The following is a 72089-nucleotide window of genomic DNA, read 5'->3' on the forward strand; positions in this document are numbered from 1 at the left end:
AACATTTATAACATATTATTTAAGTATTAGTTGATTATATTAAATATAATTAAATGTCATATTAATATCTTATTATATATCATTTATACATTATAGAAATATATATAGCACAAAAGGGCTTCAGATAAAAAATAATAGTCCCCTGACATATCACGTCCTATCCCCTACCCCATTCTCCAGAAGGAACATCTTTGAACCCCTCTGGGCATTTTTCCTGGTGTGCATATCCCTACCAGTAGTCTTTCTGTTCTCAATTCTAGACTTCACTTATTTATAGATGGGGTCTCGCTATGTTGGCCAGGTTGGTCTTGAACTCCTGGCCTCAAGTGATCCTCCCTCCCCAGCCTCCCAAAGTGCTGGGATTAAAGGCATGACCCACCACTCCCAGCCCTAGACTTTATTTATTGACTTCTTACTATGGTACTTCCTTCACTTCCTGTTTTAAACAAGTGGGAAGATGAATGTGTGTGTTAAAATTCCTGATGAATCCCTGGTTTCAGCAATAACGATAATTTATACAGTACTTGCTATGTGGAAGACACAGTTCTAAGCGCTTTGGATGTATTAATCATTTAATTACAAACTCGATTGCAAGAATTAACAATAAAAAGCAGGAAGGCAAAGACAATGCTCGGTCTTCCCAGTCAAAAACCATTACCGGTAACCAGCAGTAAAAAAGAGAAGCTCAGAGGCACTGAAATTGCAACCGGCTCCTTTAATTCTCCATAGCGGATGGGTGGGGCCAGGCCCACCCACATTAGAGAGGCTGAAGGCTCTCAGCGCCCTACCCTGCCCGAGGCGCGGAGCCTGAGCCAAGGCCACGTGATGATGACAGACGGCACTCTGGCTTTCCTGGAGCAGTCTCTATGGTATTCTTCCCAGCCCACCCGTCCCTTTGGTAGCGGCAGTCACGTGACAGACTCCGGGTTAAGGCAGATGCCCACGTGATCCTGGCCTGCAGTCGGGTGGCTGCGGTGAGATACCTGGGTTCCTGAAGGGCGGGTGGTTAGGTCGTAACTACTGCGCCCGCCGGCTGACTCTCCTAGCGGCCGGGCTCGGAAGCCACGAGCCAGCCCTGCGTTCTCCGCTTAGCGCCTACGGCACGGGTCAGCTCTTTCTGCCACCTCCGCCTTTGCGGTCCTCACCTCTTTGCGGGTGAAGTTACCTTTGGGTTTCCAGACCTTGGGGGCCTGAGGCCCAAACTCGGGACGAACCCCTAACCCACCTCTCTTTTCCTGTCATTCTCCAACTCTTACTTTGTACCACGGAATCACTTGGCCTTAAAGCTAGCCAGCTCGGCCGTGCCTTGAGGCCAGGTTCGGGAGATAAAGGTAACGGTGGGGAAAGCGGCCCCCCAGTGGACAAAGGCGGAGGCAAGAATAGAGCAGGCCTGAGGGCCATAGGCGATGAGTATAGGCGGTTGAGGGGTGAAAAAGAAAACAAACAACAACAACAAACCCTGAAGAGTACTGAAGATTTAGAAGGGACTGGAAAGGACTTGTTGCGCAATGGAAGAATCTGACTCTGAGAAAACGACGGAGAAAGAAAATCTGGGGCCGAGAATGGATCCACCACTAGGGGAACCGGAAGGATCGCTTGGGTGGGTGAAGGGTATTTGTCAAACCTGGAAGTGGGGGTGTTCAAATTGAAGAGAGTATTGTGAATTAGAACACTTCTCCCCACCCCGCCCCATGATAAATTGCTTTGATTTACCAGTAATGTTGATTGGTATTATGTTTTAGACGACAGGATAAACTGGAAAGCGAATTGGTCTAACTGATCAGAAACAACCCTTGGGAAGGGGCTGATATTCCTGGTGGTGGTGCTGGGGGAGTGTTCTAATTAAAGCAGTTCTGAGTTGCTTTGAATTATCAGTAAATGAGATTTGCTGTCACCAGGTTGGGGATGGAAAGACTAGAAAGAAGATTTGCATTTCCAGGTCAGAGCTTGAGGGTGTTTTCTGTGCCAATTTGTACCTGAATTTGAGACTTACATCTACTTTGTGTTTGTGATGAGTGAAATAGGGCTTGGAAGGACAGCTGAAGGACTGAAAAGATACTTCCAGATTTTAAAATTAGGAGGCTGAATGTTTTTTATACATAGAAGATATTCAATACTCAGTCCTCAAGTAGAGGATATCAATATATTCTGTTTTTTTAGAAATAGAAGATATTGTTTGATTAAAGCAGCTGTGTTGCTTTAAGATGATAAAAAATTGAATCTTGAGTTTTAATGGCTCATTTGTATTCCTAAATAAATCTTCCTAGGAGTTCTCTCTTGAACTTCTAATTAGGAGATAGAGAGTATACACACAGTTTTATAATTTAGGAAAATGGGGCCTCTATTCATCTGAGGTCCCACACACACAGCTGTACTCAGCCGTTGTACTAAACATGCTCTTTTGTACCTCCATGTTTATTTATACTTCATTAATTTCAATTTCTAAGGGAATTGGATCATGGAAACTGTTTTTTGGTTTATATCTGCAGGTGGGTGCTACCAAATACAGCTATGAAGAAAAAGGTAAGACGTGTTAGATACGTCAAAACCATGAAGGTAAAGGTAAGAAGTTGATATTCAGGAACTTTGTGACATATATACACCATCTTTTCTGGACTATTGCAGGAGCCTTCTGTGTGGTCTGACTCTCTTCTCCTTGTATGCTATCAGATTTAATTTTTCTAATATGAAAATCCGACTGAGTCATCTACATACTTAAGAACCTTTAGTAACTTCTTTAAGCCCATGGAATAAAATTCAAATGATTTCATGGCCCTTTAAAATCTGTTCCTGACCAAACCCTCTGCCACACTTATGCACCCTATCACAGCCCTACAGAATTTATTGTTCTCCAGATTTCTGCACTTTGTGTAAGCCATATACACACACCATACAGGCCTCTGTCTGCACATTTATTTTTAACCTAACTCAAATGTTACCACTATAAGGTCTTATTGAGTTCTTCAGATAGAATTGGACACACCTTCCTTTGTGCTCTCATAGTACTGTGCCCTACGTTGGGGTTTAGGCAGAATTGCTAAGTGCAGCTCCAGCTAATTTCTTAACCTTCTGGGGCTTCAGTTTCCTCATTTGTAAAATGGTAGTAATAATATTAACTGTATCGTAAGATTGTTGTGACGTTTAAATTAGTAAATGCCTGTAGAACACTTAGATCAGTACCTAACATGATTAGCCTTGGTAAGTCTTTCATAGGCAATTGAAAGAGGTACACTGTATAAATTAATAACCGAAGGAAATGTACCATATTTAGCCCTAGCTTCATCTAATAATTCAGTTCTGTAACTACAGTTTGCTAAGAGAATGTTCTTGATGAGCCTGTCTGAAGTTGCTTTCATTGAGAATGCCTAAAAATGCAGAAATTTCTACATGATTAAGAACAAAAATCAGCTTGATTTAATCATTCTGCATTGTATACATGTATCAAACATTGCATTGTACCTCCTAAATATAAAGAGTTATTGTTTTTCAATTAAAATTTTAAAGTACAAAAGCAAACTTTTTGTAGCAACTTTAGACTGGCTCAGCAGTGGCATTTCCTTAGTGAGATAAAGTTATATAGCTACATTTTTAGATTAAATCAAGTCTGAGTGTAGTATATTTTCATCAGTACTCCTTATATTAGTAATTAGAAATTTGTATAAAATATCTTGGGATTGAAGGTAGAACATAGGTTCCCTTCATTTGAAAAGCAAGTTAAGGCTGGGCACGGTGGCTCATGCCTGTAATCCCAGCACTGTGGGAGGCTGAGGCAGGTGCATCACTTGAGGCCAGGAGTTCAAGATCAGCCTGGCCAACATGGCAAAACCCTGTCTGTACTAAATATACCAAAAAAAAAAAATAGCCAGACATGATGGTGCATGCCTGTAATCCCAGGCATGGGATGGCTGAGGTGGGGTGCTCAGGTGGGGTGGCTGAGGCATGAGAATCACTTGAACCCGGGAGGCGGAGGTTACAGTGAGCTGAGATCATGCCACAGCCCTCCAGCCTGGATGATAGAGCGAGACTTGGTCTCAAAAAAAATAAAATAAAAAAGAAAGAAAGAAAAGGCAAGCAAGGTAATTGGAACTATATTTCATAAATTCTAGATTTGAAAGGACTCTCAAAAGTCACTTTACTAAATTCCCTTTTAGTACGAGAGTATACGACATCGTTGACAAGTGCTCTCTGTGTGACATGCTGACATTGACAGGAAGGCTGCTTACCTTCATGAGGCTACCCTTTTCCTTGGACAGTTCTCACTGTCAGATACTCTCTTGCTTTCTATATTAGTTTTGATAACTTGCTTGTTCTTTTGATGTACATACTTTGAGCATCTGTTATATGTTAGGCACTGGAGGTATGAGGGGACTTTCTCTCCCCTTCCAGAGTACAGAGTCTTCTGAGAGAGAAGGACAGACCCCCCAAAATAAGTAACTGCAATGCATTATAGTCTTTGCAATGAAATAACAGTGCCATGGGAGGACAGAGGTAAGACACTTAAGTCAGCCTAGAGCATTAGACTCAGAATATCTTCTTGCAGAAATGATTACTGAACCAAGTCTTGAAGGATAACTGCAATTTAGCTGAAGGAAGAAAAGAGAATGGATAGTTTACTGGCAGAGAATACTGTGTGAAACAATGGCACAGATGCAGGACCTCCCAGACGGCTGGGAGCAATCAGAGGGACTACCAGCAGTTCAATTAAGTGTGGCTGTAAGCTAAAAGTTTCAGGCCAGGAGGGACAGGAGATGAGGGATAAGAAGTAAATAGACTAGATCAAGGAGGGTCTTATATGTAGTCTAAGGACTTCATCCTGCAGGCCATGGGAAGCTTTTGAAAAGAAAAAGGAGGGACAGTAATAAATGGAATAAGAGCATAGAGGTAAGTGGAAGGGATGAGATCAAAGGCAGAGGTGAAAAGATTGACCTTGAGCAGAAGGAGGAAGAGCTTTCAGTTATGTTGCAATCCTCTGCTAGGTAATTCAGTTAAGAAAACATTGGGTTATGATAGAACAGGGTTTAGTTTCCTCTAAACGTGGTATTTTTCTAACCTGTTTCTGAACATATTAATGGTGCATCTTAATAGCATAAATTCAGTGTAATTCTGTCACCTAAAGGATGTGTGTCCTGTGACAGGTAAGTACCTGGCTCCTGGAATTCTAAGTATCTCTGCATTCACCCTTCGTTGGGAAGAGTTTAGTTAGTTGTGAGTATGCGCACCAGGTTGTTGGTACTGTCAGTTCAGGAAAATATCAAATCCAGGAGAGAAATAGATCCCTTTAGACTTGATTTGCTCTAGATTGCTAACTTTTTTCCTTTCCTTTTCCCTACTTTGTCCTTAGGTGCTGTTGATGGGTAAAAGTGGGTCTGGTAAGACCAGCATGAGGTCTATTATCTTTGCAAATTATATTGCCAGAGACACACGTCGCCTTGGCGCAACAAGTAAGATGTTTTATCTTATTGTAAAGTCAGGTGATCTTAACTATTAATAATCTGCATAACACACTTGGTTGCAGTACCTTGGGGATGCAGAGAGGTTGGGGGATTTGTTATGGAGCATGTTTACCCTTTTTGCATTCGTTTTCAAAGAGGTGTGGCCTAATTCCAGTTACTACTGCTTGCTGTCTTGGGGGAGGTTCTTTTCTTTCTAGGTTGTTTATGAAGTGGATTGCCCTTGTCCAGCTTTTTGTTTATACTGCTGTTTCTTAGACAAGCATTGTTTGTTCGTCTTGTGGGGAGAGTGTTTTTAACTCTTGTACAAAGGGAAATCCATAGGTATTAACAAGCATAACAGTAAAATATCCTAAGATTTTTTAAAGCAGTAGTTACACCTTGTCTTTGTTAAAAGGTAAATTATGGTGGTGGGAAGGAAAGAAGTTAACTTGATCTGTACTCTGCTACTTCTTTTCCTGGATACACATAGATGATCTCATTAGAGTTTTGGTTCTGACTTAGGGAATATGTTGTTGCCTTTTATAGTTTGAGTGTTAGTATATACTAATTGGGCTGCCATGGACAGTGAATGTAGGATCCTGGGAGAGCCCTTCTGTCTCTGGGTTGTACTGCCATTTAATTCTGCAGCATTCAAGCATTTCTGGATTCTGCTTGGTCCTTGATTTTTAGGGAAAGGCCACCCGCTACTCTGTACAGTTCCTGAAGTTTCAAGAACAACATTTTAAAAACACAGTATGTTTCAGACCCTAGGAAATAAAGGAGAAGGAAACCTCATTTCTGTTATTATCGTGCTTGGAGTGTAAGTGTAGACTCTCATAATTGGGGCAGCTTTGTTGACTAGAAAGCTGTTTCTTGAACGTATATATATGTATTTTTTGAGATGGAGTCTTGTGCTCTGTTGCCCATTTTGGAGTGCAGTGGTGCAGTCTTATCTCCTGGGTTCAAGTGATTCTTGTGCCTCAGCCTCACGAGTAGCTGGAACTACAGGCACCCACAACGACGCCCAGCTAATTTGTGTATTTTTACCAGAGATGAGGTTTCACCATGTTGGCCAGGCTGATCTCTAACTCCTGACCTCAAGTGATCTGCCCGCCTCGGCTTCTCAAAGTGCTGGGATTACAGGTGTGAGCCACCGTGCCTGGCCTATTTCTTTTTTTTTTTTTTTTCTGTTAGCTTGTTCTCTTTCTGTTCTCTTGAGCCTCTACAAATATTTGAGGATAGTCAGTGTCTCAGTTTGTCCTAGCGATCTCTTGCCTCACAAATCTTTTTTTTTCTTTTTGGAGGCGGAGTCTTGCTCTGTCTTCCAGGCTGGAGTGCAGTGGCGTGATCTCAGCTCACTGCAGCCTCCACCTCCTGGTTCAAGGGATTCTCCTGGCTCAGCCTCCCAAGTAGCTGGGACTACAGGTGTGTACCACCACATCCAGCTAATTTTTTTTATTTTTAGTAGAGATGGAGTTTCACCATGTTGGCCAAGCTGGTCTCGAACTCCTGACCTCAGGTGATCCGCCTGCCTCGGCCTCCCAAAGTACTGGGACTGCAGGTATGAGCCACCATGCCTGGCCATCTTGCCTCACAAATCATGTCTTCCTTAAGTTAAAAATGTCCAGCTCTTCCATCTATTTCTCATTTGACATATTTTGAAACATTTTTGGGGACTTGTTCAAACTTGTTTACATTTTTCTTATGGTATTGAGAGTTAGATGCAGGTGGAGTCTGATCAGGGCAGAGTGGGCCTATCACATCTCTTATTCTGGACATTACATTGCTGTTAGCACAGTCTAACATGTATCCTCCTTTTTTGGAGTAACTTTCGTTATGAGGAGACTTACTAAAAAACTCTTTCAAATAGTTCAAATTCCCTTTCAGATATGTTGTTATTAAAACACATACCCTTCTGGCTCTTGTGCAGTTAATATTTTGAACCAAAGAATAAATGCTTACTTCTATTAAATCATTTAGTTTTGTTTGTTTTAGCCCATGATATGTTCCTGTACCCTTTGTTTGTTAACTGTGAAATCCAGAACAAGTCCAATCCCTTTTTCCTCATCCATAAAAAAAGGGATTGGATCCTATTTTCATTTTAGCTATTCTCTTATCTGATATGTTAGCTATCTTTCCTAACTCTAATATCTGATACATTAGCTATCTTTCCTAACTCCATGGAGTTTGTACATTTGATGAATATCTCATCTAGTTTTCATCTAAGTCATTGATCAAAAGTTTTGGTCAGGATAGTGTCCTATGGCCTGTCATGCCTCTATAATTGACATCTGTAGCTCTGGCCTCTGGAATGTCTACCTGTCCAAACTTCTCTCTGCTTGATTTGATAAATTAAAACTTTTTTTTCTTTCAAGTTAAATATCTGGGCCTAATTACCCTTATGATTTCAGTAGATTAGAGGAAGCTAATGGTTATTGAACAACTGTTATTTGTCAGACTTTTGTTTACTGTTTTATTTACTTTAGTTTTCATGTTAACTTCATTTTTATAGAGAATAAAGAAGGAGGTACAACTTAGAAGTTAATATTACTCAGCTAGGAAGTATCAGAGCTGGAATGTCAATCTATGCTCTTCCTTTATTCCTTATGCCACATTCTATCTAGCTTACCCTCTGCTAACAATTCCTGGCAGACTTATTTTTATTTCTGTTTTAAATTCTGAACACTTTTGTTGAAGCATCTTTTTCTAGTCCAATTGCTGTTGCTGTTTTTATATAGCTGATCAATGTTGACTTATTACCCTGAATCCAGAGAACAGTCTTGCAACCAACATTTCAGAGTTATTCAAACTGCTTGAAATAGTTTTGACATAACCTAGCAGCCTTATTGTGAACAGAATTTTGCAAATTATATGAACCCCATACATTAAGGCAAACCATTTATTCAGCAAGTACTTTTCTGAAACTTTTTATGTAGCAGGCACAGAGAACGGGACAGAGCTCTTGCCCTTAAGAATATCTCAAGCAGGACCTTTATTACTAATACTTTGTTAGTAATCACTGTATCTCCTTACAGGTAGTGAAAGTATACTTTAAAGTATTATGTTGGTCTTAAGGCTTTAGGATATCATCATTAGCTAGTTTGTCATTGCTAAAGAAATACCTGCGTTCTATTGCTAAACTTATAGACAAGTTCAAAATGCATATATAGTGCATTGCTTTTTATTTGATAGTCCTCTTTATGTAGTTGCTGATTTTCTTTAAAAGTAGTAAGAGTACTTTTAAAATATTGCATTGATTTTAATGTTTTAGTGTTTTTCTAGTTTCTCATTGCTGAAAATAGTCCAGTTTTATTTTGTTAAACTTAGAGCCTACTGTGTTTTGAAATTTGAAGTAAGAATACATGATGGTGATATTATTAACTTATTAGGGGGCTGCTAAAATGTATTTGTTGGAACAGTAAACTTGTCAATAAAAATGATTATGAAGTATTTTAGTCTCAAACACTGTTGACGGCTCCAAGATTTCCTATCTTCTCAAAATTCTCTGTTCCCTTGGCTTTTATTTAATGCTCTATTACCCTGGTTTTCTTCCATTATCTTTAATCATCCCATCCCTCTTTAAAAAAAAATCTTTATCATAGTATTTTCTTCTTTCTGCCCCGTAAGTGTGTGTCATTCCCCAAAGCTCTGTTCTTGGTTCTTTTTAGTTGTTCTTGTGATAATAGGGTAGGAAGACTAGGAGAGCTAAAGATCCATATATGGAAGACATGAGACTAAAGAGGGAAGCGGGAAGTGGGTGGTTAGATCATAAAATGTCTTGTAAGCCAAGTTAGATAGTAGGAACTGAGGGTAAAGAGAGTTTTAAACAGAAGAGCGATATTTTACAGGTCCCAGGGATTAAGGAAAATGTTAAAAAAAAAAAAAGCAACATGAGCTGATTTATATTTTATTATTTTTAATTTTCAGTTTTAATTACAAAAGTAGTGCTTGTGAAAAATTCAAACATTACAGACGTGTAAAAAGCCTCTTTTCTCCCTCACTCTCAGGCCTGCTTCCTAGGGACAACCACAATTAGTAGTTTTGAGGTTATCCTTCTGGCCCTTTCTTTTCTGGGTGTATACAATCGTGCATATGCGGAGAGACATGGTTTTTTTCTGTTTAAAGAAGAATAAAAATCTGCATTTTGGAGAGAGATCACTCTATCTGTAATATGGAGGATAGATTGGAGGGAGGCAAGGCTAGAAACAGGTTGGTAAGTTAGGAAACTATTTTAATAGACCAGGTGAGAGATGATGGGGGCTTGATTTGGGCTAGGATGATGATAGTGGATATGGTGAGAAGCAAATGGATTTGAGATCTATTTAAGAGATAGAGTCAGCCGGACTTTCTGGTAGATTTGGGGAGAATGATGAGGAAAAAAGTGGACTGAAGGATGAAACTGAGGTTTTGGCTTAGGCAACTGGTTGAATTCACTAAGATAAGACTGAAAGAGGAATAGATTTTGTAGGAAGAAAGGGGAGATGATGAGTTACATATACTTGGATACATTGAGTTTTGGATACTTGTGGTTCATTCAAATGGAGATTTGTAATATATGTCAGAAAGGTAGAGAAATCTGTCCTAGAGATACCTGTTTCTGAGTCGTCAGTGTCCAAATGGCAAATAAAATAATAAGAATAGACTAGCTTGCCTTGGGGAAGGTGGCCAAGGATGGAGTCCTGAAGAACTCCAACATTTAAGGGACAGAAAGAAGAATAGGAATCGTAAGGGAGGATCTGCCAGAGAAGTTGTAGGTATGATATCAGAGACCAAGAGAAGAGAATTTTTTGAGAAGAGAGTAGTCAACAGTGTCATGCTGCAGAAAGTAAGACAAGGACTAAAAAGTCCACTGGATTTGGTTATGGGGCCATTGGTCACTTGATGAGAATAATTTCTATGATATGGGAGTAGAAACCTGATTTCTATCCCATGTGCCCCATGTCTAAACAGTCACTGACTCCTGTCACTTCTTTTGTTATTGTCTTTCCCTTTCTCAGTAGCACTTCTTTCCATTTTTTTTTAGTACTAGACCGTATACATAGTCTTCAAATTAATAGCAGTTTGAGCACCTACTCTCTCGTAGACTCTGTTGGAAATACAAAGACATGTAAGATATGATTCCTTTTCCAAGGAGGGGGAAGTAAAGGGGAGAAGGGAAGTAGTTTGAGCACCTACTATGTGCCAGGCACTTTATGTATGATAATTCATTGAATCCTCATAGTAATCCTGTGAGGTCAGTGCTATGCCCCGCCCCCCCGCTTTCTTTTTTAATAGAAGAGGAAACTAATACCCAGAGCTTAAGTGACTTTCCCAAGGTCACACAGAGAGGTAGAGCTGATATTTGAATGAAGATTTGTTCGATTCCAAAGCCTGTGCTTTTTAAAATAATGCTCTGCTGCTTGTGATGTAGTTTATAAGAAGATAAAATTGCACAAAAGTTAGATAGCAGTCAATTTAAGCAACAGCTTTGAGATAGTCATAGGAGAGATATCACTGTGTGATTGATTATCACAAATTGTATAGATGATAATTCCTAGACTTTGATAAATTTTCAGGATAAAATCTTTCATTATTACTCCTTGGGGTTTTTAGTGCCTGGCAGAGAGTAGATGCTTAATAAGTATTTGAATGAATTCAGAGGGAAAGATGATGGTAAGTAGGGGTAGCTAGGCAGGGCTTTTAGAGGAGGTGGGATTTAGGCTGGCTCTTAAAAGATGAATATATTTCGAAAGAAAGATGGGGAGGGATTTCCAGGCAGATGAACAGAATAGGTGAAGAATAGAGGGGAGGGAAGTGTAACTCAGAGGTCGCAAACAGGCAGCCTATATCCTGGATAAGGCCTGTAGATGTGTTTTGTTTGGCCCATGTGATGTTTTCTAAAAATGGGAATTAGTTATCAACATGTAAAAGTTTTCATGAAAATATGGATTTCCCACTACTGCTGAAAAACTTAAAGATCTGGTAACCCAGAGTCCCCATTCCTGCATGGCAAATGAACCAGAGCTGAGTAACTGCTGCTCACTCTACTATCTCATTGGGTAGATGTTTACACTCCATATGTGGCCAACTTTGCTCATGTACGGTTACTGGCCTGGCCCCTGTTAGCAAGTTTGCGACCCCTGGTGTAAAGTATTTTGGGGGTTGGGGAGGCAGTGGGGTTTGGGAGGACTGTGAATAAACCAAATTGGGCTGGAGTGAAAGGCTTTATTAATGTGGATCATTGGGGGAATGTATAGGTAGATTGGAAGCCAAATTGTGAAGGACCTTGAATGCCTCCCCATAGGCATGGAGGAGCCATTGAAAGTGTTTTGAATGGGGAGTGACATGTTCAAAGTAGTGTTAAGAAGATGAGCCTGGCAGTAGCCTGTCGGATGAAGTAAAATTGAGTGAGGCTTTTTGGTGGGGAGGTGAGTTATGGAGCTATTGTAGTAGTGTAGACATGAGATGATAAGGGGCTTCCTTAATGTTTGTGGTAGGTTATAAAATAAGGAATGGATTTGAGAGAGATTACAAAGGATTAGCAATGTATTGAATGTGGATAGAGGAGTCAAAAGTGGGAAAAAGTTAGGGTCATTAACTGGAAAGGAAATCAATAGCAGGAGTTCATTTGGTTATTGTTTTATGTTTGTTTTTTGTTACTTTTTTAATTTTTGTGTGTATGTGAGGTTGGTGGGGGCAAGTGGGACAGGGAAGACTGATTATATGGTATATATCTATTACATGTTGAAATTTTAACAGTATTATAAGTGGAGATTGTTTCTGCTCTAAGTATTAAACTACTAAAAAGTGAAATGACTTAACATGAGAGCCAGTTCTATAGCCCAGGGTAGTTTAGGTGCCTACCTTGCCACTAAACCACAGTACTCAGCTGAAAATCACCTTCTTGTTGTGGCTTTGAGCATTTCACTCCACTTTGGTCCTTCTAAATTTCGTGGGTTAGTGCTTTGCTTATTTTGAATTTCACTTCACCTGCTATAATTACTAGATTTGTCGTATTTGTCTTCCAGTTGATGTAGAACATTCTCATGTTCGATTTCTGGGAAACCTGGTATTGAACCTGTGGGATTGTGGTGGGTAAGTGCCATCTGCTTACTTGTTTGTGAAATCGATGTCAGTAATCGTGGCATCTAGTATATCAGCATGGCGAATACACCTAGAGTAACTATCATATATATATATATATATATATATATATATAACTATCTATACACTATCATTGACACTTGAGTCAATAAACATCTCTGACTTTTATGGAATTGTGAAAATGCCCTCTGTATGTGACATGTTTAAATAGCGCTAATCCAAGCTCCATCTAGGTATCTGTAGTTTGGGATAGATTATCCCTTTTCGTGGAGGAATAAATTAGGTTTCTGTCTCAGGCAGCCTGACACCAGTGCTGAGCTCTTAGCTGTCACACCATACTACTTTGTTCTTAGTTATAATACGTCAATAATTTTCTCCAGGCAGTCTCAATACTGTAGATCAGACACTGAGCACACATTCTCTAGCTAAGTTACCTACTTTTTGGAAGAGTAGGAGTTAGCTCTTCCTCTTATGAGCAAAATATTCACCACATATTCCATCACAAATGTACACACACTGTGGATGTATGCTGGCTATGGTGCATCTCTGTGCTGAAGGAGCAGTGTGCACTGCACAGTGGATAGGAGCATAGGTTTTGGAGTCAGATTGGGGTTTGTACCTCAGCTCTGTTAGCTGTGTTATCTTGGGTAAATCATTTAAACTCTCTGAGCCACAGTTTCTTCATCTGTACAGTAGTGAAGGCAATGGTACCAGCTCATAGGGTTGTTTTGATGATTAAGTAAGATAATTTATACAAAGTTGCATAGCAGAGTGCCTCACAAAATACATAGATATTGTTAGCTCAGTGTATCTCGCTCTTAGCATAGAGCCAGCCATAGAGTGGGTGCTCAGTGAATATTTGTTGAAAGAATAATGCAATAGCTAAATACTCTTTAAGAAAATGACTCCATTCCTGCTAGCAGATGGATCACTTAACATCCTAGCACATATCTCCATACAAATCCTTCCTCATTATCATTGGTTCTAATTTTCTAATCTGTGTTAAGACATTAGTCCCAAGTCCCTTGCTTTTAGTCACTAAGATGTGATGATCTTCATTTTTAGAGATAAGGCAACTGAGGTCCAGGGAGATTATCATTCTGCTGAGTTCACACAGCTAATTAATAGCAAAGTGCAGGACTAGAACCTAGTTCCTGATTTTTTTCTCCTACTACTGGATGCTACTGTTTTCTGCTGGCCAAGTGGTAATTGAGAACTTCCTGGAAAGCAGCACTTAGCGTAATGAGCAAAGAGCAACATTCTGTTAAAAAGTTACCATTGGAGTCATTTTAATGTAGTTTAGAATATTTGACGATTGAGTTATTCATTCAGCAAATTTTCATTGAGTACTTAACACTCCATTAGAAGCTGGGAAACAATGAAGGATAGTAACAGACATGGAACTTGCTGTCTAGGGAAGTGAATGGTGTTAATGAAAAACTCACAAACAAGTGTAATAACTTGTGGTAAATGTTAGAAGTAAGAGGAATGTATTGATATAAGAGCCTATGCTTAGTGGATTGACCTGTCAGGAGGCCATGGGTAGTTTCTGTGAGGAAATATGGATTGAACTGAAATCTAAAGAGACAAGCAGGAGTTAACTAGATGAGGAGGTGGGGGGTAGCATCTGAGACAGAGTGAACAGCATGTGTAAAGGCCACATAGTGGATAAACCATGTGCCACTTGAGGAATTGAGAAAAAGTCAGTGTGTTTAGAACATAAGGAGAGGGGCAGAGAAATGGATCTGGTACAGGAGAATCAATGAGACCGGGTAAGAAACAGAAAAGGGGCTGCACCAAATGGTTGACATGCTCTGCAAACTTCTTTTGTTGGCTCAAGTTGTGGCTCAAGAGGTGAGAAGGTAAGGCCAGACTTATTTGTTATGATTTGCCCTTTAAATTGAAGCCTTAAGATTATCTTTCACATTGATCAAGCCAACAAAAATAGGTTATAAGGAGGAGTGATTGAATTGAGGATTTGCTTACTATATATATATTTTTTCTATCAGGCAAGACACCTTCATGGAAAATTATTTCACTAGCCAACGGGACAACATCTTCCGAAATGTGGAGGTTCTGATTTATGTCTTTGATGTGGAGAGCCGCGAACTGGAAAAGGACATGCACTATTACCAATCATGCCTGGAGGCCATTCTGCAGAATTCTCCAGATGCCAAAATATTTTGCTTGGTACACAAAATGGATCTGGTACAGGAGGATCAACGGGACCTGGTAAGAAACAGAAGAAGTGCTGCAACAAATGCTCGACATGCTTTGCAAACTTATTTTGTAGAGGTATAGGTAAATTTGTACCATTTTTTCAGGAATAAAAAGTCAGCAGAAGTTTTCAAAGTAAAGTTTTGTCATTTACTTTAACTAAATGCTCTTTTAAACACATTTTCAATAAGGGAAAGATTTATTAGTAAATAATTTTCAGAATTAGGCAAGGAATCTGTCCAAGTGATCTCACTAAGCAGCATTTATTTATTTTTAAAATATATTTGCTGCCCCAGTTTTATTGTCCTTCAAAGCAGGGAGATAGTGTCAAGGTTAAGACCCACTAAGAGTGAGATGAAGAGAGGTTGCTGCTTTCATTAGATTGGCTTAGGAAACTGGTATGTACCAGTTCAAGTGCCAACCACAGTGTGTTAGGCACTATGCCAGGTCCCTCATAATTTCACTGATTTACTAGATTTCTCTTTTCTGACATGGGAGTTAGTACACACAAATTTAAACCAGAGAAGGCACAGTAGCGGTGATGTCACCAAGATAGTGGAGTAGGAGATAACCAGTCTTCATTCCCCTACAAAAAAACAAATATAGATAGCTATCCACAAACCAAAATAGCCCTGAGAAGGCTCAAAGGCCCATTATAGAAAGACATAGTAAAATGGGTAAACTCCTGCTTAGCTGTGAGACTCCAGGATTGGCAAGTCATATAGTCTAGCTGCAATATAGTCTGTCTAGTTTGCTCAGTATAAAATAAGAGGATTGGATTTTAAGGTCTATGCTAAAAGAGAAGATCCTCCTCTATTTCTAAGGGTATAAAACTAAGGAAAGCAGTTTTAGGATATGCTGGTCATATAGAGGAATACAGTTTCTCTTTGAGTAGGCGTATAAGAATCTAAGGAAATCCTTTAATGAAAGGATTTTTTGGTAATTGCTGTGGTAAGGAATACTTTTTTATATGACTAGTTACAGGATTGCCTCCACTGTTCTAGTGTTTTGGTATTTATAGGTTAGCTTATAGGCTTTCAAAAACCATTTGAAGGGTTCCATATTTGACTCAGAAAACTGCTTTTGATTATTTAGTAGTCTTTTTAGCTCTTTCTCCCTCAACTTCTGTCATGAAGTATTAATTACTATTTAACACCTAATAATTAATATGGTTTTACTTCAGCAGAAAATCATGTACGCAGCTTGGGTCTTGAGTTTGTGAGGGCCTTGTTATTGCTCTTGCTGTTTTATTCTCGTTTCCTTTAAAAATCACTTTATTTCCTATCCAAAATTGCAGTAGAAAAACTTACAGCATTCCAATAAATGAGCCCTTTAAACATTTAGAAGTGTTTTATTCACTTGTAATTTTGTGGTTTGTTTTTAGTATTTTTATTTATTTTATTATTTCAGTAACTTTATGGTTATATGTGGTTTTTGATTACATGGATGAATTGTACTATGGTCACGTCTGGGCTTTTAGTGCATTCATCACTTGAATAGTGTACGTTATACCCAATAGGTAATTTTTCTTCCCTCACCCCCCACAACCTCCCCGTTTCTGTGTCTCCAGTGTCCATTATACCACTCTGTATGCTTTTATGTACCCATAGCTTAGCTCCTACTTAAAAGCGAGAATGTGCAGTATTGGGTTTTCCATTCCGGAGTTATAAACAAGAGATAGTTTGACTTCCTTTTTTCAGTTTGGATCCCCTTTATTTCTTTGTCATGCCTAATTACTCTGGCTAGGACTTCTAGTACTATGTTGAGTAGACGTGTTGAAAGTGGATATAATTGTCTTTTTCCAGTTCTTAGGGGGAATGCCTTAAACTTATCCCCATTCATTTTGATGTTGGCTGTGGGTTTCTCATAAAGGGCTCTTACTATTTTGAGGTATGTTTCTTCTGTGCCTAGTTTGTTGGAGGTTTTTTATCATAAAGGGATGCTGGGTTTTATTGAATGCTTTTTCTGCATCTATTAAGATGATCATATGGTTTTTGTTTCTAATTCTGTTTATATAGCAAATCACATTTATTGACTTGTGTATATTGAACCATACTTGCATCCCTGGGATGAAGCCCACTTGATCTTGGTGAATGATCTCTTTGATGTGCTGGTAGATTAGGTTTGCTAATATTTAGTTGAAGATTTTTGCATTTATGTTCATTGAGTATATTGATTTGTAGCTTTCTTTTTTTGTTATGTCCTTTCGTGGCTTTGGTATTAGGATGACACTGGCTTTGTAGAATGAGTTAAGGAGGATTCCCTCATTCTCAATCTTTTGGGACAGTTTCAGTTGGATTGGCATCAGGTCTTTGACTGTCTCATAGAACTTGGCTATGAATCTATCTGGTCCTGGGGTTTTTTTTTTTTTGGTTGGGAAATTTTGGGTTTTTGTTTCTTTTTTTTTTGAGACAGAGTCTCGCTCTTTCGCCCAGGCTGGAGTGCAGTGGCGTGGTCTCGTCTCACTGCAAGCTCTGCCTCCCAGGTTCACGCCATTCTCCTGCCTCAGCCTCCCGAGTAGCTGGGACCACAGGTGCCCGCCACCACACCCGGCTAATATTTTGTATTTTTAGTAGAGACGGGGTTTCACCATGTTAGCCAGGATGGTCTCAATCTCCTGACCTCGTGATCCGCCTGCCTCGGCCTCCCAAAGTGCTGGGATTACAGGCTTGAGCCACCGTGCCCGGCTGGGTTTTTTTTTTATTACTGATTACGTCTCACTAATTGTTAGTGCTCTGTTCAGGATTTCTATTTCTTTTCCTGATTGAAGCTTGTGTGGTTGTATATTTCCAAGAATTTATCCATTTCCTTTAGATTTTGTACTTTGAGTGCATAGAAGTGTTCATGGTAGTCTCAGTCATCCTTTGTATTTCTGTGTTTATCAGTATGATGTTTCCATTTTCATTTCTGATAGAGCTTATTGGAATCTTCTTTTCTTGCTTTATCTAGCTAGTGGTTCATTAATTTAGTTTATCTTTTCAAAGAACCAACTTTTTGTTTCATTGACCATTGTATTTTTTTAATTTATTTTCAATTTTCTTGAGTTCTACTCTAATCTTTGTTATTTCTTATTTCTTTTCTTCTGCTAGCTTTGGGTTTGGCTTGTTCTTGTTTCTCCAGTTCCTTGAGGTGTGATGTTAGGTTGTAAATTTGTGATCTTTTTGTCCTTTTGATGTAAGCATTTAGTGCAATAAACTTTGATCTTAGCACTGCTTTTCCTATATCCCAGAGATTTTGATAACTTGTGTCAGTATTTTAATTCATTTCAAAAAATTTTATAATTTCCATCTTGATTTTATTTTTGACCCAAAGATCATTGAAGAATAGACTATTTAATTTCCATATATTTGTATGGTTTTGAGAATTCCTCTTGGAATTGATTTCTGGTTTTATTCTGCTTTGGGCTGATTTGATACTTGATATGATTTTGATTTTTTAAAATTTATTAAGACTTCTTTTGTGGCCTGATATATAGTCTATCTTGAAAAAGTTCCACGTGCTGACAATAAGAATGTATATTCTGCAGTTTTTGGGTAGAATGTTCTGTAAATGTCTGTTAAATCCACTTGTTCTAGAGTCCAGTTTAAGTCCAGTGTTTGTTGACTTTCCGCCACAATGATCTATCCAGTGCTGTCCATGGCGTGTTGTAGTCCTCCACTATAATTGTATTGCTTTCTATCTCTTTTTCTTAGGTCTAGTAGTTTCTGTTTTTATGAATCTGGGAGCTCTGGAGTTAGGTGTGCATAAATTTTGGGTTGTTATATCTTCTTGTTGAATTGATTTCTTTATCATTATATAATGACATTTTTTGTCTTTTTTACTGTTGTTGATTTAAAGTCTGTTTTATCTAAGAATAGTTATTCCCACTCGCTTTTGGTTTCCATTAACATGGAATATTCTTCCTACCCATCTACCTTAAGTCTATAAGAATCTTTACAAGTTAACTCGGTCTCTTGAAGACAGCAGATATTTGGTTTGTGATTTTTTTCCATTCTGTCCATCTATTATCTTTTAAGTGGCACATTTAGACCATTTACATTCAATGTTAATATTGACGTGTGATGTACTGTTGCAGTCATCGTGCTGCTACCTAGTTGCTTGGTTTTCTTCAGTGTGTTACAGTTTTATAAGTCCTGTGAATTTTTTGCCTTCAAGTGTTTTTATACTGGTGCATATGACCTTTCATTTAGATATTTAGAACTCCTTTTGCATTTCTTATAGGTCTGGTCTGGTGGAGACAAATTCCATCAGCATTTGCTTGTCTGGGAGAGACTTCATTTCTCTTTCACGTATGCAACTTAGTTTTGATAGATACAGAATTCTTGGCTGACAGTTATTCCGTTTGAGGAGACTAAAGATAGGACTCAATCCCTTTTGGCTTGTAAGGTTTCTGCTGAGAAGTCTGCTGTTAGTCTGATAGGTTTTCCTTTGTAAGTTATCCAATGCTTTTGTCTCACTCTTCTTAGAATTCTTTCCTTCATGTTGACTTTAGATAGCCTGATGACTTGGTAATGTCTTTTTTTATAATGAATCTCCTAGGAGTTCTTTGAGCTTCTTGTATTTGGATGTCTAAATTTCTAGCAAGACCAGGAAAGTTTTCCTCAAATATTTCCTCAAATGGGTTTTCCAAGCTTTTTGCTTTTTTCTTCTCCCTCAGGAACACCTGTGATTCTTAGATTTGGATGTTTTATACCTAAACCCATATTTACTGGAGACTTTGTTCATTTCTTTTAATTCCTTTTTTAAAATTTTTATCTGATTGTGTTAATTTGAAAGCCTTGTCTTCAAGCTCTGAAATTCTTCTTTTACTTGGTCCAGTTATTTCTTTATGTTGGTTTCTAACTTTCTCTTGGATATCATTTAGCAACCTAATAATTAACATTTTGAATTCTTTATCTGATATTTCAAAGATTTCATTTTGATTTGGATCCATCACTGGAGAGTTAGTGTGATCTTTTTGGGGGTGTTGTAGAACTCTGTTTTTGCATGTTGCCAGAATCATTTTTCTGGTTCCTTCTCATCTGGGTGGACAATTTCGTCTTATTATTTTTGAATTTATTTCGGATTTTACTGGGTTTTTAAATGTTTTTCTCTCCTTGAGTATGTGACTTTAATGTGTGTAGTGTATGGTCACCTAGCTTTGGCTCTGGGTGCTTTCAGTGGCAAAGACTGTGTATGAGCTCTTTGGTTGTAGAGAATCTTTGTGCAATGGCTTTCTTAGCTGCTGGTTGTAGTAGCAGTGTGCTGGGTGTGTGAGAAGGCTCACTGTCTCCCATGGGCCAGAATGGCAGAGGTCTCATGAAGCTTATCTCATTTCCCCGTGGTGTATATTTTGTTATTTTTGTGAAAAATATACTGGGGAAAAAAATAACAAAGTGCATACCACTGGGGAATGAGATAAGCTTCATGAGACCTCTGCCATTGAATAGTTCAGCCTTCATGCTAGTACAGGCACCCACAGGTAAAAACCAGCTGCAGCTGAAGCAGGTGGGTGTATGCAGTACCCCATTTGTGGGCAGAAGGCCCAGCCTTGACTGAGCTGGCTGGGGGAGCTCTCAGTGAAATGTACTGAGGTCTTTACAGGGGGACAGAAGGGAGCCACCTCAGCTCCTCTCCCAGGCCAGCAGGAAAGCCATCTGCTTCCCCATCATGCCCTTGTCCCAGTGTTCTGGATATTCAGATCAGACAATCACCTCTGTCCATCTGCGGGAATGCTGACATTCCATGTAAAGAGGGGTTGTGACTTTACTTCTTGTGCAAGCCTGAACCCAGAGGGCACTCCTCTTGTGGAGATGTAGTCACCCTGAAGTGCTCCAGAAAGACTGTCTATAGGCACACTCATGCTGAGTTCCTGGAAGAGAAGCCCCAGCTGTATCTGCAAGTGGTGGGCAAGGGAGAGAAGTTTCCTTCTCTGGGTCCCTTCATGAGCACTGGAGCTGCCTGACTGCTGGGGTAGAACTGCAGTTTTTCACCACTGAGCATGGCCTTGCACCTGTGTCTCTGCTGAAGGAAACTTCCCACAAGTGGAAACTTCTGGGACTCAAGGCCTGCAGTCTGGTTTCTTTTGTCCCACAGGGTGCTCCCTTGATGTGGTGCACTCCCTGTTCCCATAGGTGTGGCAGTCCCTCAGGGCCAGACTACTGCAAATCCTGCTGCGCATCTGGTCTAGCCACCTTGTGGGGCTTCCACACTCTAAGCTGGTGCTGGGGGAATATGTGCAAGGCATCCAGTGATGTGAAGACACAAGGATTGAAGGTCCCTGAGCAAAACAAAGTCTCACAATGGGTGCACATCCAGCATGGCACCCACTGCTATAGCTCAGGTCCAGGGGGAAAGTGTGAAGGGACCTTGTGCGAGCAAGGTAGTGCCCTTGAGGAGTCCCTAAATCGCAGCCCACTCTGGTACTTGTGCTCGTGAGTGCAAAGAAGTCCTCTTTGAGCTTGGATACCAGCAGTCTGCTGCAAGGGCCAGAGAGGCCAAGAGCACTCCCACCTCCTCTGTCCGCAGATTACTAAGTCTCTGAGGGTTTGATCTCTGCCAGCTTCTTGTTACTTTCTTTTTTCTTTTTTGGTGTGTCACAGATTCTTCCACTGAACTCTCTGATAAGCTCCAGCACTCTCCGCTTAACATTCCATTTGGGCTATGATTATTCACCTGTAATTTTGGTTCTTCCTTCTGAGGAGAATTGGTCACTGATGCTTCTTATCAGCCAAGTGGAGAAGCTCTCTGATGCCAAAGGCTGTGGGACAGGTCTGCAGGATGTGCAGTGGCTTAGGCTCTGCTCTGAGCTTCAGAGGGGGACAATGTTGGGTGGATCTGGACCAAGCTGTCCTGCCCTCTGGTCTCCCAGCAGGTATAAGCACAAGCTATGATAAGGGTAGCAGGGGAGTGACATAGACTCTGAAAGATTTCCCTGGCTAAAAATAGCCTTAGTGTGATGGCTTTCTGAAATCCCAGCTATAGTAGTAATGTACTAAGCACATGAGTAGGCTCAAGACCTCCCGATTAGCTGGGATGGTGTGGGTAAATGATGTTAGCTGAGGTCACGCAGAAGTTTTCTCCTTCTCAAGTGGTGTGTTATTGTGTCAGCAGATGCTGTAATGGGCTGCACCAGTTGGCCTCTAGCCAGGAGGTGGCATTTGTAGGAGAGAGCCAGTTGTGATGGTGGCCATGGGATTTGTGCCTGGCTTATGATACTCAGGGGAAGAACTTGTGTCTCAGGCGATGGGCAAGGCCATGGAACTCCCAAAAGTCCCTGTCTGTTGTGTTATGCTACCAGGGCAGGTGGAGGGGCAAACTGGGTTTGGGCTGGGTCAAACAGATTTGCACTCTGGCTCCCCATGTGTAAGCACAAGCAGTGGTCCCAGTGGGGCTTGGAGGGCAGTTCCCTGGCCACTAGGGTAATGTTCCAGGGAGAAGCACAACTGACTCTGCTGCACAAAAGAATCCACATTGGGAGAAGGAGTAGCAGGTGTCAGTGAGACCCACCCAACTCCCACAGCTTTGACAAGGTAGGTATCACATCCACAGTCTTCTGCTAGCAGCAGCTAGCTGGATCCCAGGCAGTCTCTGTTAAGAATGCAAAACTGCCCCAGGCCATAAGCCTTCCTGCTGCCTGAGACAGAAACTATGCCTTTCAGGCCTCACCTCTCCCTGTTTGTTCAGGAAGCTGGGGCACTTGGCTGCTGGTCTTGTGGCAAGAGCGTACTTCCCACTCGCCCCTCAGTTCTGGCCAAGGGAGTTTGTCCTCACTCGAGAGATTAGACTGCAGATCTCAGTTGGGAGCTTCTCCCATCCTGTGACCACTGCCTGAGTTAGCTGTGAGGTTCCTCTATCAGGAATGGTTTCCTTCTGTCCCCACTGGGGTTTCAGGGTACATGCAAAGTACTTCTCAATACCACTCTTTTTCATATACTTCCCACTGCTCACCAGATCAACTGCAGTGCTGGGTAGGGTTAAGGTGCTCCCCTGTGGCCTGGCTTGCTCAGCTTCTCAGTGGGAATGTGTATCAAGGAGACATTGTCTCCCCCTTTCATGCTCTGGAGACTGACAGTGGTCTGCCTGGCTCATGGTGTAGGTTGCTGCCCACCACTTCTTTCAAAGTGTCTGAAGCTTCTTTCAGTTTTTCTGTTGAGTTCCTGTGTTCCTTCTTGGATAAAAATTTACACTGTGAATCTCTACGCACCACTCTGCTGTTTCCAAGCAGGTGAGGTCCGCTAACAAAGCCTTCAGTCTACCATCTTGGAAAAAAAAATCACTTTTGATTAATCATCTTATTATTTTCTAAATGCGTATATACAGATTTCCAAAGATAGATTAATATTCTTCAAGATACTTTAAGCTTAGTTAAGAAAAGTATATTCTTTATTTTATTAAAAATGTACTTAGAAGTTTTAAGGTAAAATGGTTAGTGTACTTCCCTAAATATCCATTTCAGCTAAGACTGGTGCAAAAATAATTGTGATTTTGCCGGGCACGGTGGCTCACGCCTGTAATCCCAGCAACTTTGGGAGGCCGTGGCGGGCGGATCACAAGGTCAGGAGATCGAGACCATCCTGGCTAATACGGTGAAACCCCGTCTCTACTAAAAAATACAAAAAATTAGCTGGGCGCAGTGGCGGGCGCCTGTAGTCCCAGCTACTCGGGAGGCTGAGGCAGGAGAATGGCGTGAACCCGGGAGGTGGAGCTTGCAGTGAGCCCAGATAGCGCCACTGCAGTCTGGCCTGGGCGAAAGAGCAAGACTCCATCTCAAAAAAAAAAAAAAAAAAATCATTGTGATTTTGAACCATGAATTTTAAATCATTATGACTAGGCTCAAACACATCTTTTGGAATGAAAATAGGAACCATTACAGTCAACACATTTTTGCCAACAAGAAACAAATTTGTTTATTCCTGTAGCACAAAAATCCGTGCTTTGGGATTCGACAAACTCTTGGAAAGAATTTTCTGCATCCTGCTGGCTGTGGAAGTGTTTTCCCTGCAAAAGGTTGTCGAGATGCTTGAAGTGGTAGTTGGTTGGCAAGAGGTAAGGTGAATATGGTGGATGAGGCAAAACTTCATAGCCCAATTTCTTCTACTTTTGAAGTGTTGGTTGTGCAATGTGCGGTCGGGTGTTGTCATGGAGAATTGGGCCCTTTCTGTGACCAGTGCTGGCTGCAGGCGTTGCAGTTTTTGGTGTGTCTGGTTGATTTGCTGAGCATATTTATCATATGTAATGGTTCCCCCGGGATTCAGAAAGCTGTAGTGGATCAGACCGGCAGCAGACCAACAAACAGTGACTATGATTTTTTTTTGCAAGTTTGGCTTTGGGAAGTACTTTAGAGCTTCTTCTTAGTCCATCCTCTGAGCCAATTGTCACCAGTTGTCATATAAAATCCACTTTTCGGTGCACATTCCAATCCAATTGAGAGATCATTTGTTGTTGCATAGGATAAGAGAAGACAACACTTCAAAATGATTTTTTTTTTTTTTTTTTGCTCAGCTCATGAGCAAACCTTTTGAGCTTTTTCACCTTTCCAATTTGCTTCAAATGCTGAACAACTGTAGAATGGTCGACGTTGATTTCTTTGGCAACTTCTCATGTAGTTGTAAGAGGATCAGCTTTGATGATTGCTCTCAACTGATCGTTGTCAGCTTCTGATGGCTAGCCACTGTGCTCTTCATCTTGAAGGCTTGTGTCTCCTTTGCAAAACATCTTGAAACACCACTGCACCATACGTTCGTTAGCAGTTCCTGAGCCAAATGCGTTGTTGATGTTGTGAGTTGTCTCCACTGCTTTACTACCCATTTTGAACTCGAATAAGAAAATCGCTCAGATTTGCTTTTTGTCTAACATCATTTCCATATTCTAAAATAAATATAAAATAAACAGCAAGTAATAAGTCATTAGCAAAAAAACATAAAGCGAGAACTGGACATTAAAATGATGTCTAACATAACCACATTTACTTAAGAATGTATTCCAAAATCAAATGGCAAATTGCAACAATACAAAAACCGCACCTAGTTATTTTCTTCTATGTGTGTATCTTAGGGTTCTCCAGGGAAGCAGAACTAACTAATCATGTGTGTGTGTATGTGCGTGTGCATAGAAAGACAGGAAGAGACACACACACGCAGAGAGAGGGGTATTTATTTTAAGGCCTCCAACTGATTAAATAAGACTCACTTATATTATAGAGGGTAATCTTTACCCAGAGTCTCCTGGTTTAAATGTTAATCTCATCTGAAAAATACCTTCACAGTGATATCTGGACTGCTGTTTGACTAAATGTCAGGATACTGTGGCCTAGTCAAGTTAACACATAAAACCAAATATTACAGTCATACCCCTTGTCAACTTGGCACTCATACACATCTACTGAAACCATACCTAATCTTCAAATAAAAACAATAACAAGGTCATACTTCCATTTAACATGATACAGTAATCCTGCATACAACCAAAAATGCAATAATCATTTTCCCAGAAGAGGATGTAAAGTTATTGACTAATGTTTACTCTTCTTTTACATTATAATGTAAAGTTAACAATACTTAAATATTATGATATATCATATGATATGTTCATGATAAGGGATTAAAAGGGAAAAAACAGACATTTACTTTATATACATATATACATATTCATAACAAAATCAAGATGAAGTACTCATGACAATTGCAATTCTCATTTGTATAACTGGTCACGTGATTTTTAACTGGTCTTTATAACTGCCTTATTCAGTTCCAGATTACCTTTGCCCACAGCACTCACCTCAGCTTGTTGTATTCTCTGGTGGGGTGACCCAAAGACCATTAGTGGACCTTCCTGAATTGGGCATTGTTGTTTTCCATTGAGTTTAATCACAGAGCATGGTATTACTAAGAGACATCCTAAGAGCTCTCCTATATTCCAGAAATACTCTTCTTCCTTATATCTATTTTGGAGGAGCAATCCAGTTTCCCCATAGTAGTCAGGATCAGTCAGTCCAGTCAGCATAGTAACTTCCTTCTTTGCCTGTTGATTCAGAGGCTTGAGGGACCCAAGGTGGCTGGTTGGCAGTCTTAACTTCCAGTTCAGTGGAATCACTATGTCTCCTGGTAGACACATTTCTGCCTTTGGAACTGAGACCTCTAGGCCAGCAGAGCATAAGGTCACAGGGGCAAGAAACAAAAATTTTGCTAGTGGGTCACTGGAGTGAGTGGTGGCACTCCAGTTTCCACCCCATGAATCCTCACTATAAAATTAAAAGCACCATTTACTGGACGCTGATTCAGAGCACATACAGCCTCCTAGAGAACCTTGCCTAGCTCTGCAAAGTATTGCAACTATCTAACATAGTTGGCACTGTAAATGAGTCTTCAAAAGGCCATTCTAACCAGGTATGATGACTCATGCTTGTAGTTCTATCTCCTTGTGGGAGGGTAAGGCAAGAGGGTTGCCTAGCCTCATTGAAATCCAGCCTAGGAACATAGTGAGATGCATCTCTAATTAAAACAAAGCAAAAGGCCATTCTGCCATTCTGTCAAGCCAGCTGCTTTAGGATGGTGGGGAACATGGTAAGACCAGTGAATTTCATGAGGATGAGCCCATTGCCTCACTTTATTTGCTGTGAAGTGAGTTCCTTGATCAGAAGCAATGCTGAGTGCAATACTGTGATGGTGGATGAGGCATTCTGTAAATCCATGTATGTAGTTTTGGCAGAAGAAATGGATGCAGGGAAGGCAAATCCATATCCAGAATGTGTAATTCAGTAATCATGTCCCTTCCATGATGGAAGCAGATGAGTGTAATCAACCTGCCACCAGGTACTTAGCTGATCACCCTGGGGGATAGTGCCATATCAGGGACTCAGTGTTGGTCTCTGTTGCTAACAGATTGAACACTCAGTCATGGCTGTAGTCAGATCAGCCTCGGTGAGTGGAAGTCCATGATGCTGAGCCCATATATAACAACCCTGCCACCATGGCCACTTTATTCATGAGCTCATTGGGCAGTTACCTGCATTGTTGGAGAAAGGGGCTGAACAGGTCATCCTATCTACTTGGTTATTAAAATCCTCTTCTGCTGAAGTCATTCTTTGGTGGCATTCATATGAGACACAAATATCCTCACATTTTTCACCCATTCAGAAAGATCTGTGTATATACCTCTTCCACAGACCTTTTTGTCACCAATTTTCCAGTCATGTTCCTTCCAAGTCCCTGACCATCCAGCAAACCAGTGGCCATAGCTCATGAATTGATAACTAATTGTACATCTAGCCATTTCTTCTTCCTAGCAAAGTGAACAACCAGGTGGTCAAAGTTCTGCCCATTGGGAGGATTTCCCTTTACCACTTTCTTTCAGGGCTGTCCCATAACTTTCTTTCTGTAAAGAAAGTTACCACTTTCTTACAGGGCTGCTGTAGTATTGCAGTTGTCCACTTCCAGATGGCACCTGCGTATCATGCAGAACTATCTGTAAACCAGTCCTGAGTTTTCTTTCTCTGTCAGCTGATTGTGGGAAACTCCCCATAAGGCCATAGTTGCAGGCTAGAAAAGAGAGGGTAGTATAGGCCGGACATGGTGGCTCATGCCTGTAATCCCAGCTCTTTGGGAGGCTGAGGTGGGCAAATCACTTGAGGTCAGAAATTCAAGACCAGCCTGGCCAACATGGCAAAACCCCATCTCTACTAAAAATACAATAATTAGCCAGGCGTGGTGGTGTGTGCCATGCGCCTGTAGTCCGAGCTACTCAGGAGGCTGAGGCACAAGAATCGCTTGAACCCGGGAGGTGGAAGTTGCAGTGAGCCGAGACTGCGCCACTGCACTCCAGCTTGGGTGACAGAGTGAGCCAAAAAAAAAAAACAAAAAAACAAAAAAACAAAAGTAGTATAGCAGGAATGGGGACTGTGGCCATGTTCCTTACTTGTTCATCCAAGGCCTACTTGAGCCTGATCTCATATATACCACTTTAATTTGGTGATGGAGTCCTACTGCATATGCACAACTTTATGGCTTGGTAGGTCAAATAATACCCAGTTCATGATGGGTAGCTCAGGTCTCATGGTTACTTAGTAGCCCATGATTAAGTGTTCAGTCTATACTAAGACCTAATAGCAAACCAAGAACTGTTTCCCAAAAGGGGTATAGTTATCTGTGAACAGCAGCTGGGCTTTGCTTCAATATGCTGAAGGCATGTGCTGCAGTTCACATATGGGGGCTTGCCAGTGACTCCAAATGGCATCCCTGTCTGCCATTGACACTTCAGGCACCATTGGATATGCTGGATCATATGACCCAAGTGGAAAGCAGCTTGAGTTGCAGCCTGAACCTTCTGTTCTGGGACCTACTCAAAACTGTCAGGTTTTTGGGTCACTTGGTAAATGGGCCAGAGTAACACAGCCAAATGAAGACTGTGTTGCCTCCAAAATTCAGAGGCTTGCTAGATGTTGTGCTTCTTTCTGGGTTGTAGGAGGGGCCAGATGCAACAACTTATCCTTCACCTTAGAAGGGGTATCTCTCCATACCACTGCACCCCTCAAAATTTCACTGAGGTAGAAGGCCCCTGAATTTTTGTCAGATTTCCCATCCTCTGACATGCAGCTATCTTACCAGTAAGTCTAATGTAGTTGTTGCTTCTCGCTCATTAGGTCCAATCAGCATAATGTCATCAATGTAATGGATCTGCCTAGTATCTTGTAAAAGGATGGTCAAGATTCTTGTGAAGGTGGTCAGGATTCTTGTGAAGGTGGTCAAGATTCTTGTGAAGCAAATTATGACATAGGACTAGAGAGCTGATATACCCCTGCAGCAGGACAGTGAAGTGTATTGCTGGCCTTGCCTGCTGAAAGCAAACAACTTACAGTGTACTTATGGTGGGCCTTAATAAAGACAGGTATGGAGAAAAGAGCATTTGTTAGAAAACTAGCTGCATACAGGTACCAGGGGATATGTTAATTTGCTCAAGCAATGAAACCACATTTGGCACAGCAGCTACAATTGTAGTCACCATCTAGTTAAGTTTATGACAGTCCACTGTCCAGGAGCCATCTGTCTTCTACACAGGCTGAATAGGAGATTTGAAGGAGGATGTGGTGGTAATCACCAACTCTGCATCTTTCAAGTCTGATGGTGGCACTAACCTCTGCAATCCCTCCAGGAATATGCAATATTGCTTTTGGTTACCATTTTCCTAGGTAGAGGTCATTCTAATGGGTTCCACCTGGCTTTTCCACCACAACAGCCTGCACTCCACAGGTCAAGAGACCAATGAGGGATTCTGCCAGTTGTTGAGCATGTCTGTTTCAATTTTGTACACTGGAACAGGGAAAATAACCCAGAAGAAGGTTGCAAGGACCCACTGGGCCTACATGAGACAGACCTGAGCTAAAACTCCATTGATTACTTAACCTTTATAAGGCCCTACTTTGACTGGTGGACCACAGTTACATTTTAGGTCTCCCTGGAATTAGGGTCAATTCAGAGCTAATGCTCAGTAGTAGATTATTTCCTTTTCTGTAACACACAGTCACCCTGCTAAAAGGCCACATAGATCCATTTGGAGGAGGCTGGGAGGAAGATTAACAGTATAAATACTTGGCAGTGTCCTTCCTCAAGGGGACCCAGGCTCCCCTTCATTCAAGGGGTCTGGGTTTGTAAACTGGTACAAGTCTGGGTATTGATTGAGAAGCCGTGAGTCTCCAATTTAATAATTCAAATTAAATTTTTTATCACTTGACCTAGAATTCTTCCACGTATACAGATCAAGTAAAAAATTAGTAGACTTCCCATCCATTTCACTTCTAGGAACATCATGATAACTAGCCAACACCATAGGTCTCTACGAGTCAGACTATTCTGATTAATGCTTTGACTCTGCTTCAGTTATGGTACTATGACCACCTTGTCTTTGGTGATTAAGTGCCCCCACTTGGTTCCTGCCATTCTAGGATCCAACTACTCCCGTCGCATTTAGGTTTCCCAATTCAGTGGCAGCAGTTCCCACTGAAAGTTCTAGCCTACAGAGAAGAATGATCACATAATTGGGGAAAGAAGCTGGGGCTGCCCTTACAAATTTATTTTTCATAGTCATGATGAAAGAAAGGTGTGTCTTCTGGAACCTTGCAGGTTTGGTGAGTAGGCCTTAAATGAATCTGTTAATACTTGAACATTACAATGTCCCTAAAGCCTCCTTTTCTATGGATCTCTTCTTCTAGAGTATACCAAGGCAGTTCTGGCATTTCAACTTCATGTCGTTTAGGCCACCTTTTGGTCCATGTTTCATCCAACCATCCAAACAAACTGTTAAAAGCTCTTTCTTACCCCATGGGCTGCAACATTAAGTGTGGAACCTCTGCTTAATGAGCTCCTATCGGTAAATTTAGCGTGATCCAACTTTATATTTTTTCCACTATTATCCTATACCTTTAATATCTATTCCCATACATATTTCCTTGGTTTTTGTCTGTAAATTGGAGAAATTATGTAGTTCTTTGGAGTATAGCATAATTCCTCATGGGTCATACTTCACACATCACCTTTAGGAGTCTGCTGAGACTTGAACTAGTTATAGGTGTAGAAGCAAAGAGGGGTAGTGGGAGTGAATCAGGAGTGTCTTGCATGGCAGATACCTCAGAGGAGAGCATTGCAGTTTTCTCAGGCCAAATAGAGTTAATATCAGATATGAATGAAGTGGCTGCTTCTACTGGCAAAGAAGACTGAGAATTTAAGGTTTCAATTTTGCCAGCTTCATCAGGATCTTCCCAAATAACCTCCATTCCAAATTTTAGAATCCTACTTCTTCTTGGTCAATGCCCTCACTTTATTAGCAGATGCCCTGTGAGGTTGTGAATTCAGTTCGCATTGTAATTCATCCACTTAAAGGATGAGATTCTGAATTTGGTTTCATCAGTCTCAGCTCTGCAGCTATAGGGGGTAAGAGTTTTTTTTCAGGGCAGTCATAGAAACTTTCTGGTCATTTATAAAGTATTTATACTGATAATTCAGATCTCTGAGCTCATCCTTTCTCTACTTTGTTCAGCACAATTAGGATCAGCCAGCCAATCTCATATTTGTTATTTTGACACAAATGTTCGAAATTATGTATGTGGTCACCTGGAACCTTGCCTCTTAAAAGTATTTTATTAGGAATATCCAGTGGTGGTATTTTGTGTATCTCTGCTGCCACATCACACTATAGATTATCAGTACTGTCTTTTCTACTGGAAAGTGAGTCATTAGGGCCTTTAAATCTAATCAGATTAGAGAACCAACCCCAGAACCAATTTAGAAAACTCATCCTTAAGATTATTCTCTAGAATCACTCTCAGTACTGAAGTCTGTGTTAGGGTTCTCCAGAATAACAGAATTAATAGAATATGTGAATATACATATACATACATACATACGTGTGTGTGTGTGTGTGTGTGTGTGTGTGTGTGTTTAGAAAGAGAGATATTGAGAAAGATTGAGATTGATTTTAAGGAACTTTCTCAACTAATTGTAGAGACTAGCAAGTCCAAAATTTGCAGGGCAGGCTGACAGACTGGAGACCCATGGAAGAGTTAATGTGGAGTTAATTTTGTGGTTCGGGTCAGAAAGCAATCTGGAGGCAAAATTCTTTTTTCTTGGGGAAATGACAGGCTTTTTCTCTTAAGGCCTTCGACTGATTGGATGAGGCCCACCCACATTATTCAGAATAATACTCAGAGTCTACTGTTTCAAATGTTAATCTTAACTAAAAAAATGCCTTTGCAACAACATACAGATTGGTGTTTAACCAAATGTCTGGGTATCATGGCCTAGCTAACTTGACACATAAAATTAACCATAACAGTGTGTATGTACATATTTAACAACAATCCACTGACTCCTGGGAAAATATCTGTGTATATATATTTATATAGATATTTTTCCATATCTATATATGTGTCTGAGAAAGATATATACAAGGGTTAAAATATTTTCATTTATATATTCTTGGTATGTGTATAACTATCTTAAAATGACCCAGATTTGGTGCTTTGGAGTGTTTGATGTATTTTATTAAGACTCCTCTGTATGATAAGCTTTATTTATAAACATAGTGCTCGTAGTGAGTATTCAGCATAAGCAGGATAGGCCTGAAGAATTCTAACTATTGTGCTTTTAGACCTGACCAGAAACAGTTTCTGCCATCCTAGTTTGTGAAATAGACATACTTAAAATTCCTCTTAGAAAGGAACAAAAGCTCCTGGTTAAAATATGATAAAATAACTACATCTTAGCTTGAAAGATGGGAACTATCATATGCTGATCAGTATGTTGGGCTTTTTAATTTAGATTTTTAAAGAGCGAGAAGAAGATTTGAGGCGTTTGTCTCGCCCATTGGAATGTTCTTGTTTCCGAACATCTATCTGGGATGAAACCCTCTATAAGGTGTGTATGTCTCCCTGAGTTCCCTCATTTTAAGAGCATGAAAAAAAACCTAGAAGGATATTAACAAAACTAAAAGATTTTAAACTATTTCGTAGCCATCTAGATTTGTTGTACTAAAAAGAAAAATAATCTGCAGCAAACTGTTTGAAGAATATCAAACTTAACATTAAGAGACTTGGGTTTTGATCTTAGATTGGGTTGACATAGCTACCAAGTCACACTGAATTAGCCAGTTTGGTCATGATTAATTTGATACTGGTCTTTGTAATAGCAGAGGTTTCACTTACTGGCCATCATCCATTTTGACCTGTTGTGGTCTCAATGCTGATTGGAGTTGTATCTAGTATTCAGGTACTTCTACATGATATAAGCTAGTCTGCCTAAGTTTGGATGGCAATAAAATGAAAATATTTAGGGAAGAGATTGGAGAAGGAGTCTTAGAATCAGACATGTTATGCCTAGCATATGGTATAATAGCTTCAACTTTCATGCCAAATTGGAGACAAGCATTCTTTCAACCAGAAGTACTGTTCCCATTGCTGGAATGGATACCACACTGCTTACACTAATTATGGAGGTTACAACAATAGCTTTGTTATGGATGAAGCTGAAATTACCTTATTGGCACATAGGCTCCTTATTCTGATTCCTCCCTTTCTCCTACTGATCTAGTTATTTGAAGGACTAGGTCCTTTTGGATCCTTCTGTAGTTAGCCCTTCCCTTCAGACTGCTTCTGGTATCCATTGACAAGTCTGACTCTGGGTAGGAAAGCACCCTTCTCTGTCACTGGTAGCTACAGCCTCAGTATCAACAGCATCTGACAAGTATCTACAACCAGAAGCACAGAAACCTGATGTGGCAAGGAGAAAAACCATTGGACTTTTAAATAGCCATTGCTTTTTTTTTTTAACTAATTCATTTTCCCCGATATTATGTTGACCCAGCCTCACTCTAATAACAGATCATTTTGAGATACCTGTCTAGGAAATACTGTTCTAGATTAATATGGGCCGAATTTCTCTCAAAGCCTTATTCCCATAGAACAGGTAACCGTGAATAAGGATGGACATGACGCACTGATAAGAACCAACTGCGGTGTGAAGGATGGCAATACATAACACGACCAAAGACAATTGGCTAATCACAACACTGCTGTGAGTGACAATGTCTCTGCTGTGGTTAGCTTTGGTGCCTTCTCCAAGGTAAATTCAGCAGTGACATTAACACCGACCTGGGAACTTGGAACCTGAACCCTCATGCCTAAGTAATAAAACTAATTGGAACAGAGACATGGCACTTCTGTCTCTTACATCAATGTTGCATAGAGCTAACTTAAATTTTTATATTAAGTTTTATTCAACAAGCACTCTTTACATACCTGCTTGATGCTGTTGGATATACAAATGACTAAGACCAGGTTCCTGCCCTCTTGTAGGGGAGAGAAGAACAAAGTACACCTTACCAGACAAATTGGAGTGAGAGTGAAGGAAGTATTATAATGAAAATACAAATAAAAGAGCCTACAAGAATAGAGGGAGAGTGTGGTTAATTTCAACTGCTTACATTAGTCATACTCCTGGATGAAGTCAGTTTTAGGCAAAAACACAGTAGACCATTTTGAATTCAATTGGATCAATAATTTATGCGGATAACAACAAACCTTTGGGAATGATAATGCCACTAGTTTCTCTTTTAATGGTATATTATTCTATTGAGGGGAGGGGCCATTTGTCTATGTGGCTCTGCTACTTTCATAAAATTGATTCTTAGGTATATGTTAAATATAGCATAATTAGGTTCTGATCTTTAGAGAAATCTACACTGTTGGACTTAAATATTTGTGACTAGATTAGGAGCTTTTTAACAAAGTAGATCATATTTTTCAACTTTTTTCCTAAGGCAACATGATGGCATTAAATATTTGTTTGCTTTCAATTATCAATGGAAAGAAGTTTCTCCAGCATTTTACAAAAGTGTTTGAACTTAAAAAAAATTCAACTCAAGGGTAAAAATCAGATGCTAGCTTCATTTTCTCATTTCATTTGTGTTATATCATATTTAATGTCAGTATTTGTTTGGGACTGGATTATCATCATATTTTGCTGTCCACATGTTATAGTGTACTTACTAATTTCAAAGGTCTGGGACTGACTAGCTGTTAATAATAGTACACTGTGTTTCTGTTCTGTTAGGCTTGGTCCAGCATAGTTTATCAGCTGATTCCCAATGTTCAGCAGCTGGAAATGAACCTAAGGAATTTTGCTGAAATTATCGAAGCTGATGAAGTACTTCTTTTTGAGAGAGCTACTTTTCTGGTAAGAACTTTCTGCTTTGCAGATGTACTTCACACTGTACGTTCTTTGTTTTCAGCAACAGAGAACAGCATGTCACTACTTTCAGGAAGAACCTTTTTCCCTCTTGTCAACTTTAGCATGTACAGACTTATTTATAAAATAGTATTGTCAGCAAGTGACCTGAAAGAAGCCCTTTGGTGTGTAGCTCTTTGGAAGTTAGTGAAACTTAGATTTTTCCAGGTATGTATTATTAGAGAGTTCAGATTGTTGGCTGGGCATGGTGGCTCACGCCTGTAATCCCAGCACTTTGGGAGGCCAAGGCGGGTGGATCACCTGAGGTCGGGAGTTAGAGACCAGCCTGACCAACATGGAGAAACCCCGTCTCTACCAAAAAATACAAAATTAGCCAGGTGTGGTGACGCATGCCTATAATCCCAGCTACTTGGGAGGCTGAGGCAGGAGAATCGCTTGAACTCGGGAGGCGGAGGTTGTGGTGAGCCGAGATCATGCCATTGCACTCCAGCCTGGGCAAGAACAGCGAAACTCCATCTCAAAAAAAAAAGAGAGTTCAGATTATTTATGCTAGTAACTGTTCATTTATGTTAAAGGATTCCTATTTCCTGTGGACTTTTATTATGAAATGTGGGATATTTTCCTTTTGAGAAAACTCACATCCTATCCTTTTCTCTAAAAGACTCATTGAAAACTTTTAATGTAGAAGAGACGTTATGGTCATCTCAGTGACATAGGAGTTCACATGAAGAAGTGGAGAGGGAAAGAGGCATGTTGGTATTTTTATTTTTCTTGTAAATTGAACTTAGCAACTATATTAGAGCCTATTGTTTGTATAACCCTGAAAGGGGGATACAAAAACCAGTATTGTATTTGTAAATACATTTTTAAAATAGCAATAATAGAAACTAAGGTGTCACAACACACTGCATAAGTAATTGCTAATTAGCCTTGGTAAATGTAACTCTTAAGAGCAGTTCCCAGTAAATAATTTGTTTCTGAGCCCTGCCAATGCTTGGTGATTTTAGAAACAATTCTTAATCTCTAGGGGCTTGTTTTCCTTCTACAAATATCTATATCATAGATTTATTGTGCAGATGAAAATGGGACACAGGAACATTGAGCACCCAGCAAGCCTTGGCATTTAGTTGACAAACTATTAAATATTGATTCCTTTTGCTACTATAGCAACAGGGCAGAGAATCCAAAGTACAATTTTTCCCTCTTCCTTTGTGGAAATATTATTTGTAACCCCAGAGGTATTTGGGAGCCATCTTTCTAGCTGGTATAGATGGGGCAAGGAGTCCTAATTAGAGTATCTTTCTGTCTCAGCCCACTGGCAGAGGTCACTTGCTTGGAATTGTGCTACCCTGAGCCTGTTTTTCCTGCCAGTGTGAGTAACAACGAGCAAGAAAGCTATTCTGTCTTGATGTACGTGGCAGGACCGAAACCTGCTTCAGCAGTATTCCCCTACTATGTCTGCCACACATGGTTGTAGAGGTTAACCTAATATAAGCTCCCTGTTCCTTACTAATAGTAACAGGTAGTTTTTGTTTCTCTTGAGACCAAGTTTAGATGTGACTGAACATTTTCACTGAGCGGGGTGAAGTCAAGCAAGGGGGATTTGTTCTTCCACTGGTATAGAAATTATGTTTTGAAATTTTCACATTGTCTCATGGAATTTCCCTGTGAGTTTTCTTCTGGTGAGTGACTCAGTTTTGCTTCCTACTAGACACTCTGCATCTGTATATTCAGCCTATAGGTAATACTTGTGTGGTTTTATTAAAATCTGAAAAAGTTAGAAAAAGTATTTTCAGCTGGTGTGGGTGTCCATCCTGAATAAGTTCATTTGTAAATATTCCTCAGGGATTGGAATCAAACAGTTAAGCTTTTAAAATACAATTCCAAAAGCTATTTGGTTAGCTTGGCCTTTATTAAAATTAAACACATGAAGTATACCTCAAGAACAGCTAGGAATTTTTGTTTTTCTTTTTGATTGATACTTTTTAAAAATCGAAGACCATCATGCGAAATATTGAAATAAAATGAATATTTAGTGATTAAAGTTAGAAAAAATAGCAGTGAACCAAAATAGGCAATACGTAAATGATTTAATTATAACCAAATGGTACTAGATGGGCCATCTGAATGGACGTTGAAACCACACAGAATGTTGATAAGATATAGGACAGAGGAAAAGACAATAAGCCAGGTGCCAAGTCTACCCTAAAAACCAGTGACCAAGGGACTGACAAATATCTTCTTTGAGGAGTAGCAGAGGATGATATAACTATTTTGCATGGATTCAAAGGACAATATTCTTTTTCATAGGTAATTTCTCACTATCAGTGTAAAGAGCAGCGTGATGCCCATAGATTTGAGAAAATAAGCAACATTATTAAGCAGTTCAAGCTGAGCTGCAGGTAAGAGATCTAGTAGGAATGATCTGTTTATCTCTTGAAAAAATTATTGTCATTTTTTAGAAGTTCAAATAACTATAGTTAACTGTACTTCTATATTCAGAATAGTTCCTTCAATCAAAGACAAAGCTAAATTCTAAGGGGCCTCCAGTTGACTGAAATGCAGGTCGTTGTCCTTTAATGCAAACTCAGCTGGTACAGAAGCGTATGAAAAATATCCAAACAGAATATCCTTTTGAGATGATTGATACTATTTGGGAAGAAATAAATAGAATATCCAAGGGAGTTTTGAAAAAGAAGGAGGAAGGAGAATTTGCCTTACTGAATACCAAAATTTACTCTAAAACTACTACTTTAAGTATTTACTATTTGACTTTAAAATAGTGAGGTATTGATTCAGAAATGGTACAGAATGGAGAGTCTAGAAATGTTTAATCACATTGTGTCAGCTATTGTTAAATAAAGTTTGAATCATAGCATTGTGAATCTAGGAAAAAGGAATGGCCGAACATCATAATTTAGCAAAGATTTAATAATCAAAATCCTTACCCTGATAAAAGTTTGATTCCAGAACAGCAGGAATAAGTTTACTCTCTTTATGCCTTAGCACACTTTGAGACTTTCTGGAATGTTTATGCTAACATTTTGAAGAAGAAATAGCCAATGACAAGCAAATATAGTTGCCTTGTTTGTTTTCAAAGAAAAAAGATCATTTCTTGAATTTAAATGTAACTGAAAAGTTATATTAATCTCAATGATAAGGAAATTTCAACTTAAGATGCTTATTAAATATTGAAGAAGTCTTCTGAAACATGATTTTAAACATGGATCTAGGTCTAAGCCAATTTTCATTTCACAGTCAGTTTCAAGTGCTTTAGCCAGATGTGGTGGCATGCACCTCTGTAGTCCCAGCTACTTGGGAGGCTTAGGCAGGAGGATCACTTGAGCCAGGATTTCAAGGCTGCAATGAGCCATGATGGCACCACTGCACTCCAGCCTGGGTGACAGAGCGAAACTCTTGACTCATAAAAAAAAAAATTGAAATTTAAAAAATTTTAAAAGTCAAGTCCTAGCCCACTTTTGTCCCAGTTACTTTTCAAAACATGTTAAATTCAGTATAAGAGTTTCCTTGGAAAAAGTAGAGTTAGTGATTAACAATCTTAATGAAGTGGTGAATTGAGGTATAATGCTATACCTCAATCATCAAAAGATGTTTAACATAAATAAGAGCTTGTTGTAGTGTTATTATTTCATTCTTTAACCTCTCTTCTTCATTTTCCTATAGCAAGCTGGCTGCCTCTTTCCAGAGTATGGAAGTCAGGAACTCTAACTTCGCTGCTTTCATTGACATCTTTACATCCAACACTTATGTGATGGTTGTGATGTCTGATCCGTCCATTCGTAAGTTTAAACTTAGCTGACCTAGGTTCAAAGCCACATACTCTTTAAACAATTGTCCCAGAGGTAGTACTTTATTAGATACTTAAAAGCTGTTTTATAGTGGGGATGGTTACATAACAATGTGAGGGCACTTAATCCCAATGAACTGTATGCTTAAAAATAATTTAAATGATAAACTTTGTTGTATGTATACTTTACCACAATAAGAAAAAGTATTTTAGTACTAGTGGTAAATAGTTTTTATTTAATAGACTTATATTTTAAAGCTTAAAAATAATTTAGCTTCTAGGGTATTACGTTTTTCTTCATGGGAACTTCAAAAAGCAAGTCACAAAATCCAAGAATTTTAAAGAAAAAACCCAAATACATGATTTATGCTGCATCTGGTATAGATTTTTAAGACTAGTCAATCTAAGCTCTAAACTATTAAATGACAAACCATTTTATATGTCATTGCATATTCCTATGTACCACATTCTCATATTTCTGTTATGGGCATGAAGGGGTGTTTGATGCTTCCATACCATAATAACCATGACTATCACAACCATTGAAATAAAGGTTCTTGCAGTATTTTCAGGATGGTCCCAGAAATTTAAATTAATCTCTCATCCATTGGCTTTTGCTACTTTAGGTTAATATTAAAATATACATTTATGGGGTTTATGCTGTTAGCTCCAAACCAAAAGATTTTGGAAATTTATTTTGGAAATTTTGTGTTTAGAATATGAATAAATCTGCTTATTCAGAAAAATTAAACCTTGATAACTTGGGACCTCCTATTCCTGTATGTTCTCTGACATACATTGAGGGATTTGGCTCTCTTTTGTTTATTTGTTTTACTAGTCAGACATTCCTTTGGCTGCCCATACTTAATTCTGTTGGGTGTTTCCGCCCCCGCCCTCAGCTTCTGCAGCTACTCTGATCAACATCCGCAATGCCAGGAAACACTTTGAAAAGCTGGAAAGAGTGGATGGACCAAAGCAGTGTCTTCTCATGCGCTAAACATTGATGAATATTGTTTCACACAAAAATTAAAAGTTTCCTAATTAATGTTGTATTCATATATGTAGGCTCTGAAATGTTGTGATGCTTATTGCTTCTGTATTTCTTCTCTACTCCCTAGTCTTAATGTTTAACCTTGAATGCTATTAACTTAAATAGCCATTGAGGAGTTAGAAGATGAATTGTTCATGAAGTCGGTGTTACATAAAAGTAGGTGATATGTAAGTTTTCTGATAACAAGGTTCTAATAGTGTTTAAATGTACTGGCAACCTGGTTCCAATAGTTGTGTTTGCCAAAGCCTTTCTCGGCATCATCTTGTATTCCTTATCAGATAGTAAGTAACCTGTAAGTTTGGAGTATTACTGTTTTCTCAGCATGCATTAAAAATATTCCTTAACTTCAATTGTAAATAAACTTTTGGTGTTAGGGATTTCAATGTCTATTTTTCTTTTCCTTGTTTCTTCAACTTTGTCCTAAGAAAGAGTAAAGGAATTTCACAGTTATCCTAGGTGAAGGGGACCTTCTGGTTGGGAAGGCACAAAATAAAATTGGATGGGAAGAATGTAGCCAGATTATGGCCTTAAAGCGAGGCAGAAGAATTCAGATATAAGACATCTAAATGCGATAGGATATAGGAAAGCATTGTGGGCCTTTGAGCAAGGGAATTATGTGAAAGCAATTTTGAAAGAAAGTTAAGTTAGACCATATGTACTGACTGATAGCAGCTGGGGAAACTCTGGTAGTAATCCATGCCTGAAGTATATTTAAAGTCTATTCAGGATGCAACTGGAGAAGGAATGCATAAAAAGTGGAGGGAAAATAGGATTTATGAGGTCCAGGAGTGGTTAATTAGGTGTAATTCCATAACACCTAATGAGGTGTACCTTCATTATTCTATCAAGCAGTATTAAAACCTTTTTCAAGCTGGCAGTTGTCTTTAATTTTGTCCGCTAAGGAAAAAATGAAGCACTGTGAACTGTGAGAAACGGAATTTGATAACACAAAGCCCTAACCTTTTCAGTTTCCATTTGCAGGAAAAGAGAAGACAGAACCATTTAGGGAATCTATAGCACAGTAGACAGTAGACTCATCTCATTTCTCCTTCTGCATGTCATTAAGGAACTTCTTCTAAACCACTGGTCTCTCACCTTTTCTCATCTTAGTTTAATAGTCCTAGTTGAGGGATAAGTAGAGTTTTCACTGAGCAGCAAAAAACATGTTTTTTTTGCTACGTGACCTATGTTATGTAGAGTAAAACTCTCAACTTGTAAAACAATTTTATGGGAATATTTCTATCAACAGCTGTGTTAATCTTCTGCAGAAGGAGAGATTTAAGTGTTCCAGAGTCTATCCTATTAGCATCTAGGAAAATGAAAAGAGTTCAGGAAGGTGAAGAGTCATTGAACAGGGGTGTATTCTGTGACTAGTAATGAGTCATTATTTGGCATGTTGTTATTTTCAATATCTGGGGTGGGATTTAGAAGTGGGATTCACTTCTAAATCAGACATTCACACTACTTGAATGTGTTCTTTATAAGGTGGATAGATATTGATACATATAGAGACATTAAGTTAGATGAGCCCAGAAAAATCATAAGGTTATGTCTTTATCCTATTTGCCCTTAGTTCATTCAGTCCTTGCTCAGATTATAGTTATAACTCGGACATAGATGTTTTGAAAGGTTAGACAAATGAGGTTCTGATTAGACTTAATCCTTCTTATGGTGATGGCCAGATAGCTGTCTTTGTCACTGAAGACAAAAGAGTTTTGAGATATATATTTATCCAAAGATGCAGTCACTTAGAAACAGAAGTGGAATCAGGTGGATGGTGAAGTCATGCACACAGAAACAGATGGAGAAAAGAAATCAAAATTAGAGATGAAATGATACAGTGAAATAATGCTTTTTATAGGCCGTGTTACCTCTGTCAGTAGGATAGGGGCCGTTGGGTCTGAAACTTGAGCATGCCTCAGAATCACTTGGAGGGGGGCTTATTAAAACAGATTGCTGCCCCACCCCAAAAGTGTCAGATTCAGCAGGTCTGGGGTGAGGCTCATGAATCTGCATTTCTAACATGTTCCCAGATGATGCTGATCCTGCTGGTCCAGGGACTACACTTTGGAAACCACTGCTTTAGGGAAGGGAAGACGAAATGTAGACAGGAAACAAGTATGGGAAAAGCATGTGTTCACCACTTTGGCAATACTGAAGTGAAGGCATTATACCAAGTACAATATATATGTTTTAAACCACTAATTCTCAAAGTGATCTGTAAGTTTGAGAAGCACTGTTGTAGACAAAAGCAATGCCTGGGAAGCTTGTGTTTCATAAGTAATATGTTCAAATGGAAACCCTTGCTAGTATAAAGAGACTGTGGGTACTGATTTGTATTGGGACGACCTAGCTTGTTCCAGTTTCATCCAGCTTTATTTGGTAACTCAATAGGATATCAAGAAAAGTTAGGTAGATTGCCAAATGAAAATGGTGCTATCCTTTAGTTGAGTACTTACCAAGTATCAGTGCTTTATAAGGATTATCTAAGTTAATCTTCACAAGAACTACATGGCATAAGTACTATCACTGTCTCCATTTTGAAGATGGGGAAACTGGGCTCAGAGAAGATAAGAAACTTGCTAATAGTTATTATAGTAATGGCAAAGCTGGGATTTGAATTCGGTCTAACTGGAGCTCATGTACTTATTCTTAACCTTGAAGTTATATGGCCTTCCTGAATGTAAGGGCCTATTCAGGGTGGAGAGTATGAGGTGCACCCAGGTGTGGTACCTCACTGTGAGACTACCACTATTTGGCTACTATGAAATAGTAAAGCAAACACTCGTGAACCTGTCTTACTCCTGGTTTTACTGGAGCATAGGAAGCCTTACCACAGTAGGCAGTACAAAGCAGTCACCAGGAAAACAAAGCAAAAATCCCTCCAGCTTGAAGGATTTAGGTCAAACCTAAACAGTCTTTTAATATTTAGAAGTTTTGTCCCTGAATTGGGTTACTGTAAGCAGTTATAGCCTCTACTTCTCTGGGGCCATTTGTTAATAAAAATAAGAGGGAGAAAGTGTGTAACTTTGTAACTTTTTTAGGTCTCTCACAACAGTGCTTTGCATAGGCCAGTTTAATATTTCCCGCTCAAATTCCTAACTCTTCATTATAAAGCAAGAAGTAGTTAGGGCCCTCCTGTAGCTCTCACTAACAAAATTTCTGGCCTCATTAGTTAGTTTAGTCAAAAGATATTTTTTCAATACTTACTGCGTTTCAGACACTGTTTTTGAAGCCCAGGATATGAGAGTGAACAAAATAAAGCCCTTGTACTCATGGAGTTTATATTCTAGGAAGAGGAGACAGACAACCAATTAAGTAAACATAATATATTAGGAAAGACAGGTATATGAAGAAAATTTAAGCAGTAATGTGGGAAGGGGCTGGGGGCAGGCAGAGTAATGGCCCCATAGAGGATTACATCCTAATCCCTGGACCTATAAATATGTTTTGTTGCATGGCAATGAGGAAGTAAGGTTGCATATGGAATTTAGGCTACTAATCAGCTGCCCCCAAGATAAGGAGATCATCCGGGTTTATCCAAATGGCCTAATGTAATCATAAGGGTCCTTTAAATGTGGAAGAGGGAGGTAGGAGAGTCAGTGTCAGAATGACTTGCCATGAGAAAGACTCAATTTGCTGTTCTTTGTTTTGAAGATGGAGGCAGGGGGCCATGAGCCAAGAAATGTGAGCAGCCTAGAAGCTGGAAAAGGCAAGGAAACTGATTCTTTCCTAGAGTCTCAAGAAAGAAACAGAGCCCTGCTGACGTCTGGATTTTAGCCCAGTGAAACCCACATCAGACTTCTGACATCAAGAACTATAATATAATAAATTTTTATTGTTTTAAGACACTAAGTTTGTGGTAATTTGTTAGAGAAGCAATAGGAAACTATATTAATCAGGGTTCTCCAGAGAAATAGAACCAGTAGGGTGTGCGTGTGTGTGTGTGTGTGTGTGTGTGTGCGTGTAAAAATTTATTGGGAATTGGCCGACATGATTCTGGAGGCCGAGAAGTCCAAAGATCTGCAGTCGGCAAGTTAAAGACCCAGGAGAGCCAATGATGTAGTTAAGTCTGAGTCCAACGGCCAGAGAACCAGGAGAACTGATAATATAAGTTCCAGTTCAAAAGCTGGCAGGCTTGAGACTCAGAAAGAACCAGTGTTTCAGTTCAAGTCTGAATGCGGGAAAAGACTGATGTCCTGCCTCAAGGCAGTCAGGCAGGAGAAGTTCCCTCTTACTAATGGGAGAGTCAGTCTTTTTGTTTATTCAGGCCTTCAACTGATTGGATGAGGCCTACCCACATTAGAGAGGGCAATTGCTTTACTCGGTCTACCCATTCAAATGTTAGTCTCATCTAAAAACACCCTGACAGACACACCTAAAATAATATTTCACTAAATATCTGGGCACCTTGCAGCCTAGTCAAGTCAACATGTAAAATTAACCAAAGATTTATTTAGTTAGGGAGATCAGAGATAGCCTCTAACATGAGATGACATCTGAACAAAGAACTGAATAAAGTGTGAGAGAGAGCCATGTGTATAGCACGTTAAAAAAAAAAGACATTTTAGGCAGAGAAAACAGCAAGTACAAAGTCCCTGAGGTGGGAGGGTTCTCGGAATATTAGAGAGGCAGCAGCAAGGCCAATGTGGCAGGACTGGAGGCAAGAGTGGTAAGAAGAATAGGAGACTGAGGTGAGGAATTAGATAAAGATGGGGTGGAAGAGAAGACTGTGTAGGGCCCTGTAAGCCATTGTAAGGATGTTTGTGTTTACTACCAGTAAGATGGGAAAGCCACTAGAAAGTTTTGAGCAGAGGGGTGATGTGATCAGACTGACTTTTTAAAAAAGATCACAGCTAAAGAATAGACAATTTGGAGATAAGAGTAAAAGCAGGGAGACCAGTGAAGAAGCCACTGTGATACGTAATATTAGGTATCAACTTGACTGGATTGAGGGATGCCTAGATATCTGGTAAAGTATTGTTTCTGGGTGTGTCTGTAAGGGTGTTGCCAGGGGAGATTGACACTTGAGTCAGTGGACTGGGAGAGGAAGACACCTTCAGTGTGGGTGGGCACCATCCAGTCAGCTGCCAGTACTGCTGGAACAAAGCAGGCGGAAGAAGGGGGATAAAAGCAGCTTGTTTACTGAGTCTGCTTGTTCTTTCTTCGCATGCTATGCCCGATGCTTGGCTTCCTTTCCTTCTGCCCTGGGACATCAGACTCCAGGTTCTTTGGCCTTTAGACTCTAGAACTTGCACCAGCAGCTTCCCAGGGGCTCTTGGCCCTTTGGCCTCAGGCTGAGGGCTGCATTGTCAGCTTCCCTGGTTTTGAGGCTTTCAGACTTAGACTGAGCCATGCTACTGGCTTCTCTCTTTCCCCACCTTGCAGATGGCCTATTGTGGGACTTCACCTTGTAACTGTGTGAGCCAATTTTCCCTAACGTGCTCCCCCGTGTATGTGGGGAGCATATATACACACATGAGGGAGCATATGTCTGTGTGTATACACATACACACATATACCCAGGGGAGTACATGTGTATATGTGTGTGTATCTCCTGTTGTTTCTGTCCCTCTGGAGAACCTTGACTAATACAACTATTAAAGTAATAAGTGAGAGATGATGGTGACTTGGCTTGGGTCAGAATGGTACCAGAGGAAGTGATGAGAAATGGTAGGATTCTTGCTAAGTTTCTAATGTCAGGCCAACAGGGTTTCTTAATGAAGTGTGTAGGAGAAAGAGGAATCAGATAACTTCAAAGTTTTTGGCTTGAGCAACTGGATTAATGAAGCTGCCTGAAACTGAGAATGTTGAGGGAGAACCTGGCTTGAAGAAGAAAACAAGGGTTGGGAGTTTTGCACATGGTATGGTAAGCTTGAGATACCTGTAATACACAAATGGAGTTGCTGAGTATGAGTATGAATATGAGTATGATGCATAAGTGTCAAACTCAGAGGAGAGGTTGAGCTACAGATTCAAATTTAGTTTTGACATTGGATGAGATCAACTCAATGGCAAGTGTAGATAAAGAAAATAATTAAATAATTATTTAAAATTTATAAAGAGGAAATAGCTTGCCACAAGCATTAGAATAGATAGCTGATGTTGTAGAATCTCAGACTCTTGTATATATACGGTCGTGCACCACATAATGACATTTTGGTTAATGACAGACCACATATATGATGGAAGCTTCATAGTATTATAATGGAGCTGAAAAATTCCTATTGCCTAGTGGCATTGTAGCCATCTAACATTGTAGCATGACACATTACCTTTTCTATATTTAGATACACAAATGCCATTGTGTTACAATTGCCTACAGTATTCAGTACAGTCACATGCTGTACAGGTTTGTAGCCTAGGGGTGATAGGCTATATTATATAGTCTAGGTGTATACTAGGCTATACCACCTAGGTTTGTGTACGTATACTCTATGATGTTTGCACAATAACAGAATTGTCTAACGATCCATTTCCCAGAACATATCATCATTAAGCAATGCAAAACTATATTGTCATTTTCTGAAAAACTGTGGGATTGAAATGGATAACTCCTTAAGCTTACTTTCAGGCCTGTATATGTCCTTAATATTGATTGGCTGAATGCCTACAACAAGAATAGCAAATAATATTTACTGATCTGTTAAGATGTGCCAGGCATAGGATCTAATTATTTTTACATGTATTCACTCACTTAACTGTCACAGCAGCCTTATGAAATGGGTGTTGTTATTTCTTTATTTTGTATGAAGAGACCAATTTGTACTTTAATCAAAAATCCCTCTAAACTTATAATTCTGTCTTGTGAATATATTTTGTAGTTCTCACATTAGTTTCTCATACATTGTCTTTTTTGTTCTTCCCTACAATCTTGTGAAATGGATAGGAAAGGTAGTAGCACAGTTTTATAGATAAGGCAAGTGAGCATCAACAAGGTTGTGATTTATCCAGTATCACAAATTAGTGAAGAGTGTAGTTGGCACTTAAACCCCAGTTCTGATTCCAAGCCAACCTCACCTATACATGCCATACAAACTTGCTCTAAGACAGCACTGTCCAATAGAGGTCTCTGTGATGATGGAAATGGAAATTTTCTAATCTGTGCTGTTCAGTATGGTAGCCACTCAGCACATGTGGCTATTGAACACTTGAAATGTGGTTAACATATGTATACATGTGCCATGCTGGTGCGCTGCACCCACTAACTTGTCATCTAGCATTAGGTATATCTCCCAATACTATCCCTCCCCCTCCCCCCACCCCACAACAGTCCCCAGAGTGTGATGTTCCCCTTCCTGTGTCCATGTGATCTCATTGTATGTAACTAACCTGCACAATGTGCACAGGTACCTAAAACTTAAAGTATAATAATAAAAGAAAAAAAAAACTTAAAAAAAAAAGAGTGAACATAAAATTAAAAAAAAGAAATGTGGCTAACAAAACTAAGCAAGTAATTTTTTACTTAATTTTAATTAAATTTAAATGAATATAGCCAGATGTGACTAGTGGCTGCCATATTGGACATTGCAGCTAAAGAATATGAATAATCATTAGCAAATGAAGATTATATGAAAATGTTACTATGGAATTCCACATCTCTTTGTGTCACAAATAGACCCTGGTGAATTTTTTCCAACTGTTTCAAGAAGAGTTAATCCTGTATTGTACTATTTCAAAATACAGAAAAGGATGCTATGCTGTCTAGCTTGATGAGACAAATAAGGTTTTGATCCCCAAACCCCAAAATAACTTTACCACAAATGAAAATTTCAGGCTGATCATAACTTATGAACATCAGTCATTCTAAATAGACTTGGCAAACCACACATTGCAAGTATTCCACATGATCATCAAGTAGAAATTTCAGCTTAAAATTGTTATAACAGAGTGGTTATTTAAGATTATAATAAATATATTTATTAAAATAAATATAAATGTAGCTATATAGAAAAAAAACACCAAAAGGACAAATAATGTATGACACAAGTAAAAGTTAGAGTAGGTAAACAATCTAAATGGTTACCTCTGTTTAATATCCAAATTTTACTTGACAATTTACAAATTAAACAAATGCTTACTCCAGGACCCTCAGTAGTTGTGATAGGCAGTCTCCATGCATTTGTGTTATCCCTTCCCCTTAAGTGTAGACTGGATATAGTGACTCTCTTCTAACAAACAGAATTTTGCAAAAATGATGAGATGTCGCTTAGATTAGGTTACAAAAAGACTCGCTTCTGTCTTGCTTGCCTTTTCTTGCATGTTTAGCATTAAGAACTGAGGAACTGAGGATGGCCTCTGGCCAAAAACTAGCAAGAAGCTGAGGCCCTCAGTCCAATAGCTCACAAGGTTGTTGAATTCTTCCAACAACCACATAAGTGAGCTTGGAAGCAGATCCTCCCTCAGTATAACCTTCAGATGAGACCAGAGCCCCAGCCAACACCTTGATTGCCAGATTGTAAGAGATCTTGAATCCTTGAGGCAGAGACACTCAGCTAAGCCTCACCTAGTTTCTTGACCTGCAGAAACTGAAATGATAAATGCTTATTGTTTTAAGCCATTCAGTTTTAGTGTAATTTGTTACACAGAAATAAAATCTAATATACTAGGGAAATCAAAGATGCACTGGCTTTGCTTCAGCCTCATTAGGGAGCTTCCTTTCAAGTAGGGGAGAATGCATGAGGTGATACACAAAGTAGATCCTGAAGTAGAAAAAAATGCATTGCCTATGTAGCCATCAAAAATACATTTTTAAGGTACCATTATGTACCATTCAAATGCAAAAAATGACAGGGCTATTGTCAGCATATTGCTGAAATATACTTTGTATATTGCTGAAAGCTCCAAATCGGTCCTTTCTGACAGGGGATCTGGCAAAAATAATATTACAAAATTTTTCTTACCCTTTGATGTGGTGATGATTCCTTTTTGGCAAGATATCCTAAGAAAATATCCAAAGTATATGTGGTTTTAGAGGGAAAATTTTTAAAATATGACTAATGCTGCACTATAAATAATAGCAAACAATAGGAACATTTCAAATACCTAACAGTGGATTAAAGATGTACATCTGATGCAGCAACTTAATGGAATACAGTAGAGTATCATATTGTCTAGGATTATGTTTGGCTACAGATAACCAAAAAACCCAAAATGGAGTAGCTTAAATAAGACTTTATTTTTTTCTCAAATAATAGAATTTTGGAGATAGATCCTCTAAGATTTGGCTGTATGTAAAATCAGAGACTCAGGCTCCTTCTAGTTGTTGCTTTGTTATCTTTTAAATGTTATCCCATGGTCCGATATGGCTATTTAAACTCCAGCCATCACATCCACATTTCAGCCAGCAGAATATTTTAGCAGACTTCCTGAAAACCACATACAGCACTCATTCATATCTCACTGTCCAGAATCTAGTCACACGATCATATGTACCTACAAGGGAGATTCAGAAATGTCATCTTTTATTTCATTTATTTATTTATTGAGATAGAGTCTCACTGTGTCGCCCAGGCTGGAGTGCAGTGGCGAAATCTCGGCTCACTGCAACCTTCACCTCCTGGGTTCAAGCGATTCTCATGCCTCAGCCTCTGAAGTAGCTGGGACTACAGGCACACACCACCACACCCAGCTAATTTTTGTATTTTAGTAGACGTGGGGTTTCACTATGTTGGCCAGGCTGGTCTCAAACTCCTGACCTCAAGTGATCCACCTGCCTCGGCCTCCCAAAGTATTAGGATTACAGGAGTGAGCCACTGTGCCCAGCTGCCATCTTTTAGTTAGGTACGTTGCCTCCCCAAATGAAACAATGTTTTGTTACTAAGGAGCAAGGGAAGAATGGATGTTGTGGTAGGAAAATAGATTTTGCCACAAGCTGCTACTTATAGTTATGTCTATGGATTGAGTTGATAAATGGAGATATGCATAGCCGACTCTTGGCATTTATGAGGGGGTATCATCAGAGATCTTAAAAATTCTAGATCTGTAAAAGTGAAAATGTTGATTTAAGTGCCTGGCTTTTTTCTGGAATCATTTCTGTTGAGTTATGTATTTCCTATGCTTTGTCTCACAACACAAGTTAATCCCTTTCAATTTCGTTAAGTTTCCTTGATAACTATTTTTCACAAAGAATTATTTTTCTCGCTTGATAAGAGTGCTGCCTATATAACAACAAGTACAGAGAAAAAAAAAGAATTAGGGATGCTGGTTATTTTTAACAGGGGAGGGTGACTTGCTTTTGTATAATTCAAATTTGTACCAGAGGAAAATGACCAATTACTAAGTCTTAGACTTTCAGGGAGTTGAAAATACTAATTACACAAGTATGTACATTGAAAAAGATCAAAACATGACTTGAATAATTATTTTTAAAAGCCATCATTATTAAGTTGCTAACTTATTTTTAGTTTTATTAAAAAGCAATTGTTTCCTCAACTCTCATTCATTCCTCTACTTACTCCATTCTGGCGTCTGTCCTCACCATTCCACCAAAATAGCTCTTGTTAAGGACACCAGTGCTATCCATGCCATGGAATTCAATGGACATGTTTTAGTATTCATCTTATTTGACTATTAAAGCAATATCTGGCTCTGGTGAGCACTCACTTCTTTTTTTTAAATTTTTTTTATACTTTAAGTTGTAGGGTACATGTGCACGATGTGCAAGTTTGTTACATATGTATACATGTGCCATGCTGGTTTGCTGTACTCAATAATTCATCATTTACATTAGGTATTTCTCCTAATGCTATCCCTCCCCCATCACCTCAACCCACGACAGGCCCTGGTGTGTGATGTTCCCCGCCCTGTGTCCAAGTGTTCTCATTGTTCAATTCCCACCTATGAATGAGAATGTGTGGTGTTAGGTTTTCTGTCCTTGCGATAGTTTGCTGAGAATGATGGTTTCCAGCTTCATCCATGTCCCTACAAAGGACATGAACTCATCCTTTTTTATGGCTGCATAGTATTCCATGGTGTATATGTGCCACATTTTCTTAATCCAGTCTATCATTGATGAACATTTGGGTTGGTTCCAAGTCTTTGCTATTGTGAATAGTGCCGCAATAAACATACGTGTGCATGTGTCCTTATAGTAGCATGATTTATAATCCTTTGGGTATATACACAGTAATGGGATTGCTGGGTCAAATGGTATTTCTAGTTGTACATACTTGAGGAATTGCCACACAATGGTTGAACTAGTTTCCAGTCCCACCAAGAGTGTAAAAGTGTTCCTATTTCTCCACATCTTCTCCAGCACCTGTTGTTTCCTGACTTTTTAATGATCGCCATTCTAACTGGTGTGAGATGGTATCTCATTGTGGTTTTGACTTGCATTTCTCTGATGGCCAGTGATGATGAGCGTTTTTTCATGTGTCTGTTGGCTGCATAAATGTCTTCTTTTGAAAAGTGTCTGTTCATATCCTTTGCCCAATTTTTGATAGGGTTGTTTGATTTTTTCTTGTAAATCAAACAAGAAAAAGTTGAGTTCTTTGTAGATTTTGTATATTAGCCCTTTGTCAGATGGGTAGATTGCAAAAACTTTCTCCCATTCTGTAGGTTGCCTGTTCACTCTGATGACAGTTTCTTTTGCTGTGCAGAAGCTCTTAAGTTTAATTAGATCTCATTTGTCTATTTTGGCTTTTGTTGCCATTGCTTTTGGTGTTTTAGTCATGAAGTCCTTGCCCATGCCTGTGTCCTAAATGGTATTGCCTAGGTTTTCTTCTAGGGTTTTTATGGTTTCAGGTCTAATATTTAAGTCTTTAATCCATCTTGAATTAATTTTTGTATGAGGTGTAAGGAAGGGATCCAGTTTCAGCTTTCTACATATGGCTACCCAGTTTTCCCAGCACCATTTATTAAATAGGGAATCTTTTCCCCATTTCTTGTTTTTGTCAGGTTTGTCAAAGACTAGATGGTTGTAGATATGTGGTATTATTTCTGAGGCCTCTGTTCTGTTCCATTGGTCTATATCTCTGTTTTGGTACCAGTACCATGCTGTTTTGGTTACTGTAGCCTTGTAGTATAGTTTGAAGTCAGGTACTGTGATGCCTCCACTTTTGTTCTTTTTGTTTAGGATTGTCTTGGCAATGTGGTTTCTTTTTTGGTTCCATATGAACTTTAAGATAGTTTTTTTTCAATTCTGTGAAGAAAGTCATTGGTAGCTTGATGGGGATGGCATTGAATCTATAAATTATCTTGGGCAGTATGGCCATTTTCCCGATACTGACTCTCCCTATCCATGAGCATGGAATGTTCTTCCATTTGTTTGTGCCCCCTTTTATTTCATTGAGCAGTGGTTTGTAGTTCTCCTTGAAGACGTCCTTCACATCCATGGTAAGTTGGATTCCTAGGTATTTTATTCTCTTTGAAGCAATTGTGAATGGGAGTTCACTCATGATTTGGCTCTCTGTTTGTCTGTTATTGGTGTATAGGAATGCTTGTGATTTTTGCATATTGATTTTGTATCCTGAGACTTTGCTGAAGTTGCTTATCAGCTTAAGGAGATTTTGGGCTGAGATGATGGGGTTTTCTAAATATACAATCATGTCATCTGCAAACAGGGACAATTTGACTTCCTCTTTTCCTAATTGAATATCCTTTATTTCTTTCTTCTGCCCGATTGCTGTGGCCAGAACTTCCAACAGTATAGGAGTGGTGAGAGAGGGCATCACTGTCTTGTGCCAGTTTTCAAAGGGAATGCTTCCAGTTTTTGCCCATTCAGTGTGATATTGGCTGTGGGTTTGCCATAGATAGCTCTTATTATTTTGAGATACGTTCCATCCATACCTAGTTTATTGAGAGTTTTTAGCATGAAGGGCTGTTGAATTTTGTCAAAGGCCTTTTCTGCATCTATTGAGATAATCGTGGTTTTTGTCATTGGTTCTGTTTATGTGATGGGTTACGTTTATTGATTTGCATATGTTGAACCAGCCTTGCATCCCAGGGATGAACCCAACTTGATCGTGGTGGATAAGCTTTTTGATGTGCTACTGGATTCGGTTTGCCAGTATTTTATTGAGGATTTTTGGATCAATGTTCATCAGGGATATTGGTCTATAATTCTCTTTTTTTGTTGTGTCTCTGCCAGGCTTTGGTATCAGGATGATGCTGGCCTCATAAAATGAGTTAGGGAGGATTCCCTCTTTTTCTGTTGATTGGAATAGTTTCAGAAGGAATGGTACCAGCTCCTCTTCGTACCTCTGGTAGAATTCGTCTGAATCCATCTGGTCCTGGCCTTTTTTTGGTTGGTAGGCTATTAATTATTGCCTCAATTTCAGAGCCTTTTATTGGTCTATTCAGGGATTCAACTTCTTCCTGTTTAGTCTTGGGTGGGTGTATGTGTCTGGGAATTTATCCATTTCTTCTAGATTTTCTAGTTTATTTGCATAGAGGTGTTTATAGTATTCTCTGATGGTGGTTTGTATTTCTGTGGGATCATTGGTGATATCCCCTTTATCATTTTTTATTGCATCTATTTGATTCTTCTCTCTTTTCTTCTTTATTAGTCTTGCTGGTAGTCTATTTTCTTGATGTTTTCAAAAAACCAGCTCCTGGATTCATTGATTGTTTGAAGGGTTTTTTGTGTCTCTATCTCCTTCAGTTCTGCTCTTAGTTATTTCTTGCCTTCTGCTAGCTTTTGAATTTGTTTGCTCTTCCTTCTCTAGTTCTTTTAATTGTGATGTTAGGGTGTCAATTTTAGATCTTTCCTGCTTTCTCTTATGGGCGTTAAGTGCTATAAATTTCCCTCTACACACTGCTTTAAATGTGTCCCCAAGATTCTGGTACATTGTGTCTTTGTTCTCATTGGTTTCAAAGAATGTCTTTATTTCAGCCTTCATTTCGTTATTTACCCAGTAGTCATTCAGGAGCAGGTTGTTCAGTTTCCATGTAGTTGTCCAGTTTTGAGTGAGTTTCTTAATCCTGAGTTCTAATTTGATTGCACTGTGGTCTGAGAGACAGTTCGTTGTGATTTCTGTTCTTTTACATTTGCTGAGGAGTGAGTGCTTTACTTCCAACTATGTGGTCAGTTTTGTAATAAGTGCAATGTGGTGCTGAGAAGAATGTATATATTCTGTTGATTTGAGGTGGAGACTTCTGTAGATGTCTACTAGGTCTGCTTGGTGCAGAGCTGAGTTCAAGTCCTGGATATCCTTCTTAACCTTCTGTCTCATTGATCTGTCTAATGTTGACAGTGGGGTGTTAAAGTCTCCCATTATCATTGTGTGGGAGTCTAAGTCTCTTTGGAGGTATCCAAGGACTTCCTTTATGAATCTGGGTGCTCCTGTATTGGGTGCAGATATATTTATGATAGCTCTTCTTGTTGAATTGGTCCCTTTACCATTATGTAATGGCCTTTTTTGTCTCTTTTGATCTTTGTTGGTTTAAAGTCTGTTTTGTCAGAGACTAGGATTGCAACCCCTGCTTTTTTTTCGCTTTCCGTTTTCTTGGTAGATCTTCCTCCATCCCCTTATTTTGAGCCTATGTGTGTCTCTGCATGTGAGATGGGTCTCCTGAATACAGCACACTGGTGGGTCTTCACTCTTTATCCAATTTGGCAGTCTGTGTCTTTCAATTGGGGCATTTAGCCCATTTACATTTAAGGTTCATATTGTTATGTGTGAATTTGATCCTGTCATTATGATGTTAGGTGGTTATTTTTCCCGTTAGTTGATGCAGTTTCTTCCTAGCATTGACGGTCTTTACAGTTTGGCAGGTTTTTGCAGTGGCTGGTACCGCTTGTCCCTTTCCGTGTTTAGTGCTTCCTTCAGGAGCTCTTGTAAGGCAGGCCTGGTAGTGACAAAATCTCTCAGCATTTGGTTGTCTGTAAAGGATTTTATTTCTCCTTTACTTATGAAGCTTAGTTTGGCTGGATATGAAATTCTGGGTTGAAAATTCTTTCCTTTAAGAGTGTTGAATATTGGCCCCCACTCTTTTCTGGCTTGTAGAGTTTCTGCCGAGAGATCCACTGTTAGTCTGATGGGCTTCCCTTTGTGGGTAACCCAGCCTTTCTCTCTGGCTGCCCTTAACATTTTTTCCTTCATTTCAACTTTAGTGAATCTGACAATTACGTGTCTTGGAGTTGCTCTTCTTGAGGAGTATCTTTGTGGCATTCTCTGTATTTCCTGAACTTGAATGTTGGCCTGTCTTGCTAGATTGGGGAAGTTCTCCTGGATAATCTCCTGAAGAGTGTTTTCCAGCTTGGTTCCATTCTCCCTGTCACTTTCAGGTACACCAATCAGACGTAGATTTGGTCTTTTGACATCTTCCCATATTTCTTGGAGGCTTTGTCTGTTTCTTTTTACTCTTTTTTCTCTAAACTTCTCTTCGCACTTCATTTCATTAATTTGATCTGCAATCACTGATACCCTTTCTTCCACTTAATTGAATCAGCTACTGAAGCTTGTGCATGCGTCATGTAATTCTCGTGCTATGGTTTTCAGCTCCATCAGGTCATGTAAGGTCTTCTGTACACTGTTTATTCAGTTAGCCATTCGTCCAACTTTTTTTCAAGGTTTTTAACTTCCTTGTGATGGGTTTGAACATCCTCCTTTAGCTCAGAGAAGTTTGTTATTACCGACCTTCTGAAGCCTACTTGTGTCAACTCGTCAAAGTCATTCTCTGTCCAGCTTTGTTCTGTTGCTGCCAAGGAGCTGTGATTCTTTGGAGGAGAAGACGCACTCTGATTTTTAGAATTTTCAGCTTTTCTGCTCCGGTTTTTCCACATCTTTGTGGTTTTATCTACCTTTGGTCTTTGATGATGGTGACCTACAGATGGGGTTTTGATGTGGATTTCTTTTTTGTTGATGCTGATGCTATTCCTTCATGTTTGTTAGTTTTCCTTCCAACAGTCACGTCCCTCAGCTTCAGGTCTGTTGGAGTTTGCTGGAGGTCCACTCCAGACCCTGTTTGCCTGAGTATCACCAGCGGAGGCTGCAGAACAGCAAATATTGCTGCCTGATCCTTCCTCTGGAAGCTTTGTCTCAGAGTGGCACCCGGTTGTATGAGATGTCTGTCGGCCCCTACTTGAAGGTGTCTCCCAGTTAGGCTACATGGGGGTCAGGGACCCACTTGAGGAGGCAGTCTGTCCGTTCTCAGAGCTCAAACACCGTGCTGGGAGAACCACTGCTCTCTTCAGAGCTGTCAGACAGGGACATTTAAGTCTGCAGAAGTTTCTCCTGCCTTTTATTCAGCTATGCTGTGCCCCCAGAGGTGGAGTCTACAGAGGCAGGCAGGCCTCACTGAGCTGCGGTGGGCTCCACCCAGTTCGAACTTCCTAGCCACTTTGTTTACCTACTCAAGCTTCAGCAATGTCAGACGCCCCTCCCCCAACCAGGCTGCCACCTTGCAGTTTGATCTTGGACTGCTGCACTACCAGTGAGCAAGGCTCCGTGGGTGTGGGAGCCAGTAAACCAGGCACAGGAAATAATCTCCTGGTGTGCCGTTTGTTAAGACCATTGGAAAAGCACAGTATTAAGGCAGGAGTGTCCTGAGTGTCCTGATTTTCCCAGTACAGTCTGTGACATCTTCCCTTGTCTAGGAAAGGGAAATCCCCTGACCCCTTGCGCTTCCCGGATGAGACGATGCCCCTCTCTGCTTTGGCTTGCCCTTCGTGGGCTGCACCCACTAGTCCCAATGAGATGAACCAGGTACCTCAGTTGGAAATGCAGAAATCACCGGTCTTCTGCATTGATCACGCTGGGAGCTGCAGACCGGAGCTGTTCCTATTCGGCCAACTGAGCACTCACTTGTTTTTGGAACACTCTGTTCCCTTATCTTTCTTAATAGCATAGTTGTCCCCACCTCTTTGGCTGCTCTTGTCAGCATCCTTTGCAAAAAAGTAAAGGCCTCTCTCAGCTATACTATTTACCTAGACAAGTTTATATGCTTCAAATTCCATTATATGCTAAGCCTTCCAAATGCCTATATGATCTCTACAACTGCCTATGTAATATGTGCAAATGCTTACATGATCTCTCCACTAGGATTATCTTCAGCACACCTCAAATTTTCTAAGTCTGGAAACAAATCCATGAACATTCCCTAAAATGTTAATATCAAGTGATCGTACAGGTTTACCATTATGGAACAGAGTCTAGCAGGGGCTTTGTTAATGTGCATTAGGAGGCTGAATTAATTAATTAAAGGTGTATTATGCCTTTAGGCAATGCTGAAGAAGTAAGGAGAGCATGGAATGTAGATGTGGTGCATTACTAATTATTTGTGTTGATGTTCCTGCCATTCTGATAGGATGGGGCATGGGATGGGATGCTCAAAGTCATATTTATTTTGATTTAAAGAAAATAAAAGATATATGACATTTCTTACATATCTAACTTTGTGGAATAAGATTCATACCTGTGACATAATTATACATTCATTAGTGTGATTATTTGATTAAAATCTATCTCTTACATTTAACTGGATGCTTGATAAGTACAGGAATTATGCCTGTTTTGCTTACTGTTGTATCTTTAGTACTAACATAGTGCCTAGCAAGTAGTAGGCTTTCAGTAAGTGTTCAACGCACAATTAGTGGTCTGTATTTTCTTCTGTGTATTCTATTATGCACTCAAGTGTAGTCTGATTTACCCTTATTCTTTGTCCAAACATATATGCCTCCATGACTTAAAAAAGTGAAATTAGGCAAACCTGGCCAGAGAATAAGTAATACCAGACATATTCTCAGACTACTTTGTGAAGCATGGGGCATGCTGAACCTGTAGGTAGAAACTGAACCTATTCATTTAGAAGAGCCATTTGTTACCTAATCTTGTTCTTATGCAGTTTGTCATTCTCAGTTTTGGTTCTGTCCTGGTTTTTGTGTTCTGTCAGATAGTCAGCTTCAAAAAATTATGTCCAAAATCAGAACAAAAAATGACAGATGGAAGTTGTCGAGGCAGGGCCCTAGGAATGCATAAACATTTGACTGTGTGAGGATTGGAGGGTTACTAAAAGCAAGGATTATATGGTTTACTCATGGATAACCTCAGCAAAGTGACTAGAAAAACTGGAGGCACTTTCGAAGTACAGGAGGAAGGCAGAGAATAGACTGAGTACCTGTTAGAAACAGCTGTTGCAATGGACAGCAGTCAGGAAAGGGCTGGGGCCAGGAAATGTGTTGTGATAGACTGACTCTTTATGTCTTTTGGAGTAGACCATGGCTTACTCTTTTTTAAAAAAAAGCACCAGGATCTCTCTATGTTAACATTACTTTGCATTTCAAGGCTTCCAACTGATCTTAGAGATAAGTAGTCACCTGTTCTGATCTGGGCCTTCTTTTGGTTCTGTGCTATCCCTTTGGGTTTGCTCAGACAGAGGGAGGTGCTTATGGTCCCAGCTCTTGGAGATTGTGCAGTCCTGGACATTCTGACCAAGTGCTTTGTGCTTTGTGAACCCAGAAAATCTGAGACAGGTGTCAATTAATTTAGAAAGTTTATTTTGCCAAGGTTGAGGATGCACCCGTGACACAGCCTCGGGTAGTCCTGAGGTATGTGCCCAAGGTGGTTGGGACACAGCTTGGTCTTCTACATTTTAGAGAGACATGAGACATTAATCAATATATGTATGAAGTACATTAATTTGGTCTGGAAAGGCGGGACATCTTGAAGCAATGGTAGAAAGACTGGAAGCTGGGAGGGCGCTTCCAGATCACAGGTGAGACACAAATGGTTGCATTCTTTTGAGTTTCTGATTAGCCTTTCCAAAGAAGGCAATCAGATATGCATCTATCTCAGTGAGCAGAGGAGTGACTTTGGATAGAATGGGAGGCAGGTTTGCCCTAAGCAGTTTCCAGCTTGAATTTTCCTTAGTGATTTGGGGGGTGCAAGATATATATCCTTTCACAGCTTCCACTGAGGATTGTCCTTTAAGTCCTTTCAGCATGAATGGAGAAACCTTGCAGCCATTCAAGGGACAGGTAAATATCACCTGAGAACCTAAGAAAATGCATTTCTGTGTCAGTTCCCAAGCTCAATGTGCCATATGGAGGGCCAAGGCATCATGGTTTCAAATACCAACATTGCTACTTATATGCTATGGGATTCTGCCTAAATCTTTAGATCTCTCTGCAGTTCAGTAAAACACTTTTCTATAATACGTGAATATTTTTTTCTGAATCCCTAATGACCATGTTCCACTCTCTTTTAGATACTTTTCAGTGTGTCTGGCAAGGTATATAGGGATCAATATTTGGTGTGTATGTGTGTATCTGCATGTAAGAGAGGTCTATAATCCCTTTAGCAAATGCACACAAACACACACACACATGTTTGTAATAATTGCATGGTAATTATAGAATTACTATAGTATGTTTAGTAATATCCTGAGGCAAAGTGTTTTAAAAGGCTGTCATCTAATTGACCAAGGAAGTGACTTCCTCTATTCCATTCCCACTGTCTTGGAACAAGGGACCAGCTTCTCACTGCCAAACAGGAAGATCTAGAAAAGCAACTGGAGTGTGGGCTGAGAGGGTGGTGATCAGTCAAGAGTCAGTGTGATTGCCACGTAACACTTCTCATTCCAGACACAAATTCTATGGATTATGCCTTATGTGTGGAGAATGGTGATCTGGCCTTAGCCTCACTCCCCTGGGCAAACAATACAAGGCTCCTGTCTGGAAACCTTGATAGGTTGCTTCAATGGGGCTGTGCTGGGTAATTTAAGAAGGAGCAGTGATGGGAAGGAGAACTAACATTTATTTCATAAGCAAATATTATGTGATTTCATTTTATCTTCACAACAATCCTATGATATAGGGATATTAAATATCTCCCATTTTAAAGATGAGAAAATAGAAGCTCAGAGAGGCAAAGTAACTTTCCCCAGGTCACAGAGCCAGAAAGTGAAATTCCAAACCATATCCTTCCAAATCCAAAACCTGTGTTATTTCTCTTATGCTATTTGGCATAAAAACGCAGGCAGGAAAATGGTTAAGAACAAGGACTCTGGGGATGGATTGCCTAAGGCTGAATAGATGTGTGATGTTGGCAAGTCACTTCCCATCTCTTGGTTTTAGCCTCATTATCTTAAAATGCGGACGGTAACAGTACCTACTTCCTAGGGTAATTTGAGATTAAAAGAGTTAACACAAGAAAAGTACCTCCAGTGCCTAGAGTAAAATATGCAAGCTATTTATTTTCATCCCACAGTGCTTTGGAGCTCCAGCCCTCAGAGTATACTGGTAGCACAGGGCTCTCACATTCCTGGCTCTTGCCCTCATGTCTATAGCCTGGGGCCTCTTTAGCAGGGATTGTCTACTGCTAAAAGAAATAAGGCATTTTCCTGGTAGACTGCAGTGAACTAACTCTAATTGGCTTTTAGTATTACTCAGTTCAGCTTCTCAAGAGGAGTTTTTAGTGCTGTGGGGTCATTCCCACTTAAGGAGGGGCATGGTAAATGGACAATTTGGACATAAAAGCAGCTTAATTTTTTTTTACTTTTATTTTAGGTTCAGGGGTACATGGGTGGGTTTGTTATATGAGTAAACTTGTGTCACAGGGGTTGGTTGTACAGATTAGTTCATCAACCAGGTACTAAGCCTAGTACTCAATAGTTACGTTTTCTGATCCTCTCCCTCCCCCAACCCTCCACCTTCAAGTAGGCCCCAGTGTCTGTTGTTCCCCTCTTTGTGTCCATGTGTTGTCATCATTTAGCTCCCACTTATGAGTGAGAACATGTGGTATTTGGTTTTCTGTTCCTGCATTAGTTTGCTAAGGGTGATGGCCTCCAGTTCCACCACAGAAATTTAATACACAGAAATAAACATTCCTTGAGCAAAAATCTTTGTCTATCTAACTGTACCTTCTTAGTGCAGATTTCTTGAAGTGAAATGGCTGGATCAAAAGATAGAAACATTTTTAAAGCTCTTTAAATTTAGTATTAAACTCCTTTTTCCAGGCAAATAATATCCACACCAACACATAAGACGGTCATGAACCTGCCTATTCAATGATACCTCCATAAGCCATAGTGTTACTTAAAATGTTTCTTCTGAAAGAAATCATAGATGGCACAAACAAATGGAAACACATCCCATACTCATGGATCAGTAGAATCAATATTGTGAAAATGACCATACTGCCAAAAGCAATCTACAAATTCAATGCAATCTCCATCAAAATACCACCATCATTCCTCACAAAATTAGAAAAAAAAATTTCTAAAATTCACATGGAACCAAAAAAGAGCCCACATAGCCAAAACAAGACTAAGCAAAAAGAACAAATCTGGAGGCATCACACTACCTGGTTTCAAACTATACTATAAGGCCATAGTCACCAAAACAGTGTGGTACTGGTATAAAAATAGGCACATAGACCAATGGAACAGAATAGAGAATCCAGAAATAAACCCAAATACTTACAGCCAACTGATCTTTGACAAAGCAAACAAAAACGTAAAGTGGGGAAAGGACACCCTTTTCAACAAATGGTGCTGGGATAATTGGCTAGCAACACGTAGGAGGATGAAACTGGATGCTCATCTCTCACCTTATGCAAAAACCAACTCAAGATGGATTAAGTAGTCGAACCTAAGACCGGAAACTATAAAAATTCTAGAAGATAACATTGGAAAAACCCTTCAAGACATTGGCCTAGGCAAGGATTTAATGACCAAGAACCCAAACGCAAATGCAATGAAAACAAAGATAAATAGGTGGGATCTAATTAAACTACAAAGCATTTGCATGGCAAAAGGAACAGTCAGCAAAGTAAACAGACAACTCACAGAGTGGGAGAAAATCTTCACAATCTATACATCTGACAAAGGACTCATATCCAGAATCTACAATGAACTCAAGTCAGTAAGAAAAAACCAAACAATCCCATCAAAAAGTGGGCTAAGAACATGAATAGACAATTCTTAAAAGAAGATATAGAAATGGCCAACAAACATATGGAAAAATGCTCAACATCACTAATGATCAGGGAAATGCAAATCAAAACCACAGTGTGATACCACCTTGCTCCGGCAAGAATGGCCATAATCAAAAACTCAAAAAACACTAGATGTTGGCATGGATGTGGTAATCAGGAAACGCTTACACACTGCTGGTGGGAACGTAAACTAGTACAGCCACTATGGAAAATAGTGTGGAGATTCCCTAAAGAACTAAAAGTAGAACTACCATTTGATCCAGCAATCCCACTACTGGGTATCTACCCAGAGGAAAAGAAGTCATTATTTGAAAAAGATATTGCACACACATGTTTATAGCAGCACAATTCACAATTGCAAGATCATGGAACCAACCCAAATGCCCATCAATCAACAAGTGGATAAAGAAACCGTGATATATATATATATATATATATACACACATATATGTGTACACATATATACACATATGTAGATGTGATATATATGTAGATATGATATATGTAGATATGATATATCATTATATATGATACATATGTCATATGTATCATATGTATCATATATCATATGTATCATATATATCATGTATCATATGTATCATGTATCATATATCATGTATCATATATATCATGTATCATGTATCATATATGTATCATATGTATCATATATATCATATGTATCATATATATATGATGGAATACTACTCAGCCATAAAAAGGAATGAATTAACAGCATTTGCAGTGACCTGGATGAGATTGGAGACTATTATTCTAAGTGAAGTAACTCAGGAATGGAAAACCAAACATCATGTGTTCTCATTGAAATGTGGGAGCTAAGCTATGAGGACACAAAGGCATAAGAATGTTACAATGGACTTTGGGGACTTGGAAGAAAGAGTGATAGTGGGGTGAGGGATAAAAGACTACAAATATGGTGCAGCGTATACTGCTCGGGTGATGGGTGCACCAAAATCTCACAAGTTACCACTGAAGAACTTACTCATGTAACCAAATACCATTTGTACCCCAATAACTTATGGGAAAAAAAATTCTGTGGTATTTAGTTCCCTTAGTGAAAGTCAAAAGCATGAAGTAACAATTTTAAAATGTCAACATTTATAGCACACCCAAAATTATATCTTTTGCAAGTATTTAAAATTATCTTAAACATTTTTAGATGTCGACCTAAAAATATATGAAGGCCTATATAGTTTGCAAACTTTTTTTATAATGGTTCTCCTCCTTGGCTTCACATTGGAGTTTCCTGGGGAGCTTCGAAACATGAATGACTGGGTCTCACTTCCAGAGTTTCTGACGGAATTGGTATGTGGTACAGCCTGAGCACCAGAAGTTTTTATAGCTCCCCAGGTAAATCTAATAGCTAAAGTAGAGAGCTCTGGTTTTAGGGTAGGTATGTGAGCAAAAATTTGTAAAGACCATATTTTACAGAAATGCCTTTTTGTCACTTCTCATCCCAACCCCGTTCCTGGAGGCAGTCACTCAATGTCAAGATCCTGGCCTCATTAGTCCACTGCAGTTTCCGTCTCCAGGTGCTTCAGGTACTCCCGAACATAATTCTTGAGCCCTTGGACTAGGGTTTTCTCATAGTACTGCCTTTTGTTCTGAAGAGAAGCATCAAAGAAGGTCATCATCTGGGCCATTACCTTTCCATGATCTTAAGACAGAATCCTTCCCTCAAGCAGAGGACTGTCTTTTATTTCTTACTTTTCTAACACATCACCTACTACCTATCCTCAATCATGGGCTTTGTACAGTAACTGGCATTGAATATATCCTTATATTTCCCTGGATTCTCCCAAAAGAAATAGGATTTTTTAGTTTAATTTAATTTTAAATTAAAACTTCTTTGCCAAAAATGTCTTGTATGCCCATGCCATAAGAATGAAAATATAATAAAACTAAATTGCTCTCACACATCTGTTCCTAGCAACCCATTTCTTCTAACAGGAGGCAACTCCTATTAATGGTTTCTTATGTACCCTTCCAGAGACACTTCATATATTTACATTTAATTATGTATAAGTGTCCTTTTTCAACTTTAGTTTTTATTTTTGCACAAATAATATCACACCATACACACTTCCCTGCACCTTATGGATAGTTTCATATCAGCAATAGTCATCTTAGTTTCTTATATGGATCTTAGCATATTAGCTCTGGTCTCTTTTGCACTTCTCACCTCCTCACGATCCAGTTTAATGGTTAGCTTCTCTGTCTAATGCCTAAGGCCAACCAATGCGAAATGAAACCCTACAATAAGTGGCTTTTTGTGTCTGGCTCAATGTGAAGTGAGTTTATACTATGCTGCATCTCTGGTGTTGTGCTGTGGTACATGTGGTCCCACACCTGATTCAGCTGTATGAAGAAGGAGAATGAGACTGAGACCTGTAGTATTCTGAAGCAGATTTTCAAGAACTATTTTCCTGTCCCTCTCTTGTGTCCTAGTTGTTGACCTCTTCACACAAGTGAACTTCTAATTGCTCTATTTTTTTCTCTTTATTAGCAGCTATGTGTTTGACTGTTTTCTCTCTGCCAGGTCCTATGCTAAATAATTTGCATGTCATTATGTCATTTTTTTGCATATGTAGCTATGTGAGCTGTGTTAAATTCCATTTCACAGATGGGAAAATTAAGGCAGAAAACAAGTAAATTGCCTTTACTTTGCAACATCAAGTAAGTGGTAGAACCAGGATTTGAACTGAGAGGGTCTGGCTCCACTCAGACCTTAATCAGGAGCAAAGAGGCAAGAAAACAGTATGCAGTAAGCCAACATAAATGTGTAATCCTGGGATTGGAATCCTTATTCTGCAGATATATTTGAAAGTTTTATTGCAAGGAATTGAGTTTCTACCTAAAGGTGAGATTGAGGTTTAAGGTGGGTAGAAAAGGTTTAAATAGCCATTGTTCAGAGTGGGAGAGAACCATCTGGGGAAAAGTTGGAGATTTAGTGGGCATAATACTTACTAAATGGTTACTAATATTACTATAGCAGTTGTCTTCCCTAGTGGTCTCCCTCCCAACCATGCTCTTCTACACAGGATGTTAGCAATACACCATCACATAGAGGAAATATGAATTATTAATTTAGTAAGTGATTATTTAATACCTATGACACATCAGGCACTGGTGTCAGTGTAGATACATTGACATGCTGAACCAGAATGAAAGGCCAGCAGGAAGGCCACTGTGTAGAGGAGAAATCTGTTGGAAGTGACCAATGATCCCTTCATCATTCCCCCTAGGTATCTGCTGCACTAGGATGGGCCTTTGCTTTGCTTTCAGTGAGCGTATCAGGAGGCAAAACTCATTGTTAAGTTGACAGAGATCAGTGTTCTTATTGAGGAAGAGCAGCTTCTACTAATCGGCTGAGGTCACAGTCATGCTCTCTGAGAGATGACCATTTATTCTGAGTCATTCTTCTCTCTGTTGATATACTCTGCTTGTGTGCATTCTGTGTTCTTTCTACCAGGAGGAAATGGAATGTGGGAGAGGCATCCAAAACCTTAGTCTGGTTCTCAGTGCATTCAATGGTCTGGTGGCTGCGTTCATTTCTCTGCTTAAAATAATAGTTAATACTTATTGAGCATTCACTCTGCCAGGCATTTGCTTAAGCACTTTATCTGGACTGTGTCATCTAATCTGCCCCAGGAAACCTTTGCTGTTGATGCTACTATTATCCTCTATTTCTATATGAGATACGAAGAGGCTATATTCAGGGTTCCAGAGTGACAGAGCCAAATAGGATGTATATGTATATGAAAGGGAGGTTATTAGGGAGAATTGGTTCACATGATTACAAGGTAAAGTCCACAATAGGCCACCTGCAAGTGGGGGAAGAAAGAAGCCAGTAGTGGCTCAGTCTGAGTAAAAAAGCCTCAAAGCCAGGGAAGCCAACATTGTAGCCTTCAGTCTGCAGCCGAAGGTCTGAGAGACACCTGCAAGCCATTGGTGCAACTCCCACAGTACAAAGGCTGAAGAACCTGGAGTCTAATGTCCAAAGGCAGGAGGAACAGAAGCAAGTGTCCAGCACGGGAAGCCAGAAAACGCACCAAGCAAGCTTATCCCACCTTCTTCCACCTGCTTTGTTCTAGCCGTGCCGGCAGCTGATTGCATGGTGCCCACTTACATTGAGGGTCTTCCTCTCCCAGTCCCACGACTTAAATGTTGATCTCTGGCAACACCCTCACAGACACACCCAGAAACAATGCCTTACCAACCATCTAGGCATCCCTCAATCCAATCAAGTTGACACCTAATATTAACCATCACAGAGACTAAGCCTCTTTTATTTGGTAGCCAATAAAATGGCAGAGATGGAATTTGAATCTAAGAAATTTATACTGGAGCCTGTGTACTTAACCACGTCTTGATACTACTTCTCAAATCCACAGATGTTTTTCCCTTACACCAAGCAGTCTCCTGACCGTGGCCTATAAGATCTTATGTGTCCTGAATGGTAACGCCTAGGTTTTCTTCTAGGGTTTTTAAGGTTTTAGGTCTAACGTTTAAGTCTTTAATCCATCTTGAATTAATTTTTGTATAAGATGTAAGGAAGGGATCCAGTTTCAGCTTTCTACATATGGCTAGCCAGTTTTCCCAGCACCATTTATTAAATAGGGAATCCCTTCCCCATTGCTTGTTTTTCTCAGGTTTGTCAAAGATCAGATAGTTGTAGATAGGCATGGGAAAGGACTTCATGTCTAAAACACCAAAAGCAATGGCAACAAAAGCCATAATTGACAAATGGGATCTAATTAAAGAGCTTCTGCACAGCAAAAGAAACTACCATCAGAGTGAATAGGCAACCTACAAAATGGGAGAAAATTTTCACAACCTACTCATCTGACAAAGGGCTAATACCCAGAGTCTACAATGAACTCAAACAAATTTACAAGAAAAAAAACAACCCCATCAAAAAGTGGGCAAAGGATATGAACAGACACTTCTCAAAAGAAGACATTTATGTAGCAAAAAAACACATGAAAAAATGCTCACCATCACTGGCCATCAGAGAAATGCAAATCAAAACCACAGTGAGATAGCATCTCACACCAGTTAGAATGGCAACCATGAAAAAGTCAGGAAACAACAGGTGCTGGAGAGGATGTGGAGAAATAGGAACACTTTTACACTGTTGGTGGGACTGGAAACTAGTTCAACCCTTGTGGAAGTCAGTGTGGCGATTCCTCAGGGATCTAGAACTAGAAATACCATTTGACCCAGCCATCCCATTACTGGGTATATACCCAAAGAACTGTAAATCTTGCTGCTATAAAGACACATGCACACGTATGTTTATTGCGGCACTATTCACAGTAGCAAAGACTTGGAACCAACCCAAATGTCCAATAATGATAGACTGGATTAAGAAAATGTGGCACGTATACACCATGGAATACTATGCAGCCATAAAAAATGATGAGCTCATGTCCTTTGTAGGGACGTGGATGAAATTGGAAATCATCATTCTCAGTAAACTATCGCAAGAACAAAAAACCAAACACCGCATGTTCTCACTCATAGGTAGGAATTGAACAATGAGAACACATGGACACAGGAAGGGGAACATCACACTCTGGGGACTGTTGTGGGGTGGGGGGAGGGGGGAGGGATAGCATTAGGAGATATACCTAATGTTGAATGACGAGTTAATGGGTGCAGCACACCAGCAAGGCACATGTATACATATGTAACTAACCTGCACATTGTGCACATGTACCCTAAAACTTAAAGTATAATAATTATAAAATTTAAAAAAAAGATCTTATGTGATCTGGCTTCTATCTACTTCTTCAACATCATCTCTTACCATTTTCTTCTCAATTCATTCTGCTCCTGCCGTAACTGGCCTTGCTAATTTTAACATATCAAGCTTATTCTTACTTTAGGATCTTTGTTCTAACTGTTCCTACTTGTAATGTTCTTCCCATGACTTGTTCATTCTCATTTTTCAAGTCCCTGTTCACATTACCACATCAGATATCTTCTCCATGAACACCTCATCGTAACTACTACTATCTCACCCCCTGTTATGCTCTAACATAGTATCCTGTTTTAATTTCTTTATAAAACTTATCATTACTTGAAATTATTATTTTATTTATTTGATAATTTTCTGTTGGCTCTCACTAGAATTGTAGGTCCACATGAGGGCAGGGACCTTGTTCACCACTGTATCCACAGCATCTGGAACAAAATGTGACATACAGTAAAGGACTCAGTAAATACTTGTTTAATGAATGAGCAAACCCCACAAACATTTATTCAACACCTTCTACATGCCATGCCAGATACTGGGAGTACATAGATTGGATAGGACATGGACTTTGACATTTCTGCCATTGAAATTTCTGTGGTTTTACAAGAAAGGCAGACATTAGACCAGAGAGTGAGCAGCATTGTGCTAGAAGGAAAGAGAAAGCTCAGAGGAGGGACCTTTAATGCAGCTTGGAGGCATTGAGGAAGGCCTCCAAGAGAAAATAAGGGCATTCCAAGCAAAGAGACCAGCACACTGGTAAGAAGAGTCCTGGAGGTGTGAGACATCATGTTGCTTTAAGAAACAACAATATGATTGGAGCAAACTGAGATAGTGAAAAGACATGCCTTCCAATTTTCTGCTTGACTCACACCTACTGCTGTGTAAGACTCAGTTTGAATGACACTGCCACAGTGAATCAGGCTTTGCCCCTGTTCCACCCTTATTCCTTTAGCATCCTATACTTATATTTAACATAACCCCTACCCTACATTATTAGAATGATTTTCCTTTTCACTTTGGTATTTCCCACTGGAGTGCAGCTCCTTGAGAGAGAGGTATGTGTGACTCATTTATGTGCCTTCTCTACACTTAGTGCCCAAATGGTGCTATTTGAGCCAATGAACATAAAATAAATAATGGTCATGGATTCAGCAGTTAAGAATAAGATTTTCATTAAATCAAAATAGTCCTGATGACAAAAAGGGGGAAAAATAATTAGAAAACCACTGCACTAAAGCTCTCTCTACAAAGACAATTTTCCTGAAAGCTGTTCACCATGACTTGTGGACAAAACCAGGAAGACTGTGTGAAGTAAAGTTTAAGATAATAGGCTTTACATCAAATAAGTATTTACTTTCTAATACTGGCTCTGCCTTAATTGAATTTAGGCAAGTTCCTTAACCCTCTAGACACTTCAGTTTCCTAGTCTGTTGAATTGGTATCTACCTCACAGGGTTGTTGTATGGATTAAACAGGATGAGGCACATAAAGTGTTTCACACCAGCATTTGGCACATAGCAAATGTGCAATAAATGCTTGCTTCTTTTATTATCATCCTCATGCTCATCATCTATGGCATAAAGAAGTGTTTATTATATTAATCTTAGATCTTACATAGAACAACTTTTCCCCAGATGGCAATATTTGGAAAGAATTTGCCTTTGAGGTCTGATTCGACCTTTTTCACTTCCTTAGGGGGGCCTCTGATAGATGCAATAACCAGAAACTGACCAAGCAAGGGTAACAAGGAGTAAGGGAGTGAGAAATAGACTGAAAAAGGAGTAGGTTAGGAATAGGAGTGAAATCAGCTTTTCTGGGAGCCTATGTAGCAGGGAGGCACAAAATAAGACAATGAGAGAGCAGATTATTTTTAATGGACATGTAAAAATAGACTGGAATTAAAGGCCTGCAAAATTTACCTAGAATGAGCAAAAGAGCTAGTAAGAAATATTTCTTAGTCTTTCTCATTGTAAAGAATGTATTTTATTGATAATAAAATATTAATTAAAATGTGTACAAATATGTTTATTTCAGGTGCTGATTATGATGGTAAAGTGTTGGAAACAATATAGAAGTTCAACTGTAGAATTTATTAAATTATCCTTCACACCTGTAGGAACAGTAATGTATACACATTTCTTTGTGTGTGTGTGTGTGTGTGTGTGTGTGTGAGCAACAAGGCTGTTTATTTCACCTGGGTGCAGGTGGGCTGAGTCCGAAAAAGGAGTTAGCAAAGGGTGATAGGATTATCATTACTTCTTACAGGTTTAGGATAGGCGTACAAAGTACATTCTTAAGGGTGGGGGAGAATATTACCAAGTACCTTCTTAAGGGCGGGGGAGACTACATTGTATCAGTTAGGGTGGGGCAGGAACAAATCACAATGGTGGAATGTAATCAGTTAAGGCTATTTTCACTTCTTTTGTTGATCTTCAGTTGCTTCAGGCCACCTGGATGTATATGTGCAGGTCACAGGGAATATGATGGCTTAGCTTGGGCTCAGAGGCCTGACATTCCTGTCTTCTTATATTAATAAGAAAAACAAAACAAAATAGTGGTGAAGTGTTGGGGCAGCGAAACTTTTGGGGGGTGGTATGGAGAGATAATGGGTGATGTTTCTCAGGGCTGCTTCGAGTGGGATTAGCGGCAGCATGGGAACCTACGGTGGGAGAGATTAAACTGAAGAAAGATTTTGGGGTAAGGGGTGATATTGTGGGGTTGTTAGAAGGAGCATTTGTCATATAGAATTATTGGTGATGGCCTGGATGCAGTTTTGTATGAATTGAGAAACTAAACGGAAGACACAAGGTCCGAATAAAACAAGGAGAAAAATAGGTATTAAAGGACTAAGAATTGGGAGTACCCAGGACATCCAATTAGACAGTGTCTAAGGGGGTTCAACGTAATTATTTTGGTTGGTGAGTTTTTGGGCTCTATCCTTGAGTTTTTTTTTTATGTTGTCATATACTAAGCCAGATTGATTTAGGTAAAAACAACACTCTTCATTTAAAAATATACAAAGTCCTCCTTTTTCAGCAGTGAGTAAACCCTTACCTCCACTGTAAGGGTTACCCAGAGCGTCTGTGATGGTCCTGTAGGCTTCTGAGGTGATCGGGCAGCGTCAGTCTTCAGCCGCTAAGCCGAGAAGATCTGGGAAGCAATCAGTCAGAGAGCCTTGGGCCAGAGTTCCAGGGGCTCTGGGAGTGGCTGCCAGGCGAGTTGGACAGTCCAATTTCCAGTGGGGTCCCGCACAGATGGGACATGGCTTAGGAGGAATCCCGGGCTGTGGGCGTTCCTTGGCCCAGTGGCCAGATTTCCGGCGCTTGAAGCAAGATCCTGGGGGAGGTGGTCCTGGAGGAACGCCTGGCCCCTGCGGTTTAGGCATTTTGAAGTTCTTGTGTGCTGGAGATGTGGCTGGGGTTTCTCTCAAAGCGGAGGCAAGTAATTGCAACTCTTCTCTATTATTATACACCTTGAAGGTGAGGTCAATTAAGTTCTGTTGTGGGGTTGAGGGCCAGAATCTAATTTTTGGAGCTTTTTCTAATGTCGGGAGTCGGTTGGGTAATAAGATGGCTTTCTGGCCTCTCTGGGTCTAGGGTGGTAAAACGTCTAAGAGTTGTTGCCAAATGGGCCATGAACTGGGCTGGGTTTGTATATTTGATGAAAAAGAGCCTAAATGCTAACTGATTTGGGAGAGGTCGGCTAAAGAAAAAGGGGCATTAACCTTGACTATGTCTTCAGCTTCAGCCACCTCTTTAAGAGGAAATTGTTGGGCAGGTAGGGGAGGGCTAGTCACAGAACAAAACTGTAAGCCAGACCGAGTGTGAGGAGGGGAGGTGATAGAAGCATTATAGGGTGGGGGAGCGGAGGCTGAAGAGTTGGAACCTGGCTCGGCCTGGCAAGGAGCAGCCTGGGGAGGAGGGGAGAGGTCAGATGGGTCTCTAGAAAAGGAGAATTCACAGGACTCAGAGCTTGGGGTGGAGACTGAAGGAATAGACAGGAGAGAAAGAAGAAATATTTGGGATGAGTCTCATAGGGAGCAGAGATTAGGAAGGGACCGATGTGTAAAAGAATGCCTGGATGTCAGGCACCTCAGACCATTTGCCCATTTTATGACAAGAATTATCTAGATCTTGTAGGATGGAGAAATTGAAAGTGCCATTTTCTGGCTATTTGGAATCATTGTCAAGTTTGTATTGGGGTCAAGCGGTGTTGCAGAAGAAAATAAGATGCTTAGGTTTTAGGTCAGGTGTGAGTTGAAGAGGTTTTAAGTTTTTGAGAACACAGGCTAAGGGAGAAGAAGGAGGAATGGAGGGTGGAAGGTTGCCCATAGTGAAGGAGGTAAGTTTAAAGAGAAAGGTAGAGACACAGAGAAGGGGGTGGTGAGCAGCCAAAGCAGGCGTCCCCGCAATTGACTTGCCACCAAGGGAATGTGGGTGAATGACCAAGGCAGGCGTCCCTGTGGTGATCAGACACCAATGGAATGTGGGTGAATAATCAGGCAGGCATCCGTGCAGTGATTAAACACGAGGGGAAGACTGTCTTCCCGAGTCCATGACTGGCACCGGAGTTTTGGGTCCACGGATAAAATGTGTCTCCTTTGTCTCTACTAGAGAGGAAAATAACTGGAATTGGAAGGACGGGGAGATTGAAGGGTAGCAAGAGAGGCTGGAGAAGAGAGTGAAAAGACCGCTTACCCGATTTGAAATTGGTGAGATGTTCCTTGGGCTGGTTGGTCTGAGGACCCAAGGTCATAGGTGGATCTCCTCACGGAGTGAGGGTGAGGACAGGGGACTGGTCTCCCGAAGGAGTCCCCCTGTCCCGGGTCTTTGGCACCAAATATCACGCACATCCGCGTGAAGAGACCACCAAACAGGCTTTGTGTGAGCAACAAGGCTGTTTATTTCACCTGGGTGCAGGTGGGCTGAGTCCGAAAAAGGAGTCAACCCACACATTTCTTAATATGAAGTAGTGTTCAGTATGTAAATTATTAAAGAAAAAGTCAGATTATGTAAGTGTATATATCATATATTCACATCTATTTATAAGTTTATACATATATACATAAAAGTAGTGTAGATGGATACACAATAAGTATTGAAAGGCTGTGGGATTATGAATATTGTTTC

General features: G+C 39.8%; 1 protein-coding gene across 5 annotated transcripts; it reads left to right on the top strand.

Moving 5' to 3' along the window:
• Positions 1-796: 796 nt before the first annotated feature.
• Positions 797-43152, top strand: RRAGB (Ras related GTP binding B). Of its 5 annotated transcripts, XR_010132519.1 has the most exons (12): positions 896-1600; positions 2490-2523; positions 5342-5441; positions 10456-10539; positions 12440-12506; positions 14525-14747; positions 32021-32116; positions 34310-34432; positions 36755-36846; positions 38129-38244; positions 39371-39459; positions 42961-43152. XR_010132519.1 is itself a non-coding variant. In XM_004064256.4 (11 exons), exons 1-11 carry the CDS (start codon positions 1509-1511, stop codon positions 39247-39249), a joined length of 1125 nt encoding a protein of 374 aa, XP_004064304.1. In that variant the 5' UTR covers positions 804-1508; the 3' UTR covers positions 39250-39680. The 5 variants fall into 5 exon arrangements, 3 of the variants coding, with proteins under 3 accessions (XP_004064303.1, XP_004064304.1, XP_063559088.1); XM_004064256.4 differs by lacking the exon at positions 42961-43152 and having other exon boundaries at positions 804-1600; positions 39152-39680; XR_010132520.1 differs by lacking the exon at positions 10456-10539 and having other exon boundaries at positions 886-1600.
• Positions 43153-72089: the final 28937 nt, after the last annotated feature.

This window comes from Gorilla gorilla, chromosome X (assembly GCF_029281585.2).
Source record: "Gorilla gorilla gorilla isolate KB3781 chromosome X, NHGRI_mGorGor1-v2.1_pri, whole genome shotgun sequence".
Lineage (NCBI taxonomy): Eukaryota > Metazoa > Chordata > Mammalia > Primates > Hominidae > Gorilla > Gorilla gorilla.

What these genes read in the sequence shown, in the direction of transcription:
- RRAGB (XM_004064256.4), top strand. Translation starts at nt 1,509, where the DNA reads ATGGAAGAATCTGACTCTGAGAAAACGACGGAGAAAGAAAATCTGGGG. An exon ending in TGTTGGAAATACAAAGACAT is followed by an intron (nt 10,540 to 12,439) that starts GTAAGATATGAT and finishes TTTGTCTTCCAG; the next exon opens with TTGATGTAGAACATTCTCAT. An exon ending in GGGATGAAACCCTCTATAAG is followed by an intron (nt 32,117 to 34,309) that starts GTGTGTATGTCT and finishes CTGTTCTGTTAG; the next exon opens with GCTTGGTCCAGCATAGTTTA.